The sequence below is a fragment of the Ricinus communis genome, chromosome 3 (assembly GCF_019578655.1).
Source record: "Ricinus communis isolate WT05 ecotype wild-type chromosome 3, ASM1957865v1, whole genome shotgun sequence".
Lineage (NCBI taxonomy): Eukaryota > Viridiplantae > Streptophyta > Magnoliopsida > Malpighiales > Euphorbiaceae > Ricinus > Ricinus communis.
The window spans coordinates 1115722-1187810 of NC_063258.1; the positions used below are offsets into that span (position 1 = coordinate 1115722).

The 72089-nt window shown below is 31.0% G+C and overlaps 3 protein-coding genes across 5 annotated transcripts; 1 reads left to right on the plus strand and 2 right to left on the minus strand.

Annotated features, from left to right (window-relative positions):
- Window positions 1-15566: 15566 nt before the first annotated feature.
- Window positions 15567-19812, minus strand: LOC8289730 ((DL)-glycerol-3-phosphatase 2). Its single transcript, XM_002532191.4, has 6 exons — window positions 19526-19812; window positions 19038-19262; window positions 17856-17916; window positions 17581-17728; window positions 17339-17418; window positions 15567-16068 (listed from the first exon to the last, which is right to left on the minus strand). The coding sequence occupies exons 1-6, from the start codon at window positions 19716-19718 to the stop codon at window positions 15936-15938; spliced, it is 840 nt and encodes a 279-aa protein (XP_002532237.2). The 5' UTR covers window positions 19719-19812; the 3' UTR covers window positions 15567-15935.
- A 501-nt stretch (window positions 19813-20313) lies between these two features.
- Window positions 20314-21117, plus strand: LOC107262292. The gene has a single exon (XM_015727255.2). The coding sequence runs from the start codon at window positions 20314-20316 to the stop codon at window positions 21115-21117; it is 804 nt and encodes a 267-aa protein (XP_015582741.2).
- Window positions 21118-36513: 15396 nt separating this feature from the next.
- On the minus strand, window positions 36514-48304 carry LOC8289731 (putative inactive cadmium/zinc-transporting ATPase HMA3). Of its 3 annotated transcripts, none has more exons than XM_048371748.1 (10): window positions 48142-48304; window positions 44811-45056; window positions 43262-43519; window positions 39976-40073; window positions 39497-39752; window positions 39267-39404; window positions 38852-39179; window positions 38558-38760; window positions 38217-38419; window positions 36514-37913 (listed from the first exon to the last, which is right to left on the minus strand). In XM_048371748.1, the coding sequence occupies exons 2-10, from the start codon at window positions 45013-45015 to the stop codon at window positions 36741-36743; spliced, it is 2862 nt and encodes a 953-aa protein (XP_048227705.1). In that variant the 5' UTR covers window positions 45016-45056; window positions 48142-48304; the 3' UTR covers window positions 36514-36740. The 3 variants fall into 3 exon arrangements, with proteins under 3 accessions (XP_048227705.1, XP_048227704.1, XP_048227706.1); XM_048371747.1 differs by having other exon boundaries at window positions 38552-38760; XM_048371749.1 differs by lacking the exon at window positions 44811-45056 and having other exon boundaries at window positions 38552-38760; window positions 48142-48294.
- Window positions 48305-72089: the final 23785 nt, after the last annotated feature.

The following is a 72089-nucleotide window of genomic DNA, read 5'->3' on the forward strand; positions in this document are numbered from 1 at the left end:
ATTTATAAAAGTGTTGCTGTTCATTAATTTTTATCTATCATTTAAACAAATTATTTTTTGTAGTGTTCTAGAAGTGACACAGTTCATAAACTTTTGTTTCATAATTGCATGATTGATATAAAGGAGTTGCACCACTTAATGATTTATTAGGTTGTGATGATCGTAGAGTTGACCCCTCCCTCAGAAAACATGACCAGTGGGTCACTATAGCCTATTGAATAATGGTATGTTTGGCACAATGTTGTTTAGTTGAAAGCAACAAAGGCAACAAAGCAACTACTACTCTATATGAGAGACTTCAAATTCCTCGTATATTTGTAAGAGAAAATATCAAACTTTTTTTTTTTAAACTAAATGAACCTTTGTCGCATGCTTAGATGATGTGGCATTAAAATAAATACTCTAAATTTTTTTATCTCTTTAACTCTATATTGACACATATAAAAAATAGCTTATATATTAAATTTATTCAATAGTCGAATACATAAATATTATTATAAATCCTAAATAATTTATTCTCTTCTTTTTATAGTTATTTTATTGTATTGTGTTTGTATAAAAAAATTATGTTTTTGCCTAATAACAAGAGTAGAAGAAGGTAAGAGAGTAAATTAGTTTTAAACTTTACAATGACGCTTATTTATCTAGCGAGAATAATCTATTAGCGGTATTAAAATTAGAATTAAAATTATATTTAGTTATGATGAAAAGTTGCTATCTTTTTATTACAATGTGCATAATTTAGTTAATTAGTGTAATTCACCCAATAGCTCACTCGTTCCCGAAAGAACTAAATACATTGAGCTGGATTATCAATTTATTAAGGAAAAAATTCAAAGTGGGATCATTTGAGTCTATGTATGTGAAGACTCATGAACAGCTAGTAGATTTATACACTAAGGCTATATTTGGTAGAGCGTAATGGAACGTAATATAATTAACTAAGTAATAGAATCAAAGAAGTAACAGAATACAATGTATTCGTCGTTCCATTATCATGTTTGGTTATAGTATATATATATATATATATATATATATATATATAATATTGTAGTTATAATTTTTATTTTAATACTTAATTCATTTATAATAGTTAGTATAAAAATAAAATATTAATTAAATTATTTAAAAATAATATTAAAATTATTATTTTTAAATTATATCACTAGTTCCCAGAATTTGGTCACTGGAATCCGATCATCACCGTCGGAATATAGTCACCGGTCGTTAGTCTCCGGAATCTGGTTACTAGATGGTGGCGGTAGATGGTAGTTAGAGGTGTTTAAAATATATTGATCAAAAAATAAAATAAATATATATATATTATAAGTAATTATTATTACATAGATTTTGTGTCTGTTAAGCATTACATAAATTAAAGATGATTGATTACATAATTTATTTGTCATTACATTATATCAAAAAAATTTACATTCTTCATTACATCATACCAAACATAGCCTAAAGTCTTAAATTCAAGATAATTCAACTTTTCTTTGAGCAAGATGAGCTTTGTGAATATATATCTTCATCTTAAGGTGAAGTTTTAAAGTTATGTTTGGTTCACAGAATGGAATAGACTAGGAATATAATAGTTATTTCTAAGGAATAGAATAAGTTAGGAATAGAATAACTATTTCTATTCTACAATTTTGTTCATAGCACAAAATAATTATTTTATTGCTATTCCATTATTTGGTTCATTAACATAATATGTGGAATAGGCAAATTTAAATGTCAATAACTTTAATACCTTTGTAAATAAATTTTATGATTATTATTAAAGATTAAGTTATCATTTGATTATAAAATTAACTTAAATATAAACATATAACATTATTAGAAGATATTTAAAATATTGAATACATAAATTATCCGTTTATTAACTATACTTTTTAAATATAATAATAAAGTAACAATTTTAGCATTACCAACACCTAACATTTAATATGGTATATAATTAATCTACTTCCATTAGAATGTCTAATGTTATAAAATTAAACAAAGATACTTCAAAATTCATATATAATTCATTACATTTATCTAAGGACTCAAAACAGTAATATACCATATTCAAATTAATATCTCAAAACTAAAGGTAAAACAACCATCACAAACTAAAATATAACTATTAGTAGTCAATTCAACCATCTCTAGTATTTTATAAAGGATAGTCACCTAGGAAGAATGATCTCAACTATCCATGAGAAGTTCTATCACCCACAAAAATATACTCAACTAGAAGACTGAAAAACACCAACATTTGAGTAGATCTTTTGAGATTTTTCTAATGGTAAGGAATTTTTCACTCATTGCCAATTCTTCAATCTCACTCAATACTCTAAATAATACTTCAACATTCTATTGGATTGTCAACTAAGCTCCTATACTTTTGCTTATCCCTTTGCCAATTTATTTTATATCTCTACCTAATATTATAGCTGCATTCATAATTGACATAGCATTGGATGAATTCTTTGAGCTACTCTTAAGTTTCTTTTTCTTGAATGAAGCATCATCTGTCCTAAGTTCTTGTCATAGATGTATTACTATATGCTTCATTAGTTTCACGTGTGCTTCAATTTCATTCTCTCTTTTATCAGTGTCTCCCATAACTTGAATCTCTTCTACTATGCCTTCAACTTCTTATGCATCTTTTGATGTTGCATGGTCCTTTCCATAACTCATAGTAAACTCTTCAAAATACTACATCCTTGACATAAAAGGTGTAAATTTTTTATGACTAACAATAAGAAATTCAATTTAATATGATAATATAATTCAAAAATTAAAAAAGATTAGAAAAGTAAACATGTCACAAATCTTACCTCAAAGTAAGCTGCCCATACTTTTGGCTCAACTGTCACAACCTTTTGCTCTGACTTTCATTCAAAGCCCCTAGTATTTTAACCATAAATTATGTTATAGATGATCATCCAATCATTTTTCAATGTTTTGATCCTAGACTCAATATGTGGTTTGACTTTCAAGCTTACATTTTGTATTGTTTTATGTTCCTCTATGATATAGTTCAACCATAAATTTCACTAATGGTCGATCTTCTATTATATTTCACTTTTTGTTCTTTGTTCCTTTTGTGGGTATTAAAGTAGCTTGAGAGGATCTAATTCCTTCCATGTTATGTGTAATTTAACATGTGTTACTAATAGCTTCAAACAATCACAATAAAAAAAATCATGGTAGTAGCAAAATCACATAATAGAAACAATTAAAGTGGCAAAAATTAAACTTGGAATAAAAATAATCACAATGGCAGCAATATAAAATCTAAAAAGAAATTGATCCATACGAGAACTAGTCTAAGAGTATATATGGGATACTTGAATTCAAACAATATGATATACTTGCTATATAATTAAGTAAATAATTCACCCTAATAAATCTCAAAAACCATCCCTAATGATCCATATAAATATTAAAAGTATAATAACAACATTCAAATGAAAAGAAATTATTTCTTATTATAAGCATTCATAGACAAATGACAAGTGCTAATTTAAAATATCAAAAAAAGGTACAAAGTCTAATGATTAATAAGTAGTAGTTCTACTTTTGTTTCCATGACAACAAATAAAGAAAATACAAAAAATTTGTATCTCAATAGTAGTAGGTCAACTATCTCTAATCAAACTAGCATTAGTCTTTGGAAGCCTTCCACGTATTGAACATTTTATTGGCCATATTCATCTGCATTATTGTCCAAGCCTCTGATAGTTCAATTGTAGTAATTATATGATTCTCTATATTATCATTATTATTGCTTTCACTTAACCAGGCCTCAAAAAGATCATATTCATGCTCCATTCTAAGAAAAATGTGAAGCAAGCAATAAGCAATGATAATTTGATTGTGAGTTCTAACTAGATAATGAGATGCTCATATAAGAATTTCCCATTGCAATTTAAGTACTTCAAAACAACTCTTAATAACATTATAAGTAGCTGCATGTTTCATATTAAAAAAATCTTGATTGGTTCTTGGCTAACAACCTTCACACCACTCACTTAAGTGATATCTTTGTCCCCTAAATGGTGTAGAAATCCCTCACTGTTGCATATCCAGCATCAACTGGATAGTAACAACCTATATCCAATCCAAATATTCTAAGTTAATTATATGATTCTTATAAACTATAATAATATATTTAATTACTATTTCTAATTTTGTATATTACCATGTAGTGTTTTAAGCCTATGTGTCCTACTAATTACATCTTGAAATACTCTTTCATAAGCGGTTGTCCTTCCTAACTAGGGAGAATATAAATTAATTGCATATCTGGTGTACATACACCTACCACATTTGTAGCAATATTTTCTTTATGAGTCTTATATCTATTTTTATTAACTACCGATACTATAATTTTTATATATGTTTCATCCAAAGCTTTAAGAAAATTCTAAAAAGGAAGAGAAAATGTAGCATAAAATCCTCATTTGTCTTCAAACCTAAAAGAAAGAATATTAAATGTATAAATTACCTACCTTGAACTACTTCAAATGCTCATTTGTGCAATTTACAGGGATAGGCTTAGGTTTCTTAAACAAATAACTTTGCAAATGCATAGTCATATTTAACAATTTATAGAGGTATCGATTTACAGTCTCCTCTAACCTTTGAAAGTTTATGAGAATAGTTTTGTTCTGATGATGAGAAAAAATGCAAAAATAATCCTACTTGCCCATCCACAAGCATATTTCTTGTTGGTTTTAAACCCCTAATATTTTCTAGCATCTCACATAACTTATAAAATGCTCGTCCATCCATTATTAATTCACTAGTATAAGTGGTGTTCTTACTATGAATAAGCCTCCTAATATATTCTCTTTTTATATAAGAATTTAATTCATAAGTAATTTGAGGTCTATTTTAGGAATAGACGAAATTACACTAGCTATAGTTAAAAAACAATTCACAACGGCATACATTTGCAACCAAACTGTCAAAACAATTGCTATTTTCTTTCTCTTTTCCTTAGTTCGAAGTAAACTTGATTGAGAGATTATGCAAAGAAAACTTAATTTAGCTGGTTTTTAATAGGCACAAAAGACTATAAAATATCTACAAACTTGCACATTACAAATACTATAGAACATATAAAGAAGCATATTATATAAATTTAATAAACTACAACTTTAATTCTGTAATTTATATATAATGGGATTAAAGGTGGCTCATGCCTTCATTAATTCTATAATTTAATAAACTATTTCATAGAAAAAATAGAATTTCTTCCCTTTGTGCTACTCTTCACATCTGATTTCTAAGGAAATTCATTGCCATATCCAACTTTTATTAATATGAACTTTATCATTCCTTAGATACTCGAAATACAAAATGATAAAACAAGAGAAATGAGGGGTAGAAGGGTTGCATATAGTAAACTTCAGTTGTTGACTACACATAGAATTGACAAATAATATAACCATATAGTATTATCTTAATAGCTTAATAGAAACCAAGTGGTAAGGATTTCTTATTCTTGAATATCTCCTATAGTGCACATTAATAAATTATAATATTTTCTCCTACTCTAGAATTAAAATATATATAAATACTTAATTGAAAGAAAGCTTAGCAAAAAATAAACTCAAATCAACAAAAATATTCATTGTCCAAGGTAGAGAAGACCCTAATTAGAATACTGGAATTTATATCCTGAACAGTAAAGTTACTATTGTTACTGATTTAATACCAATTAAGAAATCATTCAAGACATATCTCGGCAGACCATGGAAAAAATATTCTAGATGTTGTATTCTCTGATAGTGTTTTTAGTGTACTACTAGATGTCTCTTCAATATATGCTTAGAACTAGGATTGAGCAAATATAAAAGAAAATCACAACTTCAACTTTCTTGTTCAATTTTGTTAATTTTTTAAAATTTGATCTTGAAATAGACTATATTTTTAAAGCACATGAAACTCTTTTAAGATCTTAGGCATGTAAAAAAAAAAAAAAATAGTTAACCATCAAACTTAAATGAGAGGTCTGATCCACAATAGATAATAATAATTGAAAATCAACTATCATAATTCACACTTTGGATCAAATATACCTATTAAATGATAATTTAGAGTTACGAATCCACCCACTTGAGTGGTCTTAAATGCAATTTATATCGAGATCATCTTTAAGCTAGCAGCAATTGGCAATGCTGAAAAATTTAATGAATACACTGACAAGTCATTGAGAGAGTGTGAGAGGTTTTGTATTTGAAAATGTATCAATAAATTTCGCAATTATAATTTGAAGAATAACAATACAACCAAATACCACAACGAATAGTAACAAAAACACCATATTTATCAAATGATCAGAAAGCATATTCAGATTTTATTGGGTTTGATTAGGTTCAATTACCCTAGATCCTAAAATAAAGTTGAATAAATCAAAATCAAATATCAACATTATAAAATGATAAACATTCAACTAAGAAATCTAAAACATCAACCTATCAAAAAAATCAAATAATTCAATTACCTAATACCTATTATGTTAGTCATAATAAATCATCACTGTTGAGCCCACAAAGTAGATAATCAACAGGCAATTAAGAGGAATGGGAAGATTAAAAGTTGATAATCAAAAGTGGTCGTCAACTGTGGAGAGGAGTTAACAATCAACAACAACCATTGATAGTTAAGAGGAGTGAGGAGCAATTTTTCACTTTTTAAGGAAGGAGGAGCTTTTTATTTTTTGAATGAGAGAACCCCAATAATTTTGATGAGAGCAAAAGTGGAAACGTTTAATTTTGCATTAAAATACATATTCTTTAATTTTTGGTGGAATAGGTATTTCATAAGAATAATAGAGTTACTATTTTGTAAAATAACTATTTTGTCCTAAAAATATGAATCAAATCAAGAAGTAACTTTTTCTATGGAATAGCTATTATATTCCTTATCTATTCCTGAACTAAACATAGCCTAAGAGTATAAGAGGCAAATAAATAGCTCAATTAAGTTAGTTTTTCATTTATTATTATGTTAGTATATTAACTTTAGTTGACTTAACATAATAGTAGCTCAATTGTATATATATTTTTTATTTTCTATATTTTACAAGATTGGATCAATAATAATATTTCATTCTCGTTCACTTTTATTAACCTAACGATGAATACAAGCGGGAGGTGAGGAAAGGGCAGTGTTACATTGGGGACACTTCCTCCCATTGCCCGACAACTTCTAATTCTTTTTTAACAATTGATATAATTAGCATGTTATTATGTTGAAGAAAAAAGAAGAATTTTTTATATATATAAAATGAAAAATAAACTACTATATCTAATGAAAGAAGGTCTTAAACTCGAGCAATCTCCAACATTAAGTACCTAATCATTAGACCAAAGCTTGGTACCTTTCTTAATGAAAATTATTTATTGTCATGTTAAGGATAGGAGACCTAAAAAATTAAGATGTAGGCACATCTTAACATAGTTGTGTAGTGTACATGAAGTGAGTTTGTTAAGACATGGAGATACTTTAATAGATTTTAGATATTTTTCATATTATTATTATATTTAACTTCTATAATTGTATTTTACTTATAATTATCTATTTGTATACTATTAGGTCTATCTATGTATACTTCTTAATGGTTTGTACAATCCTTTTATTGTATTATAAATAGTCTTATATTATATGTACAATTCTATACATGGTATCAAAGTCTTGCATGAAAATTCAATTATTTTCAATGGCTTTCAATTCATTATTGCTAATACTTATAGTGCTCTACTATAGGCTCTATTCTATCTACATTACATAACTCTATTCAGGTGTATCCACGCCTTAATTGGCTTAATACATAATTTCACCCTAAAACTTTATCAACTTAACCAATCCTTTAAACCACCGGTTAATATCTAGAAGACCATCGGTTAGAGTATAGAATAGGATATTTTCTAGTGTATTATAATCCTATTAGGACTTTAATTTCTTAGTTATTATTTATAAGAGTGTCATTAGGATGTAGGCACTATAAATACTCTTATTATTTATTTTGCCAATAAATTTTCATTATTTTTTTATCAAATCAATTCTTTTGATGATCCTCTCAAATTATTCTTGAGTTTTTTAGATTTAGAAGCTTGTTTTCTTTATGTTTACAATCTAGTGTTGAGCGCACATTAAATCTATGCTACACATTACATAAGGAGGTATCAGAGCGAGAATTTGTCTAATCCAAGATGTTCAATACTTGTAGTAACAATAGTAACCAAACCTGTGATAAAGATCAAGGCTTGCCTGTCATTTGGAGAGCAATAAAAGAACAAAGAAAAATAACTCATAATTTGCAACAAAAATTGACAAAACTTGTCAATCAATTCACTTTGTTGCAAATTGACATTAAGATAAACTTGAATGGAGGCAATAATCAAACCAGTAGAGTTAATCCCGAAAGAGAAGTGGATGTTCGAGTTCCTATTAATCCTAAAAGACCCATACAAGATGATGAGAGTAATGATGAAACATGCTTGGGTCTTGTAGTAGGCGAGCAAGAGAACAATGATCCTAGGAGAAATTTTTAAAATTACCAACAAGATGATGAGTTTCAACTAAAGTTAGATATTCCTACTTTTAGTGGTGATTTAAACATTGAAGATTTCCTAGTTTTGATGACGGATGTGGATAGATTTTTTGAATATATGAAAATTCCTGAGAGGCAAGTGAAGTTATTAGTGTGGTGGAATAGGTTGAAGGAGATGAGGTGAAAAGAAATGGAGAAATCCTATAAAAGCTATATGCAGACGAATTAAACAATTAGAGTCCTATTAGAAGTGTGCATAAGGTAGTAAGAGTATGACTGAGTACACAATAAAATTCTTGAGGTTGGTGGAGAGGAGTCAACTATCAGAAATTGAAGCTCAACAAGCAGATCAATATTTGGATAGATTGAAATCAATAATCCAAGAAAAGATAGGAGTACACATAGTTTCTTAGTATGCAAGAAGCAAGAAACTTGGCAATGAAGGCTGAGTTAATGTTGCAATAAAGGACGAGAACTAAAAATTATTGTAGATATGGTATAGGCGACAATAGAATAACAACAAGTATTGACAAAAGGAAGGCAGTACAAGGAGCAGATAACAACATCACTAGGTCAAGAGGTAACACTAATGCTAAAAAAAATCAAAAAATTCTTATGTTAAACTTGCTCTATTTAAATGTTTTAAATACTTAGAGCCTGGGCATAGATCAAATTAATGTCCAAAGAGAAAAATAGTGAATGTTGTAGAGGAGGCTGAAAATTACGAGAAATATGTAATTTGTGACCAAGATGATGGGGATGACAAAGAAGAAGATAATGAGTAAAATTATATGTGGGTTATTAAAAGGTTCATATTGATGCCTAAGAGTAATGATGATACTCAAAGGCATAAATTGTTTCGCACTATATATACAGTATTAGAAAAAATATTTGATGTGATTATTGATGATGGGAGTCAAGAGAATATAATAAGTAAGAAAGTTGAAAAGAAATTGTAGTTGTCACTTAAAAAATATCCTAACCCATACAACATTATTGGATCAAGGATGTTGGCGGACTCAAGTTAATGAGCGATGTAAGTTGCCATTTTCAATTGAAAAGTATGTTGATGAGGTGTATTATGAGGTTGTTAATATGAATTCTTGTGATATTTTATTTGGATGACCTTGATAATTTGATGTTGATGTCAAACATTCGACTAGGAAGGATACCCATCAATTAGAGAATGATGGAGCGCATAATACTTTTTTTTTAATATTAGAAAAGAACCAATCCGAAGCTTCTAAAGTGAAGGGAAGGAACTTTTCAATTTATATAAAACACATGATGAGTTTATTGAGGATAGTAAGAAGTCAAAAGAGGTTCACTTATTGATTGTAAAGGGAGAGAGTGTAAATGAGCCGCTAGAAGTGAGAAATTCAATAAAAGTGCAAGAATTGTTGGAATAACTTAGTCATGTGGTGCCTGAAGATTTACTGGATGGGTTACTTCTTATGAGGAATATTCAACATCTTATTGACTTAGTGCTAAGTGCTAATTTATCCAATTTTCCACACTACCATGTAAGTCCCAAGGAGAATGAGATCTTGAGAAAGAAGGTAGAAGAGTAATTAAAGAAGGGGCATACCCAAATTAGCATGAGTCCATGTGTAGTTTTGCCATTGTTGATGACAAAGAAAGATGTTAGTTGGAGGATGTATTTTGATAGTAGAGCAATCAATAATATCAATATTTGACTATAAATTTCAATTTCAAGATTGGATGACATGCTTGATCAGCTCAATGGAGTTGTAGTATTTACAAAGATTGATCTTAGAAGTGGTTACTATCAAATCAGAATTCATCTTGACAATGAGTAGAAAAAACTTTCAAGACAAGAGATGGATTATTTGAATAGGCTGACTAATGCGCAAAGTACTTTCATGAGACTGATAAATTAGGTATTACTTCCTTTTATTGGTAGCTTTATTATGGTGTATTTCGATGATATTCTGATTTACAACGAATCTATTAATGAGCATATTAGCCATATTAGAGAAATGTTGTTTGTGTTGAGGGAGAATAAACTCTATGCTAATTTGAAAAAATATACTTTTATGGGTGAGAGTTTATTATTCTTGGATTTTGGAGTTAGTAAAAATGGGATTAAGGTAGATGAGGAAAAAGTAAGCTATTAGAGAGTGGCCTACTCTTAAAAATGTGGGTGATGTGAAGAGTTTTCATATGTTAGCTACTTTCTAAAGATATTTCATAAAACACTTTAGTAGTATTGTTGCATATATTACTAAGTATTTGAAGAATAGTAAGTTTCATTGGGATGATGATCAAAAGGCAAGTTTTTCTTAACAAAAAAAAGTAATGTACTGCACTTATATTAGCTTTACCTAATTTTGATAAGTTATTTGAGGTAGAGTGTGAAGGGAGTAGTGTGGGTATTGGTGATGTTTTGTCTTAAGAAAAATATCCTATAGCCTTATTTAGTGAGAAATTGTGTGAGGCTAGAAGGAAATGGTCTACTTAGAACAATGAGTTTTATACCGCTGTGCAAGCTTTAAAGATATAGGAACACTATTTGATTGCTAAAGAGTTTGTTTTGTATAGTAATCATCAAATTGTTAAGTTCACAAGTAGTTAAAAGTAGATAAGGAGTGATATGCATGCTAGACAGTATACTTTTAATGATAAATTCCCATATAAGATTATGTATAAAATAGGGCAGCAAAATAAGGTCGTAGACACGTTGAATAAACACATGACATTACTCAAGACTCGTAGTATGTAAATAGTTGGCTTTGAGTGCTTGAAGGATTGGTATACAAGAGATGTGGTTTTTAAGAATATATAGGAGCAATGTAAGTCTAATGTTCCATTAAAAGATTACTATTTGCATTGATGATTTTCTTATACAAGGGAATCAATTGTATGTTCCTCGCACTTCCTTCTGTGAGAAGATTATTTAAGACTTTCATGGTAGAGGATTAGCTGGACACTTGGGTAGAGATAAAACAGTTGCAGTTGTCAAGGGAAGATATCATTAGCCTAAATTGTGGGGTGATGTCAACATCATTGTTTCTAAGTATTCTGTATGCCAATCATCAAAGAGGTAGTCAAACAATGATGGACTTTATATACCATTGCCAATGCAAAGTACTATTTAGGAGAACTTGTCCGTGGAATTTATACTAGGCTTACCTCGAAGCCAACGAGGTATGAATTTTATTTTTATTGTGGTTGACAAGATCTTGAAGATGGCACATTTTCTTCCATGCTATAAGACTACATCTACAACCATATTATTTTTTAAAGACGTTGTCAAGCTATACGGAGTGCTAAAGACCATTATATCTGATCGTGATACTTGATTCTTGATTCCCTTTTGGAGGACATTGTGGGAGTTGTTTGATTCTTCATTGAACTTTAATAGCACAACTCATCCATAAACTAATATTCAAACTGAAGTAATGAATCGGACTTAGGGCAATTTGATTCGCAGCATTTGCAGTACTAAGCCAAAACAGTGGGAGTTTGCTTATAACAATGTCGTTATAGTTCCACGGATGGATCACCATTCTCTATTGTTTATATGAAATCTCCTAATTATGCTTTAGATTTGGTGAAGTATTGAAGATTTATGGAGTTAATGTTGCAGCTGAGCAATTAGTATAGCAGATTTAATCAGTGTAAGAGGGTGTGAAGTGCAAGATTGAGAAAGCTAATGCAAAGTACAAAGCAGCAGCTGCTAAGAATAGGAAGCATAAAGTGTTTGATTTAGGTGATGAAGTTATATGATATTCTTGAGGAAGGAGCACATATCAACAGGCCATTCAAACAAGTAAAAGACAAAGAAGTACAATCCTTTCAAGATTACAAAGAAGATTAATAATAATGCTTATGTGATGGATTTACTAATTTGGTTGAATATCTCCAAGACCTTTAATGTTGCTGACTTATCATTGTTCTTCTCAGATGTCAACCTACCTTATGAAGAACCAAATTTGAGGTTGAATTTTCATCAAGTGGAGGTGATTGATGAGGGACAGTGCCTATCTGGTGCTTCAACTGGTGATTGGCCACCCATGCATAAACCGCCAGTTGAAGAACCAGATAAGAATTATGCAAATGGTTTTGAATATTAACTTAACTGTTCGTTTAATCGGCCCTTTAAACCACTGGTTAGAATCTAAAAGACTACTAGTTAGAACTCGAAATAGAATATTTTATGGTATTTTCTAATTTTATTAGGACTTTAATTCTTTAGTTATTTGGTTTATTATTTACAAGAGTGCCATTAAGGTTTAGACATTATAAATACTCTTGTTATTTATTTTATCAATACCTTTTTATTATTATTTTATCAAACCAATTCTTTTGAGGATTCTCTCAAATTATTCTTGAGTTTCTTAGATTTATAAGCTTATTTTCTTTGTATTTTCAATCTAATGTTGAGCGCACATTAAATTTACACTACACATTGCGTTATAATATCCAAAGCAATCACTAAATTTTGAAAAATTAATAATATTAAAATATAATAAAACCATTCACTAAATTTAACAAACATGTTTCAATATTTTTAGCTTATATTTCTCTCTTGTAGTTTTTCTAAATAAATTGGATTGTTTATTTATATAACTATTTTTCATTTTAATAGAAGAATTTAAATTTACATTTCACATTGTAAAAGCAAAATGTGGTTAAGTATTTTTATGATCATAAAAGTTTGATAAAAGTTTTAGGAATCTTTTAGAAAAGGCAGAAGGCTTATTTGAATTTTTAAATTTTCGCGATTTAGTCACTTTATTCAATTTAACCTAACAAACAACTAAATTGTATCGAGAAATTTCCTTACTTGTCCAATTTCTAATGAATCAAGATAACCATTGTAACTTTTTAAACACTTTTAATTTTAATTTAACCTAATAGGTACTTGAACTTTATTTTTTATAATATTTAAGCACCTCCGTGCAGTACATGTGAAACGTGTTGACATAAAGCAATGTGTCAAAAGTGTTTAAATATAATAAGATACTAAATTAAGGTGTCTATTAAATTATATTAAATGTTTAAATATTAAAATGACTAAATTACCAAAGTTCATAGTAGCAAATATGCATTTGCCCTTTCAAAATGTTGTTAGTTAAGTATGCACTATTTTTGGATGGTGTTGGTTAGGGCATTAACTTATTGTCTCTACAATACAAGGAATTACTTTCTCATACATATGGCTCCTTCTAATTGTTCTCCTTTTGTATACAAGGAATTACTTTCTGATACATGTGGCTCCTTCTATAATGACAAGCAATTTGTAGGCATGAGACTTTTGTATCCGCCGCCGCCCCCCAAACTTTTGCATTATAGCAAACTCTGTGAAAAAGGACACTTGATAGCTACCTAGCTAACCCTAACTTTTCTCATCTTTTATTACCTAGAAAAAGGATCTATGGCAGACATGGAATTAGTTGAATTGGTAAAGCTGTAGCCCTAAAGTTTCATTTCACTTTCAGTGACATTAATTTTTTGGGTTGTTGGGTGCATGGGGTTTAATGCTGAAAATACCCAACCTGAGATGGGACAAATAATTTTGCAGATCAATTTCAGCGCATTTAGATGTATGCTTGCAGTCAGCATTGATTTCCGGTGGGATAAATTTGAATTTAGGTGAGAATCGAATTGGAAATAGATAATAGGGTTGCTTGTGTTTGATTCACTAAATGATAGTCTAGAATCTGAGTGGAGGTCTTTCATCAATGGGAATCATTCATTGTTACTCTTTCTAGAGATTTAACTTATTTGTTTCTATAAAAATTAAGTCAAATTAATTTTATAATCAAATAAATAAATAATAATATATTATTTAAAATTACTAAATATATATATATATATATATATATATATTTATCATAAAAATAGATAATTAAAATTTGAATTATTTAGTTATTTTTAATTATGATTTCAGAGTATGAACCAAATGAAAGTTTTGTTAGATTCCTTGCATGACAATTATCATTATTTTAATTATAAATTAATTTGAAATATATAATTTAATAAAAAATTTAATATTTAATTTTAATCTATAATATTTTAAAAAATAATAACAAATTAATTATTTTTAAATATACTTATTTTTTAAAAAATTTAAAATTTTATTAGTGTAATAATAAAAAAATATTTAAAAAATATTTATTAATTAATTTTAAGATTATATAACTTAATAATATAATTGATATTATTATTTTTAGGATTATTTTATTATTTTCAGTCAAGAATTTGACTTTTTTTTTAATAGTAAATATTATTATTGTGTTCCAGCATCTCCAACAAACTCTTTGAATGATATATATTTTCTATTATAGGTAATATATATAAATATTATATTTTCAAGAGATTCTAATTCATCATTATTTCTTAAAATAATTTAAAAGCTGCATTCTCTGTTTTTAAATATAAAGAGGGATTACTTTTTTTTTTTTAAGAGTTATATTCTTTCCTTACTCTTTTATCTTTCCTTTTACTTTATTAATAAAAGATTAATTAGAGAATAAATAAAAAGTATTGTTGAAAGACACATACAATTTAAGACAAATTAAAATAGAGAATTAATTATTTATAATTTAATAAGGAGTCATATAGAGTATCTTTAGAAATTTTCTTAGCATATTAATGTAAAAATGAGAATATTTTTATAAAATAGAGAATAAAATACCATATTTAGAAATGAAAAATCTGACATTCAAAACATCAATTTCCAGTACTAAATATCTGACACCAGACGAAAGCATGATAGCTCCTTGCAAGAATCTTATCAAGGTCAAATAATGCTTCCAAAAAATATAGGCAAAACGCATTATTGAACCCCCAAATTTTTCAATTTTATTTTATTAAACCCTTGTACTTTTATCTTTGCTTTTATTAAGGATTATTAACTCCATAATAGAAGCAAAAAATTAAAAGTACAAGGTCTTAGTAAAACAAACAAAATTTTCATGAAGTATGTGTAAAAAGTTCTTAATCCAACAAAATAAAAAAAAAATTCAGGGACTTAACAAAATAAAATAAAAATTCAGGGACTTAATAAAATAAAACTGAAAAATTCAGAGGCTTACAATGCATTTTGCCAAACATATAAGGTGACTGGTAAATATATTTCCTGATATATAAGCTTCGACCATTGCAAGATTAGCTATCTGATAAGAAATTGAATACTGCTTCCTAAGATCAGCAATCTAATCAAAGTTGAATCCAACTTCCTAAAAACAGAATGGGGCTAAAGGCCAGCCTGTAGAGACAAGTCCCATGACCAAACCAGCAAGGACATATCCCTGGATCAGATCAATCTCATTTTGTAGCACTAAAAGAATGTTTTGGTTTTCAATCTGTTTGCAATGTGCAAGGCATAACACTAATAAAATTTGCAAGGTTAGCTTTCCGAGTTTTCGAAAGACGGCAGGCCCCAGTAACTCGGGTTGAAATCCAATAGAGAGCACAAAACTTGGTCAGCATTCTTGTGATAAGAGCTATCCAGTCTTGGATCTGGAACCATTACTACATGCCTGCATGAAAAGAGATTCCCTCTGGGGCTCATAAATGCAAAAATAATGACCTGTCTTTCTGTATACTGAACTAATATATGATCCCAGTAGATTCAAAATGACTTCATGAGAAACTGTAATTGAAGGAGCTTAGAATAGTAATATTGACTCACTTTTCTGAAGGAAGTGTTGAAGAGTGTCGAGCATACTATACTACCCTTAAGCAACTTTAGCCTTGTTATAAATTAAAGCAAAATCGACTAGGCGTTCTGTCCTGACTAGTTGTTATAAGTGTGTCATTTACGACTCTAATTTCTTCCCATTCAGTACCTTGAGATTAGGATAGATAAAACTTAATAGCAAATTTTGAGTTTTAAACCTGTCAAGAAATTACTAGGGACAACCATGGACACAAAGTTTAAAAACTCAGAAAATGGGCATTGCTAACTAATATTAGTATTAAAGGACTAAATTGCAATCAGATTTTCAAGTTTTGACACTAATACGTAGTCAAACAATAAATGTCAACAAACTTCTCTAGCTAAGAACACTTAGCATTTTGATCTATTAGGTTCACTATTGCTAGAATTCCAGACATAATAACCATTTAGAAACTACTATAATAAAGTTCTATATAAAACATCCTTATCATTTTAAAGTTTATAAGAAGATCCAGTTAAATATCCATAAGAAAATAGTAGCTTTCATTTTTAAAACAAAAGAGAAACTTGAGTAATTTCACTGATTCAAATGAAAGTTCAACCACCATCAGTCAAACTAACTGAAAGCCATATTTTTTAGTTTGTAATATGAATGAGAGGGAAGATTGAAGAATGACTACCAGAAAGAGAATAGAAATTGTCTTCTGCTTTTTCCTTGACATCGAAGTGTCAATTCCATCCTCATTTAGATAAATGATAGAGAAAAACAAAACAGAAGCAATACTAACCCACCAAGTTCATAAGAGTGAATAAGTTGTTCACATTGCTGCATTAAACAGAACATAAATAGCTGCTCTCATCTGGCTTAGCCCTTTAAGAAAGCAGTTCTAGTCCCAAAGATGTGGAAATCAATTCTCATAGTTCAGTTTCATAGCTGAACATCATATCTATTACATTTACATAGTATAATAAATGTTTTGGTTATTTAACAGTTACTACATACATGTGTATATGCTCTATTACTTTGTGTATACATATTTATGTAAAGTGGCTTTAAACGTTGACAAGACCAAGAACCCATATGTAACAAATCATAAACGCCATACAAGTTGGAAGATAAGTGCACTTACATTCCAGCATTTTTGGCTGCAAGAACACCTGTGGGCGCATCTTCAAAAGCAAGAATCTTCTGTGGATCTACAGTGCCATCCTAACAATAACAGACAATCATAAACTGTAATTACGTATTAAACTTCATGCCAAATAATATGAAGTTAACTTGGGAAAAAAGCAATAAACCGAATCAACCAAATTCAACATCCCAGCTGATTATTCTCGTTATAAATGATAGAGAAACCTCTAGAACCGTTACCTCGAATCTCCTGGCTGCAGCAAGGAATACATCTGGTGATGGTTTTCCTTGTTTAACTTCTGGATCATCTCCAAGGACAAAATGATGCATCAAGGAGAAAAGCTCACCATGTCTCTGTGTTTTCAATTCAAAATGCCTCCTGTGAGAACTGAGAAACATATTCTAATCAGTATCCCTCATTAATTTGGAAGATAAAGAACAAACTACAGATAAATCATATAAACAAAACTCTATTGAATTAACAATTATAAGAAATGAAACAAAATGAAACACACCCAGTTGCTAAGGCAATTGGTATTCCTTTTGAGTGGAGATGCCTGATCAACCGGCTGACTCCTTGATCATACAGAAACAAATATTGGAAAAATAAGTTCAACTGATCATACATTACCAAGAAGTAAAAGAAAAAGAAACGATGTACCAAACTTCTAATATTCTTTGTGCTCCCATCCATGTTCTTATGTCAAATTGAAGGCTTTTGCAAATAGGATTGGATAATAATATAAAAGGTGCAACAGCTTTTTGGGATTTACCTATTTTAGTTCATGAAATTTAATTTTTGGCAATTAACTATATAAACAGAAACTTCTTTTGCAATCAAGTTCACCTTGCATTTTCAAGATATCTGAATGATGACTGATGACTAGACTTTTCAAAAAAATACATATGAAAATAACTTTAAAAGAAACCTGATGAGGTGAGGTTCATTTCTACTATTTGTTTGGATCCAGACAAATGGAAAACAGCAAACACATTTGGCAATTTCACATGTGCACAATTCCAGTAACAAGAAAAAGGTCACTTAGAGTTTCAATAGCATTTCAAGCATCACTCAGAAAACCTAAAATGCATTTCAAACATTAGTAAATAGGTCATTTGTCCTTGTTCATGGCAGATAAAAGTTACTTGGCAAAGAAAATTTTCACCTAGAACAATTGAGGGCAGCATCTGTACCCACAATTTTCCAATGTTGAATTTCATTTCACTCAAAAGTATTGTCCTAGATACTGCTCACCTGTAAGAAATTTTCTACTAGCATGTAAATTGCATGTGGTAGTTGCTTTTTCTCTCTGTATTGCAATTCGTACTTCTCAGAACAAAACCCTTTGGTCATATGATATCTCAATCTGAAACTCTGATTCTCACATTAATGTTTTCCCCAATTCCTCCCCAAAAACTTTGAGACAAGCACTGAGAGAGAGGTCAATTACAAACCACATGAAACTAATTTGGTAGATAAAAAGTGTTTAAAGCTTAACAGACTTCTTTAGCATTTTAAGGCAAGCAAATTCATTTAATTATATACCAACAAAGCTCATTCCGAATATACATAGGCAAAGCAACCTTCAATTAAAATTCCCACTTCGATTTTATATTTTCAACAATAAATATGCTGCTACTGCATTAAAAACTGTAAAACATTAAACAAATAATCACTGGTATAAAATAAAAGATACCTGGCATGAGTTCACTAGTCGGAAACAAGCTTCGTAGCATCTCCTCCCTTTCAATAATAAAGTCCTCAGCTGAAAGGGAATCACTAATCCCGGTCTCCTCAACGAAAACACGAGCTGCTTCAATTGCTTTCTTCCCCATCATTTTAGGCTTTAGAGACCAATCAAAAGTTTTATTGTATCTAGCCAGTATAATTTCCTGGACTTCAGTATAGAATTTCTCTGTGTCTGACATATGTGCCAGTACAATACTCATTAACAGACATATATACATAGAGAGAGACAATGTGATCAAAGAAAGATCCGATAGCCTCACACACAACGTGATAAGCAGCAAACAACAATATTTCTTTCAAGAAATCAATTTACACTAGACAAACATGCCAAACAATCATATTCCAAGAATCTATATATAAAGAAAAATCTAAGTACAAGTATAAGTAAAGAGGAAAGTGTGTAATGAACGGAGAGAAAGTGTTTGATGAAATTACCAAGTAAGAGGCCATCCATGTCGAAAACAACGTGAGTTATTGGTTGTTTTACTGAAAGGTTAGTGGAACAATTAGCCATTGCAAACTGGTGTCTGGATTTATGGAGATTTTGTAGAGATGCAAAGGCTAAATTGTTAAAAGGTCTAAATTGCAGGTTCTGCCAAAATTTGCAGGAGACTTCAATTCCAAACATTCTGCCTTGCTTATATATAGTTAAGGGAATAACCTTGCGAAAGGAAAAGAAACGGAACCATGAGACTAGAAGTAATCGTTATTATTTCCAGAAAAAAAAAAAAAAAATCCTTTGTCTTTTTGAGTAAAAATAGCAAGAATTGTCTTTCTTAGTGAAAAAAGGAGGGTAAATCTGTATCGGAATCAAAAGGGTAAACATGTAATTTTCTTTTATTTTTTTGGATTCCTATGTAGTAGTGCATGTTAGAAGTAATGGACGATGACAATGTTTTTTTCAAGTTATTCCTCTCAAGTTTGTCCTAGAGTGTTATCTGTTTTGTTAATAATTGTCCTATGTTTTAGGATATGCATTGGACCTATTCGTATGCAACTATCTCATGATCTTTAGATCTGTTAGAGACGTGAGGAGTGCTTAGTGTAGTGCTGCTTTGTTGCAGCAGCTTCTGTTTTGCATTTGTAAAGCTATTTAATAGCCAAACTTTATCAATTCAAAGTGTGGTTGTCATCCTATATTTCTTTATTCAACATTTTTGGTATCAGAGCTACATCAGCCTGATATAAGTACAATACAGAAATCTGAGATGAGAGAAGCAAAAATGGCAGAGAGCAGCAACGCAAACACCAAATTTGTGCAACTTGCGATTCCAAAATTCGATGGGTACTATGAGCATTGGGCCAAGCTCATGGAGAACTTCTTGCGAGCCAAGGAGTATTGGAATTTAATCGAGGTGGGTATCGAAGCCGTTCCAGAAGGAACAGAAGGAGATGGCGAGAAGATGAGGGCAATGGAAGAACAGCTCCTAAAGGACAAGAAGATCAAGAACTATCTCTATCAAGCTATCGATAGAGAAATTATGGAAATAATTCTGAATGACGATACGTTAAAACCGATTTGGGATTCCATGAAGCAGAAATTCAAAGGATCAACAAGAGTGAAACGTGCTCAATTGCAAGCCTTGCGCACTGAATATGAGACTATCAAGATGAAAGAAGGCGAATCGATCAATGCTTATTTTGGAAGAATTCTATCCGTTGTAAAACGGATGAAAGCATGTGGAGAGTCCATCCAGAAAAGAGAGATAGCAGGCAAGATAATGAGGTCACTCACCTCAAGGTTCAACTATGTCGTATGCTCAATTGAGGAATCAAACAATATCGACACACTCACAATTGATGAGCTTCAAAGTAGTATGCTCATTCATGAGCAAAGGATGAAAATTTATGTGGAGGAAGAACACGCACTCAAGGTCTCACATGATGAGAGAGAGAAGTGTTTCAAGGAGGAAGGAGTCGAGGACGAGAGAGAGAAGTGTTTCAAGGAGGAAGGAGTCGAGGCAGAGGGAGATTTTCATACGGCTCAAGCAAGGCAATGCTGGAATGCTACAAATGTCATAAATTAGGATATTTTCAGCATGAATGTCCTAGTTGAGAAAAAAGGGTCAACTATGCTAAAATAGAAGAAGAAGATGAGATACTACTCATGGCTCATATTGACTCCATAGAAGCTAGCAAAGAAGGAACTTGGTACCTGGACTCGGGGTGCTCAAACCACATGACTGGAAACAAGGAATGGTTTGACAAGCTTGATGAAAAATTCAAGCATTCTGTGAAGCTTGGCAATGACTACAGAATGGCAATGCTTGGGAAAGGTAACATTAAAATTGAGGTAGAAGGAATGGCTTGCACCATTAAAGATGTATATTATATTCCAGAATTGAAGAACAATCTCTTAAGTATGGGGTAGCTACAGGAAAGGGGAATGGTCATTATCATTAAGCATGGTGTCTGCAAAGTCTATCACCCACACCATGGATGTATCATTGTGAGCAGAATGACTACCAACAAGATGTTTGTGGTGGTAGCCAACATAGTCATCAATACAGCAGCATGTTATAACATTGAAGCTGAAAATCTAGGAGACTTATGGCACAAGAGACTGGGGCATTTGAGTTCTCAGGGTATGAAACAAATGATGCATAAAGATATGGTCAGAGGCATTCCAAAGTTCGTCACATCAAGTGACATATGTGATAGCTGCATGAAGGGAAAACAACACAGAAAGATCATACCAAAAAGGAGCAAATGGAGAGCAAGCAAACCTCTTCAACTCATCCACTATGATATTTGTGGACCAATCTTTCCCAAATCTCACAGCAATAAAAGGTATATCTTGACTTTCATTGATGATTTCATTAGAAAGTTATGGATTTATATGTTGAATGTGAAGAGTGAAGCCTTCACAACATTCAAATGTTTTAAATCACAAGTTGAGAAGGAGAAATGAATGAGCATTGGTGGATTAAGAACAGATAGGGGAGGTGAATTCACTTCAACTGAATTCATAGAGTACTGTAGAACACATGGAATCAAAAGGCAGCTCACCACAGCATACACTCCACATCAAGACGGGGTAGCTGAACGAAAGAATCGTTCAATACTTAATATGGTGAGATGCATGCTAGAGGAGAAAAAGATGCCAAAGGCTTTCTGGCCAGATGCAGCTAAATGGACCTGCCATGTGCTGAATAGATGTCCAACGTCATCACTGAAGAACAAGACACCTGAAGAATGCTGGAGTGGATCAAAGCCAAATGTAGAATACTTTAAAGTATTTGGATGCATAGGGTATGTTCATGTACCAGAAGCTCAGAGACTAAAGCTGGATGCAAGGAGTAGAAAATGTGTGCTCATTGGATATAGTGATGAATCCAAGGGATACAAAATGTATGATCCAGTAGAAAGAAAAGTGCTAGTCAGTAAGGGTATGGTATTTGAGGAGAAGAGCTGTTGGAATTAGGGAGAAAGTGAATCAGACAGTAGAGAGGAGGCACTGGATTAGGGAAAAGCAGAAGATGATACTTATGGTTCGAGTGAAGATGAAGAGGAAATAAAAGTGAACACAAGTTCCAACAGTTCACTATCATCTGAAGAAGAACAAGTTACAGAAGTACCAAAAATGCTTCCACTTGCCACTAGAAGAATCACAAGAGCACCAAGCTATCTACAAGACTATATCAGTGGTGAAGGACTTTAAGAGGAAGAAGAGGTACAAAATTTTATTTTCTTTACAACTCATGATGATCCAATTTATTTTGAAGATGTTGTAAAGAATAAAAATTGGAGAGATGTCATGGATGCAGAAATAGGAGCCATTGTCAAGAACAACACTTGGGAGCTAGTTAAAGCACCAAAAGAAGCTAAAATCATTGGAGTAAAATGGATCTTTCGTACCAAGCTTAATGAAAATGGAAATGTTGATAAGTGCAAAGCAAGACTAGTTGCAAAACGTTATGCACAGGAGAAGGGGATTGACTACAATGAAGTTTTTGCTCCAGTAGTTCGTTAGGATATAATTAGAACAGTAATTGCTCTAGTTGCCAGAAATGGATGGATGTTGTAACAACTGGATGTAAAAAGTGCATTTCTGCATGGAGAACTCACTAAAGATGTCTACATTGCACAACCGCAAGGATATGTTGCTAAAGAAAAAGAAGATAAAGTGTACAAACTGAAAAAGGCATTGTATGGTCTCAAAAAAGCACCAAGGGTATAGTTCAGCAAAATAGAAGGTTACTTCATCAAGCATGGGTTCAATCAAAGCTGTCATGAACATACACTATTTGTGAAGAAAGAAACACCTGACAAAATTCTCATTGTAAGTCTCTATGTTGATGATCTTGTGTTTACTAGCAATGATGATAATATGTTAAGATGTTTTAAAGATTCCATGAAGAAGGAGTTTGAAATGACTGATTTGGGGGAGATGAAATATTTTCTGAGGGTAGAAGTAAATCAAGGTGCAAAAGGAATACATATTTGTCAAAGAAAATATGCTGAAGATATTCTAGCTAGATTTGGTATGGTTGAGTGCAATGGTGTAAAGAATCCTATGGTTCCAGGCAACAAACTGTCAAAATAGGAAGAAAGGAGAGAAGCAGACTCTACTTTGGGCAAGCAAATGGTGGGCAGTCTTATGTACATCACAGCTACAAGGCCTGACTTGATGTATAGTGTGTGTTTGATTAGCAAGTTTATGTCAACCTATAGAGATCCATATGCTTGGTTTAGGGGAGGGATTGTTAGAAGTAATGGATGATGACAATGTCTTTTTTCAAGTTATTCCTCTCAGGTTTATCCTAGGGTATTATCTGTTTCTGTTAATAATTGTCATATGTTTTAGGATATGCATTGGACCTATTCCTATGCAACTACATCATGATCTTTAGATCTGTTAGAGACGTGAGGAGTGCTTAGTGTAGAGCTGTTTTGTTTCAGCAGCTTCTGTTTCGCATTTCTAAAGCTATTTAATAGCCAAACTTTATCAATTCAAAGTGTGGTTGTCATCCTATATTTCTTTATTCAACAGTGCAAATATGCCATGTCTTCACTTCTTTAATGAATTTTGAATTTTGAGTTAGAATTTTATTATAAATTTTAAAATTTAACTCTTAATTAATGCTAGTGTGAAAATCTAAAATTACTTATTTATTTAATGAATTGAATCTCTCTCTTCCTTATCTCTATCTTTATTTTTTTCAATTTTTTCTCTTTCTTGTCGTCTTTTTTTTTTCTCTTTTCTTTCTTTATTTCTCTCTTTCTTTCTATTTTTAATTTTATTTTAGAAACAATGACATCAAACTCAACAAAAAAAAGTAAATCAAAGAAATTTTATGTTATTTTAAGAAATGCAGTAAATCATTAACTATATTAACATCTTCATGGTTCATAGAGTCATTTGAATCTTCAGTAAAATCATTTTCTATTTCATCTTCTTTAAAATCGAGAACATGTGCATCTTTCCCTGCATCAACATTACTTTAATTTTCCCCTCCTTCATTATTTATCGTGTCTGGATTACCATGGCTTCCATCACCACTTTTCATCAAACTGTCGTCTTCACTAAATTCAAATATCTCCTCAATAAATTGATTTTTGTGTTAGTGATTACACAAATCATCCATTGAATAAGCAAGTGCAAGAGAGGAAGATACTGGAAGAGAAACTCAAATTCTTTTACAGATTTTGATCTTGTTTGACATACTTAAAAATATCTCACCTTATACTAGTTTTATAGAGACTCATAAATTAAATTGGCTTAATTATCTAGCTGTTGAAATTAAATTATTTTAGTTTTCAATGATCTTTTTATTAATTAAACCTAGATTAATATGAAAGAAAAAAAAGAAATAGAGAAATCTTGGTGCTGGTGGTTGGATATTAGAGTGAAAAAAAAAAAAAAAGAGAAAGATTTTGACAAGATTTTTAGCGGCAATTTGTACATCTTCCGTGGCGATAATTGATTCTTATACAATTACCCAAAAATGCAAGAAATATCGTTTTCAGTTCAAAAATCTCTACTGCAAAATATTTCTTTTCTAAGTATATTTTTCTGTTTTACAAAATAGAATACGTTATTAGAAATTTGATTTATATTTTCATAATTTTATAGCATTGAGTTATTTGGTATATATTTAGTATTATGTTTGTAATATCTTTGGTGTCCCTTAAATAATATTTGATATACATAATTAATAATTTTTTATATTTGTTTTGTATATATTTGTTATATCTTTAATATCTGAAATTAATTTTTGATATTTATTACATAATTTTGATATTTGTTTCACATATCTTAGTATCTAGTCAGTATATATTTAGTAGATATCTAATATATAACTAGAATTTGAAATATATAATATATTTTGGTATCTGGTTAGTAGATATGTAGTTTACAACTAGTATAATATATATAACTAGTTTCTAAAACTACCTTTTAGTATTTGTTTCGTATATATTTAGTATATATTTAATATTTAAAATTATCTTTTGATATTTATTTTATTTTTTAATATCTATTTCATATATTTTAGTGTCTAATTAATATGATATTTAATATATTTTTAATATACATTGAATATATTTAGCACCCACTAAAGCAACAGTCACTCACTCACTCCTATTTTATTATAGCATCTAATCAACCATTTGGAGTTCTCTATATATGTGTCCTAGTACCACTAAGACTAGGGATTTTTCTTAATTTAATGTGATTGAGAAAAAAATATTCTCATTTTAGGGTGAGAATCTATGAAATTATTATTTTATGGTAGTTTGAAAACAAATTCTAGTTTAGATAATGGTTAAATTGGTTATGGGTCCACATTTTTTAACAAGATTGGTGTAACATGGTCTAATATGTTGGTGAAAGGAGTGTGTTGTTATTTCTTGGTAAAAGAAGAGTAATGTTCCAACTAGCGTGTGCATGCAACACTACCTGGTCACTCTATCCAACTCTAATATAACTTATTTCTTCTTCCACTCGTATCACTCACTTTTCGCATCTTTTTTTTCTTTCTTTCATTTCCTTCTTTCCTTTCATCCTCCTGCGTGATTTTCTTTCTTTGGTTGGTGAATAACAAATTTTTTTTCATCTTTGAAAGCTTTCGGTGGTGAATTATCTTTTTTTCTTTATTTCTTTCTTTTAGTCGAGTTGAAGAATTTTTGTATAATTTATACTAGTTGTAAGTACAATATTTTTATTAATATTTTATATTTCTTTTGCTTTAGAATTTCTAATATATTATTGTATAATAATATTTATAATTTTATAGGTATTTTTGAAGTTATACAAGAAATTGTCATATAAGATAAGAAGTTGTATTTATATTTTTTTTTAGATTAAATTTATTGTTGTTATTTATTATTATATTATATAATTCATCATTTATAAATTCTTACATTCTTATTGTAATTTTATATTTTTTTGTAGTAGTAATAACTATAAATTTTTTTATATTATTATATATTATGTTATATAATTTTTTTTTTACGTTTTATCATAATTTTATAATATATGTATTATTGTTTATTTTTTTGAAGTGGTAATATTATTTATTATATTATTGTATAAGAATTTTAAATTTTATCAGTTTGAACCACATTCAAGGTCTAATTAATCAAAATAAACAAAGAAAAAATTAAATTATTACACAAATATATTAGAATATAAAAAATCTCATTGGTATTTGTCCGCCACTTGAAGTGGTGGATAAGATTTTTTTTCTAAATATTTCAAACCTGTTCGCCATTTGAATTGGTAAACAGGTTGTTGACCTACAATTTCATATGCGATTTTGACGATGCAAAATATTATTACTACTAACAATCTTGTTTAGTACTATTGTTCTTAATAGGTAGTCTTTAATTATCATTGACATATATAAATGAAGATGAAGGCATAAGTATTAAGATGGATTCAAGAGTCAAGGACTTGAATACTTGAGTCAATATGAAGATCATGATAAAATCATGAAGTAATAAATATGAAAAGAGTGATAGAGCATATAAGGATAAGGCGAAGAGCATGTGGAGTTAAGAAACTCATGTGGACATGGATGATCTCCACGAAATAAAATTAGTTGTTAAAGTTTAAAGAATAAATTGTACTACTTGGAAGAGTTTATGAGGACAGGCCATACATGGATGGATAGCTATATCAGTCTAGTTTAAGGAACAAAAATTAGAATAATTTTTGGAGCTAGAAAAATAGAGTTTCAGATTTTTTTAGTGAATTATGCTCAAGCTGTCAGATTGGATTGCAGCAGATAAGGTTAATTAGAATTAGTGGCATTATTTCTAGGAGAGAAATTTTAAAATTCCTTTCTCCAGACTTATAGCCTAGGAGTCTAGTTTTATATGAAAAATGTCTTACATCAATCCGAGGTGTATGAAAAGCGCAATGGCCGAAATACTGAAGTATGTCCAAACTGTCAAGACTAGATGAGCAATAAAATATTTCAATTTTTGGAGTATAAAAATTGTTAATTTTAGAGTTTTTCAAAACTATAATGTTGTAATAGATTAACTAAAGTTTCTAACAAAAAATAGTTTACCATTTGGAGTTGTATAGCTCAAGATTTTGAATTTTTAAATTGTCACGCCCCTGATTGAAAACCAAGAATTCCATAGAAGCATTCAGGGCCAACATTCCCAACCGTGAAAGTAGCCTTTCACGGCCATGAAGAAATCTTCATAGTCATGAAAGAAAGCTTTTCAACCGTGAACAAAGATTCACGCTCATAAAGAACTTTTTATTCACAAGTCCAATAACCTGCAGGGCCAAAGTTCCTAGCCATGAATAAAAGTTTTCAACCTTGAAAGCAGACCTTTCTAGCCGTGAAGAATTGTACATGGCCATGATGGTTCCAGTTTTTCAAATTTATTTTTTGCGCTGAGGCTTTATGGACATGAATGATTTTTTTTCACCCGGGAACCTATATTTATGAAGGTTGTTCAAACAACTATATTTTTATTTAATAAAGGTATAACGTCTCAATTTCACCTAGGACTATTTAAACTTCATTTCTAATTGTCCTAGGTTAAGTAAGAGCATTTACTTAAGCCTTCTATTTATTATATCTCTCAACAACCTATATTTCTTCATGAAATTCATGTTGTATTGAACATTCAAGAAAAGGGCTTGAATCTTCGGGTAGTTAAGTGATTGATTTCTATATTCAAAGCTCAAAAGGATTAGATTAGGCACTTGTGTGAAGGATTAATTACTTTTGTAACTAAGATTGAGAATCTTAGATTGGGTTAGAGTGTGAGCCTTTAGAATACACTTAGGTTAAAGTGCTAGCTATAGAAAACACTCAAGTTTGAGTGTTAGCCATTAAAACACTTCTAAGAAGTTTGAGTGTGAGCTTTGAAATACTTGGATTTGATCTTGCACCCATAAAAGGATCATTTATAGTGAAAATCTCAAGTCAAGCTTGAGGAGCGGATGTAGGCAAAAAGTTGGCGGAACCACTATAAATCTTGTGTTTGAATATCTTTTTCCTACACTCTTATATTTGTTATATTTATACTTACTATATATTGTGATTTGTTCTTGCATTTATATTGAGAATTGTTCAATTGCTTTGATTAACTAATTTCGCCATTATTGGTTTTAATACTCAAGTCTTTCAAAGCAAAGGTCTTTAATTAGAATTGATTTTTAGTTTCAACCAATTCACCCCCTCTCTTGGTTGCCATAAGGTATTTCACGAGTCTTGTCATTTTTAGCTATCCATTTCTTCACCAATTGGAGTGGAGGACTATCCCTGTCCACTAGTTGGACTAGGGGACAGCCTTGTCGGCCAATCCATCTAGTAGACAGTGTCACGTATTCAAAATCCACCCCAAATTGAGAATTACTTTTCAAACTATTCTAAAAATATAATTTTCTTAAATTTTACCCTAAATTGAGAATTTTTGTCTTAATACCCTAAATAAAGAAAAAGACGGTGTCCCTATATACAAGTTGTTCTCAAGACAAACATTTCTCATTTACAACAGTAAATGTATTATTTGGAAAGGATTTGCATTTAATGCATTGGGATATTCCATGTAGCATAAGAACTTTTAAGTATGATTATCGAATGAACCATAAAGTATTTTGATGTGCATTATGTAATTTTTACCAATAATATCCTCACTACAAAGAAATGCATCTAAACACAATAGATGAGAAGAAACTAATATTTTTTTCACTATGTTAAAACATGTATTAAGTATACAAATTACAACGTTAGGCAAAGTGGATGAACATGAGTACAATGATGAGCATGTAGATTACATATATGATTTAAGACTTTTGTCTCTAAAAGCACGAGAAAAGCAATTCTAAGTATGTTAACCAAATTGCTAATCACCACATATCTCTACCATCTCACATTGCAATTCATCACTATATATATACCAATGGAAAAACAACATATAAATAACAAGTTTCTGATGTGCAGAATCCTCAGATGAGGCAAGCACAGAGCATATACTTGTTATCTAATAATAGAAAATAATATATAAATAATAAGTTTCTGATGTGCAGGATCCTCAGATGAGGTAAGCATAGAGCATACGCTTGTTATCTAACAATAGAAAAGAATAGATAAATAACTAAGTTTCTGATGTACAGGATCCTCAGATAAGGCAAGCACAGAGCATACACTTGTTATTTATTTATGCACAAAGAGTAAAGAAAAAAAAAGCGAGTGTTTATTTATTAAACAAATATACAATCTTTAAAATAAAAGCGTTGGAAAGAAATACAACTTACAAGAGTAGAATTGTAGAATTCAAGAGGAAAGTTTTCTCTCTCAACACTCTTATCTCACAGTATTTCTACTGATTATAGAGAACTTGAAGAATACAAGATTTACTTGTAGTTTTTTCCGTCCTCCTTCTTTGAAATCCCCTCTATTTATAGAGGTCTTGAGCCTTCAGCTTCAATAATTCATTTTTTAGATGCTTTTGATAATAGAACAAGATGCTTCTTTCTTTTCGTGAGATGGAGCAGGAGTTGTCTGCTATGCTTTGAAATAATGGTACAGGATAAAAGAATCTTTTGTCTTCTTTTTCCTTTGAAAGACTTTTTTCATTCGGGCTTTGGCCCATTATAGAATGTTATCATGGGCCACCATTTTTGGTTTTTAATATTTTATTTTATGGGCTTGAATATCCAAAAATAATCATTTTCATTGGAGTCACCATCTAAGTGAATGGCTGCAGAGCTGATGCTTGAAGAAGATGATGAGGCTTTAGACTTACTTTAGAGGAGGCGGTTTCTAATAATTGTCTGATTAGTCATCTTCCGTTTGGGCTGCCACCAATTTTGGAAGTATAAAAGACTTCTATGCTAGGAAGGTAGTTTGCTCTTTAGGTGCTGGCAAGAAGCTGTTCTTTGTAAGGAAATTTTGAACTATCTTTGTAGATAACTTTTCTTTGTGGTTGAATTTTTCCCACCATATTACGTTAAATCTACGGGTAAGAATGACTTCTCCATCTACTACTTGATTAAAATAGTAATACCACACATATACCCAAGGGAGGAAAAAGTTTGAACAAAGTAAAAGCAAAGGTGGAAATTATCTTTCTATTTTCTTTGGTTTATAATGAGCTTTGAAGAGGTTAAAAATAGAGAGTAATTCGGGTATTATGGTTTCTAGAACATTACTATAATAGTTCCACCATTGTTTAAACTAGTAAGGGATCTTTAAGGGTTGGGTAGTGCTTGTAAGAGAAAGGCATTGAACCAGGCTTGTTGGTAATCCTAGTAATTGAAAGTGGTACTGAGACTTGAGGGATAGGTGTTCTGAAGGGTCGTTGGGAAAGATCTTGAAGAATGCAACACCACTCCCTAATATAAAGGGTGAAGGATTCTTTGAATAGTACAAATAGAATAGGCTGGGTCTTTGTGGTCTTTATATTTTTTGTAATATTTGAACTTTGCAGAAGCAGTCACCTCTAAGATATATTGGTAATAAGACTAAGGTTTAGCCTTATTCTAAGGTTTAAAATATAATCCTGGAGGAAAAACTTTTGAAATTAACTTTGAGGGGTTTTTTATACATAATCCTTCATCGACAGTTAAAATTCTTTGGAAATTTTATTTTTCTACATATTCATTTGCTCTAAAATGTTTTGTTTGGGACAAAACTATTTCTTGAAAATTTGGTTTTAAAATGCTTTGAGAATCGTGAGATAGTTTTTGTGGGAAGACTACTATCTCAAGATTTGAAAAAGGGATAGGTAGTACACATTTACCTTTAGTTGAAGAAGATGATGACTTTGGAGAGATTTCTAGCTGAAGGTCAGCCACAGCTTTATCTTTGAATATTTCTAGACTAGTTTCAAAAATTCAGCAGGTTGTTGTGCAAGCCATTCCTGTATTTAAAATTGTTTGTGAATAGGATCTTCTTTGTCAGAAATTATTTCTTTCTAGATGATTTCTGTCCAGGTTCTGATTGGCTTTGAAGAGGAGGGAATTATCTCTTTCTTTAAGCTTTGTACTGATTTTGAACTTCCTTTGGGCTTTTCTTCTTTATTCTTTGCTTTTATTTTTCGGAGCATTGTCACTCTTGTTTTTTAAGGAACTCTCTGGTTAGAAAGTCTGGTATTGAATTTGAATCTCCTCGTATGTATTCAATTTCAAAATAAAAAATAGAAAGAATAGCTTGCCATCTAGCAAAAATTTACTTTAAAGCTATGTTTTGAATATTTTTTTTGTAATACTTTTTTTTGTAGATTTACAATCAATCCTTAAATAAAATAATTTTTGATTTAAAAGATCACCTTAAAACTTTGACATGCATAGGACTATTGAAAGAATTTATTTTTTTCATGGTTGAATAGTTTTTTTGTGTGTCATTCCATTATGCAGAAGTAAACTGGACAATACATTCTTTATTGCTTTGAGCTTGTTTTAAAATTCCACCACAACCTAAATTTGATGCATTAGTTTCAATTATTTTGAATGCTGATGATGCAAACATGAATTTTATAAACTTGCTTTGAAAGAAATTTTAAAAACTGAAATCCTTATCCCTTCATATAGTAGGAACACCTACGATCTTACTACGATTTTGGAAAAAGAAAAAAACACAAAAGTATCATCTTCCTACTGTCCAAGAACTCCAAAAAGAAATTAAAGCTATTAAGACAGAACTCAAAGAATTAAAAGAAAAGCAACAACATGATTCTATTCTCTGTTCTACTCCAAAGCCTGATTTTAAAGCAAAACAGTGAATCAAATTCTGATGAAGAAAATAATTTTCAAAATCTTGAGGTTTCTAAGAGTGTTCCAGAAAATTTCATAAATGTTCTAAAAGAAATAACCTCAAGAAAATATCTAATTTAAATAAAATTTATTTTTCCTGATGATTTTCAAATAGAAATTATATTCTTGTTTGACACCGGAGCATATACCATAATTGTATAAATTATGAGTTAGTTCCTAGAAGGTATCATCTAGAGACAAATGAAAAACTCACTTCTGCCAATAATTTAAAGATTAAAATTGTAAAAAAAACTGAAGTTGCAATTTTAAGTAAAGACATTACTTTAGAAAATATTTTCATTCTTACAAAGGATTTACATCAAACGGTTATTTTGGGAACTCCTTTCATTAATTTGATTACTTCCTTCAAAGTAACTATGGATGGTATCATTTTGAAAGCTAAGAATTCAAAAGTTGTTTTTCTTTTTTAGAAAAACCTAAAAAAAGAAATCTCAATCTTATAAAGGCTCACTCGATTTATAATTTTGAGATAAATAATTTAATTAAATGAAAGCAAACTTAGCTACTCCATTTGAAGCAAAATATGGGTTTACAAAGAATTCAAAGCCAATTACAAAGTGATTTTATTCAGAAAAGGATTTCTGATTTTCAAAAAAAAAATTGAAAGAGAAATTTGTTTAGATCTTCCAAATACTTTCTGGAAAAGAAAACAACATATGGTAGATTTACAATATGAAAAAGATTTTAGTGAAAGATAAATCCCTATCAAAGCCAGACCCATTCAAATGAACGGGGCCTTAGAAAACCATTGTAGGATAGAAATCCAAGACTTGGAGAAAAAATGTTTAATTACCAAATCACTATCCTCCTGGTCTTATGCAGCTTTTTATGTCAATAAAAATAGTGAAATAGAAAGAGGTACTCTTAGGTTAGTATTAGCTATAAATCTTTAAACAAAGCTCTTAAGTGGATTAGATGTCCTATTCCAAATAATAAATATCTCCTTCAAAAGCTTCATTCTGCTTTTATTTTTTCAAAGTTTGATATAAAGTGAGGATTTTGGCAAATCTAGATTCATCCAGAGATCATTACAAAACTACATTTACAGTTTCATTTGGCCAGTATGAATGGAATGTAATGCCATTTGGTTTAAAAAATACCCCTTCTGAATTTTAAAAAATTATGAAATCTCTAATCATTTCTCTAAGATATTTATTTTATTCCTTATAAGAAAACTATAGATGTTGTTAATGTAACATAATTATTCTACTATGAGGTGCACTCTTTCTAAAAGAGACATCAGATTTCTTAGACACTTTTGGTGCAACTTATGGAAGAGGGTCAATAGATAGTTAAATTTTATTAGTGCATATCATCTTCAAACATATGACAAACTAAAGTTATTAACATGTCTTTTAGCAATCTACTGTTTTTTAGGTTAGGGAACATGTCAAGAGTTGGGATCATGAATTTTGCCAGGCATAATTTTTATAATCATGCTATTAACCGCGGTATAGGTTTCAGTCATTTTTAGGTAGTTTTTTTAATGCATCCTAGAGGACCACTGGATTTGATAACTTTTCTAAGCAAGACAAAGATTCATGGAAAAGCAGTAAATTTTGTGGATGGTTTGCAGGGTATTCGCAAGGTAGTGCATAAAGTCTTTAGCCAATACCTAGCATAAGCACGCAGATTCAGGACAGAGATATGTGGAGTTTAAGATGGGCTTTGTGTGGGCACTTCTGTCAAAAGATCGTTTTTCATCTAGAAATTAATTATAACAAGCTATCAGCAAAAAGAATTGACTCCATGGAGATTATTGAAAGATATTAACCCCAATGCTCATCGCCTTAAGCTACGTAGCCACATTTTTACTTTTGATGTATTCATCATCAAACATTTGTTTCCTCGCCATGGTGACTCTTCGTATGATTATATTGTCAATTCGAAGGTGAATGTTGTCAATTCCAAGGGCACTACTGTCGAGCACTAAGACTTAGAATTCTTAAAATAATAGAATAAAAGACATTAATAACAAAAGTTACATTCTAATGGTGATTAACGATAGAGGTTGTTAAACTTATAAAGAGATTTGTAAAACATTTTAAATTTTATATTTGTCATTGTTATTACTTATTTTACAAGTTCCATTTTTATTTATTAAGTTTAAAACTACTTTATAAATCCTATAAATACACATATAAACAAAGCTAATTATATCAATTCATTATTAAGAGTTAACAAAGCTCCTCGAAAGACAAAATTCTCTTTATTCTCTAATTTTTGCTATTCTTTTAAATTAACAAATTTTAATGTATATTTATTAAAAATTCATGTGTGAATGAATAAACTAATAGAAAATTGAATTTTAATTCTATGGTAATCTTTTCATTAAAGCTTTTGCTACATCAATATGTTAACTAATAAATGACTATACTAATCAAATAATAATTTCTCAAAAGATAGATTATTAGTTTCATTTTTTATATTAATTTATACAATTTTAATTAATATACTAATTAGTAAATTAATTGAAATAAGATGTTCACAGTTACATGTTATTTTATGCAGTAGGTCAATAGCATAGATATAATAATTTATATAATATTCTTAATATATAAATATAATAATATTATTTTATATTATGATAACTATAAAAATAATGTTTAATTTGTTAAGATTTGACAATTAAGTGTTTAAATTTTTAAAAGTTACAATTTAGTGTGTGAACCTAGTAAAAATTTAGGATTGAATATATACAGCAAGCTAATAACAAGTTATATATTACCATATTATCTTACTACAAAATGGTGTGTCAACTTGTTAAAATTTGATAATTTAAGTATTTAAACTTTTAAAAGTTACAATTTAGTATGTAAAATTAAAAATTATTGATATTTGAGTGCGAAAGCATTCATTATATATATATATATTAAAAAATTAATATAAACAAATAAAAATCTATTATATTTTTATAGTAAAAAATAATATTTACATAAAAGAAGATAAACTTTTCATATAGACAATTAAAATTACAAAAATAAAAAAAAATATAAATAAATACTATACATGTCACAAAGAGATATATTATATAGTTAAGATTATCATCTTAAGAAAATAATTGATTTCGTTTTAAGTGTTTATAGTGATTGATTAAGAAGATGAAACGTCGCCTAAAGTTGGATAGATATTTATTTAAATGAATTGATAAAAATATAGTGAGAACAGTGTTATGAAGGTGGTAGTGCGAACAAAGTAATGATGGTGGTAGTGAGAATAATGTAATAACGGTGATAATAAAAATAGTGTATTAATCTATTAAAAGTAGATATTTTTTAAAGACTTTTGTGATATTTTATTCTTTTTAATATATTAAATTGATATAATATATGTTTTAAAATTATAAATCTGTAATTGCTATTGACCTACTGTATCACTAAATTAAAGTTTTACTGAACTCACACACTGAATTATAAATTTTATGTATTTAAATATTTAATTATCAAATTTTAATAAGATCACATTCCATTTTTGTAATTATTCAAACTCATATAAATTATGGGTTCCATAAACTTAAATATTAATAACCTCTGGTTTCACACACTGAATTATAATTTTAAAATTTAAGCAATTAATTATTAAATTTTAATAAATTTACATAATATTTTTATAATTATTATTTTATAATTATTAATAACAGATTATATAATACCGTTAAAAGATTGTTGTTTAAGTAAACAATAACTTTAATTCTAAAACTTTGATTTTGTTTATATTTTATTATTAATTTATAGCTGTAATTATCGTATAAATTAACAATATCATAAAGAATAATAATTACTAGAAAACACTAAAATATTAATATGTGTTGTCACGTATACCAATTATTAATTAAAATAAATTTATATAAATAAACATGTAAAGAAGGGCAAAAGAATCTAAAACATACCTCAAGAGTAATGAGCACAATAGAAACAAACTAAAGGGTATTATTATAGAAACGTTATAAGAGATGGACGAGAACTTAAGCTAATTATATAAATCACTATTATTAATATCTACATTTCAAGATAACTTAAACTAATTACATAAATCACTATATTAACATCTAAATTTCCAGATAAAAGATATTATTATAGAAATTGTGAATGTTCTTGATCCTAACTAAATGATGAACCATACAGTGGAAGAGGGGAGAAAGAGAGAGAGGAAACAACCCATGGACATGTCCACCTTCCAATGACTGGGATATGTTGTTTCATGATATTAACATAAAAATATATACATACATACACTTATTTGCTACTATTACAATACGGATCTTCATTTTATTCATAGTGATTTATATATTGTCGGCCAATCCCATTTTGCATGCCACCAAAATTTTCTAAACTTCTTAATAGCTAAAAATAACAATCTATGGATCTTGATCTTTCTTTGAAAATTAGCTATCTTCTTCCCCTATTCAGTGATGATTTCTGGCAACCCTCCACCAAAACCACCAGTTCCAAACTGTCCGTGCTTGCCACAGCATTCCTTCATATAGCTCTTGCAGCAGCCCCCAGTTTCTCTCTTCTCCAGGCTCATGCAATGCATTATTGTTGCTCCAGTGTTGCTCAAATCCTGATGGATATCATTGACAGACGAGCAACCTGGGTTGCTTTTATGGCCACCACAGCACTTCTTGATACCATGGTGTAGCTCTTGATGGTGAGGCCTATGATTGACACCTGATTCAACAATGTCTTCTGAAGAATCATCCTCAATGTGGATGTTAACATGGTTCTTTTCACAGTGATTAGAGTGGCAATGATCGTCGGCTTTGGTCATCTTTTGCGTTGCTTCCTCGGTATGAATAGAATGGTCTGAATGGTTAGAGATACAATTAGTAGAAACTTTATCACAAGAATGTTTGTGCGGATTGTTCGCCTCTAAGTCGACAACGTGGGAACTAGTATCATGCTGACAATGCTTCCTTCCGTCATGACTATCGGCTGAGTGTGCGCACTTGTGAACTTCCCCGCATGATGGTTTCACACTTGAATCACTTGCCTGACATCTTGAAGCACAGCTTCGAGATTCATGAGAATTGCACGAAGTTTCAACTTTTCTGTCAGAGCAACAATGATGGTGATGTTCAGAAGAATTATTATCGCGTTTGCTGGTATTTGCTGTAGCTGATGATGACTTGCAGCATTTCCCTCCATGTTTATGTGTTCCTCGCAGAAGCAGCATGCTGTTAAATATCACGAGCAAGCATGTGCCGACATCGGCAAGAACAGCTGCCCAAACAAGCGGGTGACCAGCGAATGCCAAGGCAAGGATAGCAGACTTGGTGGACATTGACAAAATGACATTCTCAATTACTTTCCTATGAGCTTTTCTCGCAAGACTGATGACGTCGGGTATTTTCCTAATGTCATTTGACATAAGAATTACATCCCCCGTCTCTGTTGCTAGTGCTGAACCTGAAATTCCCATCGAGATACCAATGTCAGCTGTAGCCAATGCAGGTGCATCATTCACGCCGTCTCCAATCATTGCTGTTGTCCCTTCCTTCTTAAATTCTTCGATAATTCTCGCCTTGTCCTCCGGTAGGAGTTCTGCTTTGACTACCTCAAGAGCATGTCCTAGCTGCAAATAGCATCATTATATCTTTTTATTGTTAATCCTTCTTTATTAAGTTACATTCAAGTAGAATGAATAAACAAATGGCACATTCTCAGGTGCACGTGAATCAAAGTGGCATTGTATCTCAGACTCTACCAGGTGATAAGTAGAATTAGTAATTACTATTCAGGATATTCAGATGACAAGCTACAACTGGCAGCGACAGCTCTTCTGATTTTGGTGTTATTCTGCATTAGGCCTATTTTCCAGTGCTCAAGTAAAGAAAATTGGTAATAGCAAGCAAGATTATAAGAGAATTATGCCAACCTGTTCCTGGGCATGCATTGCTGCTGCTTGGCTATCTCCTGTTAGCATAGCAGTTTTAACGCCCATTGACTTCAGCTTTGTGACTGCCTCTGCAACACCAGTCCTGCAGGCATCAGAGAGGCTGAAAATCCCAATAGGTGTGCCCCCCGAGTACACATATCCAACTGTTTTTCCTCCCTTCATTTCTGTTTCAAGCGTCGGAACTATAAATTCAAAATAGCACACAATCAGAGCACATACTCTTATATAACATTTATAGTTCTAAACTACATCATATAACATTTATAGTTCTAAACTACATTATATAACATTCATAATTAGGATAACAACGATACTTTTACCGGTTCCATATCCAGCTCTGAGGCCAATCTTTTTGTTTCCGATGTATATTTCTTTCCCATCAATTTTTCCATGAATTCCTTCTCCAGGAAAATTCTGAAATTCCACCACATTCTCAGGATTTGGCTCTATTGAAAGACTCTTCGCATAGTCAACAAGTGCAGCTGCCATTGGATGACTTGACTTGCTCTCAATGCTCGATACCCTACAATACATATTCGAACATTTGCATTAACTACCTCAAAGTTTTGAAGAAATTGAATAAACAATAAACAAGATCAGTTCTTAGTCCTTACCAGTAAACCAATGTATCTAAGCTAATATCTTCACAAAGAGAGCCGAAATCTACCACGACAAATTCACCTTTTGTTATAGTACCAGTCTTGTCAAAAGCCATTACCTTAATCTTGGCAAGTGTTTCAAGAGAATCGCCTCCTTTGATTAAAACACCAGATGTTGCAGCCTTAGTAAGGGCGCAGAAAGTTGCAACAGGCGTGGAGAGAATAAGAGCACATGGGCATGCACTTACTAAAACCACCAATGCCAAGCGAAACCAGCGATTGCGATTGTGAACTCTCAGTGCCAGAGGAACAACTACTAAGCTAACCGATATAATTATAACCGCTGCGAAATCCAACCATGAACAACAATGTTATAACTCTGATCCGTCAGGGAAACATAAATCCGTTAAAAAAGTAGTATATGAATAACCTGGAGTATAATACTGAGCACATTTGTCTATGAATCGTTGAGCACTAGACTTGCTGTTCTGAGCTTCTTCCACTAGCTTTGCCATTTTAGCCACTACACAATCTTCAGCTAGAGCTGTAGTTTGGACATTAATATAACCTGAAAAATTACAAATACCCATCAGCCAAAATACCTCACAACATTTGAGAAAAGACAGTTTGAGAAGATGTGACGAAAGAGCCTGGCATTACCATTAAGGTTGATGGTACCAGCCCATACAGTTGAGTCCTTTTGTTTAGGAACTGGAAATGACTCCCCAGTTAAGGTTTTCTCATCCACTTCACAGTTGCCATCTACAACAATTCCATCAATTGGTATAACTTCACCAGCCTTGACTGCAAGAACTGTGTTTAACTTGACTTCATCAGCATCCACTTCTTCCCCAGTCGCAGCTATGATCGCTTTCTGAGGAGTTATGCTCATCAATGATGACATTACAGCATTGGCCTGGTATCAAACATTTATATTTCAGAATTAAATATCCAATTCTGAAAATGCAAATGCACCTCACTAGTACTTATTATAGCTAGCTGCCATATGTAGTTTTCTGATTATACATTTCCGGCCTGTTTGAAATTGCTGTTCGACGTTCTAAAAGAAAATAGTAAATTATTTTATTCTTTTTATTAAAAGCAGTGCCAAACGGACTCATTAGAGGTCGCTAAAGTACCTTGTGGCCCGCCCTAGACTCGAGCCATTCTGCAATTGTGAACAGAAAAACAATGAATCCTGCTTCAACATATTCTTTCAGAACAATTGTTCCCACGACTGCCAAAAGCATACATGATTGTGTTAGACAACTTAACATTACAAGAATATATAATAATATTACAAGAATATAGAATATCTAGTTTTCAACTGATCATTAACAAAATTCACTTAATTTTAAGAAACTATTAATAATAACATAACAACTTCCAATCTCCTAATATACTATTTTAATATTCTTTCATACAAAAAAAAAAAACGTAATTTAAAAGAAACCCATTAAAAGAAAGAACTTTCTTTGACAAAAAAGATCTTTTATTTATAAGTAATTATCATGCAATCAAATACTTAAAATGGAACATTAGAAAGTTTAATTCATTATACTCCCATTAAATACATTTTTATCCTAAAATTTAATGGACCTAATCTATTATTAATTATGGGCTTAGTAGGAGATGCAACCTCAAGATATGCTTTGACATGAAACAAGTTGATGTTCTTTAAGTGTCAAAATGTGAAATCACAATGTACTTATATCACAAGGTACCGTGCTTATATGAACTTTTCTTAAAAAAGAAATACACAAGGCCACATATTCCATTTTTAGAAATATTAATTATAGACATTTCAATCATAATTCAAAATGTGTATAAGTTTGAACTTATATCTTTGAACTTTGAACTTATCCCCAATATCTTTTTCTTCTATATTATTTTATTTTATTTTATTTTAATCATAATTCAAAATATCAATGTTATCAATAATAGTATGGATGAGTTTGGACATTATTCTTTTAAGGGGAAGTCTGATAATATTGTTACCATTTTATATTAAGTTTATTTCCAATTTCGTTGTAACTTTTTGAATAGACTAAGCCACGGGTCAGTTTGAGCCGGGAATTGGGGGCCAGTCCCCCTCAAGGAACCGACAATTCTGATTCCAACCAAATTTTTTTTTAATTTATCTCAATTAAATCTTTTAATTTTATTTAAGTTAATTAAAACTAGCCGAAACTAACCAGTTTCAAGAGCCACCAAAATCATGAACAGGTAGTTTTGAAACCTACTTCTAACAATCACTTTAATTACCTATGCACTAATCGATACTCAATTATTGAACAAATAGTTGAATGATCAAATAATTAACATCATAGTGAAGCTAAATTATGCCTCAAGGAATAAAATAATTAATTAAGCTAAATAATGATCTTTCATAAAGATTTGGCACACATTTTCCAAATCAGCTCATAATTTTTTTTATTCTCTTTTAATTTTTTAAAAGAATTGTTCACAATAATCCTTTTCAAAACCAACTTTTGAAGATAGCTGCAAAATCCAGCTTTCATTTTTCGAAAAAAAAAATAAAACAAGAAATATAAGATAAATCATGATCTCTACTCTGAAAATGTGCTAAACGGGAATGGTTTTGTCTAGATTCATATAACATGGTGACAACAAGCAAGTCGCAAAGAATTGCTGCTCTCTGACATGTAAAGGCTAATGACTATGCATTAAGTAACTTTAGGACATACAAAATTCATAGTGAAGAACTTTATATGAATTTAGAGGTTAAACAAAGCAAGAGAAAAAGAAGATAGAAAAAAAATAAAATAAAAAGGGAAGTTTGACATGGAAGACAAAGAAATCTTTAAAAAAGAAAATAGTCTCTATCTAATTAAATGAAAGTGATGCGTGTAAACTACAACTACAACTGATTTGCATGGCAGAGTAATTGTTGATAATGACTAATTAAGAAGGAACTCAGCATTAATATTTCAATAATGACCAAGTGATGATATAGTGGCCAATCCAGATAAGTACAGAATTAATAGGAACATAGGATAAACATAAAAAGAAGAAATAATAATAGGTTTTATGAAAATAGAAGCAAACAAGAAATAATTAATGCAGAATAGGGGGCAAGCATAAAAAGAATTAAAAAAATATATATGAATCGGGGCAAATTTTTTAAAATTTGATAATTTTTAAAGGATAATTTGAATGCCGGTGAGGAGAAAAATAAAACAATAATAAGAATATGGACTACGGAGGGTAATTTAGAGCTCAATTGACTCCTAAATAATGTTCACCACCGACGATACAAATTTATTAGGATCGATTGAATAAATAGCAAGGAAAGAAACTATAAATGCCGAAAATTCATAATATTTGGGGATACATACTTCTTAGTTTTCCTACTGGTCATTTATGTCTAATTTATGATTACTTCTTAATATATTGTATAATTTGCAAGCTGAATTTTACTTTAACAAAAATATATACCCCTTTTTTCATATGGGAGAACTTTTTTATCACTAAATTTAAAGCCTGGGGACTGAAAGGTTGTGTTAGTGATGAAAGTAGTGGCCATCAAATTATTTTATTTAGAAGATGGAGGACTTGATGTCTAGGAGAAAAAGATAAGGTACCTATCACTTAATTCAAGGGATTTAATTGTACCTACCCTTGTTTGATAAAAGTAAATCAAATTCATCAAAAAGTAGTCCAAAAACATAAATAATTAATGTAATTGTGATATATGCAGAGGTATAGCCAACTAGCAGAAATCTTTGGGTTAATCACAAACCCACCCTAGATTAATCAATTCTAGTGCTCAAGCTTTGTAAGTTCTCTAAACAAGTCCTTAATCATAGATAAATAATCTTTACAAATATTAGTTTTTAAAATTTTTAATCAAACTATGCTCAAGTCCCTATAATTCCCAAACTCAGCTGTCATTTTAGTCTATTAAGTTTCCATATTCTAAAGTATTCACATACTTTTGATTAATAATAGTGGAGGGACTAGATGTACTAATTTCCTATATGTTGGAAATCAAATGTTTCTAAGGCCATACCTCAAAATATTTTTTATAATAACCTCTTTTTTTAAGTTTGGATTATGCACTCAGCATGACAACATTGTTCTCTTGTCCTTTCCAAAACAGAAAAGGAAAAGAGAAAAAGAGAGAAAGAGGAGGGTTCCACATAACTTAATATTAACTTGTAAAAGCAAGGTGGAGATGATATAATGGAAAACCCCACATTCCAACATGGAAACTGATAATGAAATGTATGGTGTATGGACCCATCAAAAAAGTTGCTTTCCAACCATAAATAATGTATTCCCATTATATACATAATATATATACACACACATATACATATGTATGTATGTGTGTGTGTGTATATATATAGAATATTATATAGAAATATGTTGAAAGAAGTGAGGGATTAGATAAATAAGTACCTGCAATAAGAACAAGAATGTTGGTATCAAGCCTAAAGTTTCTCAAGGATGCAACAGCTTTCATCAAGATGGGAAAGATGCCAATGGCCACCGCTCCTAAGGCCAGCCAATGTAAAGGATGATAGACAAACTTCAACAGTGACAGGAGAAGTAATACTCCACTGGCTACAGCAAATGGGCTTGGCCATTTCTTCTGGTGACTTGTATCCCCTTTAACTCTAACATTTGCTTCTAGTCTTGCTTGATTTAGGGCCTTAACTGCCATAAATTAATAAAAATTCCCAATATAAGTAAAAATTTTATTGAACCCCTCTAGAAATCTTATATATATATATATATATATATATATATATATATATAAAGTGCCTTTCCAAGTTAAAGAGTAATATCATTGTCATCACATGGTAGTCTAGGCTCACAACACTTCATATACAATTATTGGGAAACTCTTGAAATAGAAGGCAAGTAACACCAGAAATTTCTGCTCCTCACTGGGAAGAAGAAAAGGAAAAAGAAAAAAAAAAAGAATAATATAGTGACATATGTAATATTGTGATCTTTCTATAATTACCCTCCTTGCATTAAAGGAAAAAAAAGTACTTATATGAATTAAAAATTAATATCAATTATCGGAAAATGAAAAGGAATGTCATATAAGATTTTGGCCATTTCATTCCAAGAAATGTTAGACCAGATTTGAAGTGTCATCTTGATCCATTTTGTGACCTAAATTATTGTCTTTTATCATCCTCCGATAATATTTTAAATGATAAAGAATTGTTTTTCTAATAGAGGGTTAAAGTTTGATTATAATATAAACAATCAAACCTAAGACAAGTTTAGAAACCGGCATGGAAAAGACCTCACATGTTTTTTGATGGGCCGTTTTATATTCAACCTCTATAGTAAAAACATTATTCCACGTCATCATATCACAATATAATAATGAGCCAACACATAATCTGTATAAACTGTCATGGACAGTTCTTTTATTTGTACATGGCAGATCAAAATATTATAACAGTTTCAAGGTAACTCCCAAGAGTTTCAGTAATAAACATTTAACGGATAATAATATAAGTAATTATTGAATTTTACATTTAATTTAGTTATAAAAATTAATTTTTTAATTATAATTAAATCAGCTTGCCAAAAAGAAATTCATATCATTTTTTTTCTCTTAATTACTATTTCTTTTGTTAATTATTTTTACCACGTGTCAATTTTTTATTTAAAATGAAACTAGGTAAAAACGAAACTTAAGTAAAATATTTATTTGCATTATTATCTGGTCATTTAAAATGAGCTTACAAGGAGAGAAAAAGTATGCTATAAATTGGCATCATAAATTTATAATTATAAGAGTGGGTGAAGAAGTACAAGGAAAGATTGTGAAAGGGTAAAAAGCGTAAATATCAAAAGAATAATTAATCTTTTGGCAAAACACCAATCAAATCTTTAAAAAAAATAAAAAAATAAAACAAAAGAATGATTCTTGGTAAAAATTAAAGAAAATAGATTAAAAGGGGTAAGTGGAGAAATGAGTTACCAATTTGAAGCTGGGAAATGAGGAGATTATCATGGACAACAATGACTGTTCTTGTTGGGACAATTACTGAATACTCTTTAACACCATCAAGAGACTTGAGGATATTCTCAATTAAAGGAACTTCAGAAGAGCAGCACAGTCCCAACACATCAAAGTAGCTTTTCTGATGCTTTTTAGCTGCCTTGTTTTTATCCTGAGCAGCCATTTCCTTTTCTGTTCTTTTTATTTTTTATTTTTTCTCAATATCTGCCAAAACACAAAGCAATGAACTTGTGAAAACCAACTGCATATGTGAGGACCAACTGCTATCTCAAATTCTTTCATGTGAGAGAGACAGGCAGAGATATTCATGAAAAACATGCCAAGGAGAAAAGGAAAGAAATTAAGGAAGTGAAAATTTTAAAAACAAAAACAAGAATAAAAGTGAAAAAAGAACCAAGAATTTGAGCACTAGAAAGGGGAGAACTGTAGGGCACATGCATATATTAAGGACATACAAATGTAATGAGACAGAGAGAGAGAGAGAGAAGCTATTGAATCTAACCAATACCAAACACTTATTCTGTAATATTGATTGCAGAGAGACGAGAAAGAATGGGGAGGAGAGGAAGGTATATATAAGCAGAGAATGAATCAAGAATTGAAGTAGCAGAGAAGAATCATAATGATAAATGCATATGCATATTATTGTGGGCTGGAATGGAATGACATGTACCAAAAAGGAATATAGGATATCAATAGAAAGAATTTTTTAGTCTAAAGTTGTTGATTTTCTTTTGTGGGATAATGGGTTCATCTTTCTAATGTGCTGTGGATGAGACACCAAGATAGTGGAGAATCACACCCAAGAGTAGAATTTGGAATCCACATGTGAATCCATATACATGATTTTCCTTTTCATATATTTATTTATAGATATATGTGCTCAAACTGACAGATTCAATTTATTTGCATTTAGGATTTTTATAATTCTTGTTGTTTTTCCGTCCCCGTTTGTAATTACCACCACCTTTTCTAACTTTGTCTTCATCTTCCCCAAATACTGTTTCTTTTTTCAGCAAAAGCCCCTTTTCCCTCCTTCATTAAGGTGAAATGGGTCATGAGTTTATATTTATATATATATATACACACGAACACGGTACACGCGTAAGCTTATCTTAGGCTATTAATAAAATAAGATCGCTTTAGATTATGTTAGTTTTCAAACTCGACCAATCTAAAATAACTCAAAAAAAATTAATTCTTCAAAATATAAAATGAGATTGCATTTATAATAAATACGGTAATTGATTCAGCATCCCATAATACCGATATCATAAGTATTTTAAACTGTTAGATTTATTAAATTTAATGACAACCGTTGAATAATAATTTACTCATATAATAATAGATTTTTTTTAACAATTAAAGAACATATAAATAAAAAAAAGAACTCAGTAATAGTTATATTTTATTCTATCGAATATATAAATTTTTAAGGAAAAAATCAATTTTACTTTTTACTAAAAATAAAATTTGATGATATCAAAATCACGTAACACCAAATAATGACTTAATAAATTCGGAAATTCATATTTCACCGATCCCAAAAAAATCCTTATAGAACTTTTCAAAGTCTCTAATTCGTGTGATTATTGGTAGAAGAAGAGATGTTTGTTATTTCAATACCTTTTTCTACTATTTACACCTTCAAATGAGAAACTATTTAAATCAAGTTTGATTGATATTATATTACATAAATAAGTTCAGACCATAAGTATGAAATGAACATATTTCATCTTCAATAATTTTGCATAATTATTCAACATTCTCCTGAATAATTAACAGTTAGCATCCAGTTCAATTAAATTATCATCTTCATTTAATTTTACTATCTTAAACAAAACTTTAACATATATCAGGACACGATTTATTAAAATGACCGGTGACCGACGCTAGGATTTGAATAAATTTAATAATAAACCTAATTTAAATTTCACTTAAATTTTCAATAATTCATAATAACTATATGATATAAATAGGCCGCTCTCCCAGAAAGAAGATGCTTTAACGGACATTCTGAAAAATAACTATTTGTAGTTAAAAAGTAACTGAAATTCTACGAGATTCTCAAGTAATATAAATACAGCCTAAATTCTTTGAACTGTACAGTCTTTATTTCTAAGCTACAATTCTGAAATATGAAGCTATGAATATGTTACCCAGTGTGAGAATAACTAATTAATAAAAGGAAACATACAAAAATACCATATGCTCATATTCATTTTATCAATTAAATAGCTGGATAAACATTAATCTTACTATAAAATTTAAATTTTTTATTAATTATATAATATGGCTTAATACATAATTTTACACCCCTCAAATATTTTTTTAACCTATGATACCCCTCTAGTTCAAGTTACTGACATTTTTCACACTCTTAACGCATTTTTATGTTTTTATTCACTTCCAAATTATCAAAAAACATAAGAACTAAAAAATTGTCAAAACCAGTTGAAAAGTATTATAGACTTAAATAATAATTGAAAGGTGTAAAAAGTTAAATTAGTAAAAATTAAAGGTGAAACTATGCATTCTGCCATTAAACTATGACAATTAGAATATGTCACAACCATACATTATTAGTTAATTAAGTGCAATCTCGTCCAATATGATTGTCCCCTAAGTGCTCACATTAATTGCAACCAATGGCATAGCCACTTGGGCCTTAATGGAGTCAATTGTCCCATTCAACCTCCAAAAAAATGGTAAGTACCTCTATTTCCTACTTCTGAACCTGGATCCTTCCCTATGAATAACCACAGGAATCTAAACATCAAAATATAATTTATCAAATGTAAGTGCTATTTTAAAAATTTCATGAACAAGAAGAATGAAATTAATATTATCTTCACACTACCACTATATAGAAAGGCTAAATAAAGTAATAATGAAAAAACAATGGAAGTCTTTTTCTAAGAAACCCATTTTCGCATTCAACCTAAAATGATCCACCAATTTTCAAAACTACTCAAAGTTTTACTCTCAACTTTTTTCCCCCGTCTATCAAAATCCATGAACCTATTTGGTGCATTAAAATAGAACATAGGTCTTGGAATTAACTTAAAATAGCAAATACCCAATAATTCATTTGAGCATAATTTTATTTAGTAACACTTAGATCAAGCACTATAAATACATATATATACCTATTAGACTTCAAAAATTCCTGGAAATTCATGTCCAAAACTTTAGGATAGGTCTAAGAATTAATCACATTCAAAAAAGAATATAGCTCAAAATTAAACAAGCCCAAATAAAATCTGAATAAAAATAGAACAAAACTTACCTTATCAGAATCTACACAAGATCTTGAGAGCAAACCAAAAAAAATTAAGACCAATAGCTCTAAAACCTTCACCAGATTTTTCATAAGCCCTTCTCTTCTTCTTCCTGCCTCTCTTTACCTTCTTCCCGCTTCTTCCCGTTTCTTCTTGTAATTTCTTTCTTCACGTCAAATATATCTGCACTATATACGTACAGCTAGAGCTTAAGTTGGCTGTGTGGCAGCATGCATGGCTGCCAATTGTCTACTTCCTGGTAAATTTTACTGGGTGGATCTTTATCTCTGCAAATTTACCATTTCACTTCATAATCTTTCAAAACTTACTTTTAAGTTCTATTAAGTTAATTATTATGTCTTTTTTTATTCTTCAGAATTATTACAAAGGCTACCTTTCAATGCCTGAACTGGGGAAGGTCACTGTAGTGCTATGGTGTGAACAGACAACCCAAGCAGCTTTATTTGTATTCAGAATCACTCTTATGTGTTCTTATATGAGATCTGTTATAAAGCATTTATTCTTTTGCAGGTAAAATCAAATTTTAAAAGCATACAAATGGGATTCTGATAAAGATACGACTTATGAGATTAAAATATTATAGGAAGGGTTTGTATTTAATAACTAAAGATAAGATTGAAGTTTTGATTAAATGTGACTCGTATGATTTCTTTTCTATATTTTTATTTTCAGTTTGTTTTTATGACCACATCATCATATTGCACTTCATTGCTATAGATAAATACATATTCAATTCAAAAATATATTAGAAATATGACATACAAGTTAACATATTAAAATTAAGATTTGACAATCAGAGTTAATAATTTATGTTTAAATATAAAAAAATTTAGAAGAAATTAAATGGCATTGTCTATTTTTTGAAATATTATTAAAATTAAGATTTGACGATCTTTATTTTTCTTATTTTTTATCTGAATTTTTATTATTATTTTACTTTCATGCTTTTGTATTTTCATATTGTTATATTTTCTTAAATAATTATTATTTTACGTTTTTTAACATAAAATAAACCCAACACAAACTGGATATAAATTTAACTCAAACCATTCATAAATTTAGTAGAATCCATTTTAATATTCGATACTAATTAAAAATCAATTTATCATTGTAAGGGTCTCTTTTACTTTAACTATGATTTAAGTTTGAAGTTAGAGTATGCATTTACTAATTATAAAAATCCTATTCAATACGCTCTAGGTTAGCTTTAGATATACGTACATAAAAAAAAAAAATCGATCTATTATTATATAATATTCTAATAAATTTGAAGTTGATTGTAAAATAATGAAAAGAATGAAGTATTATATTATTTTGTTCTTGATTTAAAGAAAAGTTATTCCATCGTTCTTTTAGTAGATTTCTGCATTTCAATATTTTGTCTCTCATCCTGTTTTGATTCTTCTTTTTCTTCTTTGTTATCTTATAGATTTTATTCTACTTTTATGGTGGCAATACAAAGTAAGTCTTTGACATGAGTTGGGACATTCCATATACTTTGTTATGCAATTAGACACACTGTTACTTCAATCTGGTATTTTGAAAAATATTCATATGGCCGTCGATGTTTTTCCTTAAATCTTGCAAAAGCATGTAAACATGGCAACTAATCCTTTTGAAATCTATTGCATGTCCATATTCTTCTTTTGAAATTAAAGTGTATATGACTTGTCATTTTCCAATACAATTAATAAACTATCATTTGATTGTTTTATCTATAGAAACAAGTTAACTTAATATAAATCAAAGAAATCCGACATATATATACATAAACCGAAAGAAAATGCAACATAAACTAGATAAAAACTCAACAAAATAAAAAATGCAACATAAACTAGTTGGAAACTCAGCATAAATCAAATACAGACTCAATATACACCAAATAGTAACTTAATATAAACCAAATAGAAGCTCAATATAAACCAATCAAAAATAAAGAAATTAGTTATTCGCTCGATCAATAAAAGAACACAAATAACAACAAGAACCGTTTAGTTCAAGAGAAATTAGTTATTCGATCTTCACCAAATTGGGGAGAAAGCTATTACACAATAGAGATTCCAAGTTGCATTGGCTCGAAATAGACTCACCACCATCGAAAACTAGGTTGCTAGAGGAAAATACTCCATAGATGAAGATCGATGAGATTTTGCATCAGCAAAAAAGATTTATCATTTTAATTGAATCTAACATAAATAGATTTGATGGTTGTTGTTTTTTACTTTGAGGATCTTGAAATTCTTTTATGTCATTTTATCACAGCAAAAATGGTGAGGTAGAGTGGAAGTGGTGTGGTAGTAAGATGGCAATGGTGGGTTGTTTGTTTGCTTGGATTTGGAGAATAGAGGTACTGGTTTCATGGGTTTGATTAATTTGAATTTTTAAATAAGAGATTTCATTAAATAACCTTGAGATTGTATGAACAGGTGATAACAATCAAATTTCAGTCTTTAAAGCTCTTAAAGGAAATTGACTTAATGGAATTTGTGAAGTTAGATTAGTCATTTCTGATATTAGATCAAGTTGTCTTTCTTTCTTAATTCTTGTTCGTTTTTATGTATGTTTAGAGAAGTTGATAAGGTTGCCAGACATGCCTTCGTTATATTTGATTTACCAATATTTAAGACATGTGCCTCCTAATTCTTCTTAATATACCTCGTAAGAGTTTGGTATTTTACCATTGTAAGTTTATTTTTTAATTATAGATAATTAATTGATATTATTTTAAATAATTTATTAATTTTATATGTCATCTACTAAATTAGATTGTCCTACTATCACTAAGAAAATAGTCTCACCTTTCACTATTCTTTTAAATATATTTTTATTTTTTAAAATATATCAATTTTCAATACAATGCAAATTATTTAAATTTTATCTGAGTATCAATAGGCCCCTGCTAACGCTGAACACATCAAAAAAGAAAAAGAATGGCTCTTTTAGTACCTCCATATTTTTATTAAATATTTAAGCACAAAATAAAGTTGGTTTACACTTGTTTCAAACTCAATAGAAATTTACATGTGACAGCGTTTGAGATATAGAACTAGTATTGAAAATTCATCTAACAATTTAAAATCTTAAGTAGAGCATTCTTTTATAATTTGCAAATTTTAACATTTTTAACAGTTAATTAATAATCACTTAACTAATAAAAAATTTAATTTTAATTTTATAAATAAAAATTTTATTAATTTTAGTTTAATTAACTGAACCGTATGGATTTTACATTATTATTGATATATATTTATTAATATTTGTATGAGATCAAAACAATAAATTAAATTGATACATTTTAAAAGCTGGTAATATATTTAAAAAGAATGAATGATTAAAGTTGGTGATAATATAGACTATTTTGTGCAATAATGAAATATGCAACAAGAATAATCCTTTTCTGGAAAAGGAAAAAAAGAAAGAGAAATTGACCAATCTTAAATGTAACATAAAAATCTAAATATAAACTTTTCTCTTTGGTAGTGATTTTAAATATAAACTTTCTTTTCGGTAGTAATTAAAATATAAAGCTTTTTCCTTTTTTTAGTATTTTTCTTTTTTATAGTAATTTAATTTAATTTTAAATTTAAACTTTTGGTATCCCCTACAAAGATTGCATGCAAGTACGTAAAAATTGCATTCTTGTTGGCCGGCAACATTGTCTGTCTAAAAGATATCATATGAGTCAATTTCGAAATAATTAATAATATCTCTATTATAAAAACAAACTATATTTTTATTTGTTCCACCGCCTGCTTTTTCTGAAAACGACATTGGGCCAGCAATGTCGCTTTTGTCCACTTCACCTATGGTCAAAGATTCTTCATAATATTTCCTTTTGCTAAGATGATGCAATGCAATATCTTTTTCAACACTTTTATCCTTTCCTACAACAAAACTTGAATCATAAGTAACAAAAAAAATTTGAGATTTTTTTTTTTAAAGTTGTTTCTTAAAAGATCAAATTACAAAACAGTACTTGGATTTATTTATAATTATTAATTTAGACTAATTATATTTTATTGTAATAACACGCCCAGTAATCCGATTGATTATAACAGTCTGTTCATAATATATAATAATTCTAACTTGATTGTTCAAGATGTTTACGATTTTATTGAGAAAATTAGAAATATAAATTTACTATTTTTCATCTAAATATTTTCTATCTCTCAATATTTTTCTTTTTTCAATTATTTTATTTAACAGAATATTAATAGATAATTGATAACATAAAAATATGTGTTTTTTTTAGCTATAACTTAAAAAGTTACAAAATAAAGTAGAACTCGTTATAATTCAAATTGTGAACAATAAGTTGAGAAAATATTTAATGAAAGTTCGAAGATTGATTTTTAATTAGAGATAAAGTGCCAAAGACCAAAATATAATTTATGATTAATGATAAACTAATTCATAAATCAGATTGGGACTTATTTTTGAAATATTATCTACTTTTTAACTTATATTTTAAAAATAAGTGACGATCTAATTTATAAATTGGTCCACCGCGAACGATTGTGCCATAACTTGCTAAAATAAGTAAATGGAAATTATAGTAGATCGCTTATGAGTTGGTTTCACAAAATCGATGTATTTGGTCTACGGATACATGTCATCCTTCGACTGCTAATATATCATATATGGATACATAGTCATAATAAGTGGCGCAAGCCATGGTTTTCTTCCTTAGTATGGTCAAAATTTAAAATAAAAATCAATAACGAAAATATAAAATATAGTGATATAATTAAATGACTATGTCAAATTTTAAAAATTTACTAAATGTTTTCTAGTATTACACAATTAGTTCATTTATCCTTAATTTCTTTAAGTAACAATCCATTTATGAGCTCTTGAAACTGTAAATTATAATGTAACTTTGGTTAGATTTTGCTAAAGGTGTGTTTCTAAAGGTGGAAATAGGATTAGCTTTTAGACAGTATCTGTCATGTTCAAATATTTTATTGTATGTAATAATAAAACTTGAAATGTATTACATAGCTTTTCAAATGACAAATCTATATTTATTATTAAATATCCTAAAACATATCATTTCATCTATAATCTATTAAAAGAAAAAATTTATAAGTTTAATGTTTTTAATTTTTTAATTTTTTTTAATTTTGGTGTTTAATTCTTTTTATTCAATTAAGTGTTTCAATCTGATAAAAATATTAATATAATATCTCTAACTAGTTTAGGATTAAAGTATGTGAATTATTTTAAACAACGAATTGACTTAAATACTCTCTTTTAAAATAATTTTGTATTTTTTTTCCATTTTTAATACAATTTTTATTTTTCTGCTTTTCAAAGTATTAATTCTATTTTTTCATTCATCCAAAAAATATAAAAAATCAAACGTTATATTTTATTTTTTATTTTCTTGTATTTATCTTATAAAAAATAAAAATAAAATATATTATTTATCTTAAAACAACAGGTGAATAGGGAGAGGGAGGTATTAGATTTTCTTTTTAAAAAATGAGTTCTTAGAAATAAAAAAATAATGAGTAAATTTCTAATTTTTAACAAATTTAAAAAAATTAATCAGAAATCTTTACTATTTTAGTGCTTTAAAAAGTTTTGACAAAAATAAAAAGAAGATAAAAAGTAAGATGAAGGGAGAATAAACAATAAAAAAATTATAATTTGATAAGGAGTGAAGATGTTTAAATTATTTCATATATAAAATGAGTTAAATTATTATTTTAATCTGTAAAATCTATAAGAAACATCATAATCATAAATTATAATTTGATAAGGAATAAAAATGTTTAAATCATTTCATGTATAAAATGAGTTAAATTATTATTTTAACCTGTAAAATCTGCAAGAAATATCATAATCTACATAAATTAGTAAGTTCAGACATTTGATCGAACAAACAAACAGTTCAAACACTAAAATAAAAAAAATAAAAAAGCTAAGATATTGAATTTGTAATTATTCATTATTAAAATTTAAAAAATATCTCTTGCGTGACATAAAATCATCTATAAGTGAATCTATATATACTAAAATCTTTAGTAATTTTCTTTTCAAAATGGGATAGTTACATTTTTTTAGTATCTAAACTTGTCAAGAAATAATAATTAAATAATTGAATTTTTAAAACTAATAATTGAGTATGGCAACCTGTAAAAGAATAATAAAATGGTGGATTTAACAAGTGATTTTCAAGTTGCCCTTAAAATTCTTTCATACATGGATGAGAGAGCAAAATTATTGAACACATAAAAAACTAAAGTAAATTTATTATTGACATATGACATTAAGGTAAATTTTATCTCATATATATTTTTGGAACCTCTTTTTCTCAACTTTCTTTTCCTAACCTTTTATTTCCTTCATCTTTCGTTTTGCTTTCTTTATTTCTATTGTAAGGAAAAGGTTACAAGAGTAATGATGATCTTTACTTACGTTAGACGCATTGTGTAGAGATCATGGACTAATAGAAATCTAATAGTCCAAATCTAGGTTTATTTTGGTATCCTTTCTTGTTCTTAAGGATGATAATTTTGATGCTCAATATTGCAAAAAGAATTCAAAATGAATAAGGTTTTAAGATTTCATCAATTAGAAGTGATCATAGAAAAGAATTTGAAAACAAAAGTGTTAAATATTTTTTTGATGTAAGCGCTATCTCTCACAACTTCTCTTTTCCTAGAACTCCTTAACAAAATGAGGTAGTTAAGAGAAAGAGTAAAATGTCGGTTGAGGGGGCAAGAACAATGTTCAATGAGTATAGCTTGCCTAAATACTTTTGAATGGAAGCCATCAATTTCACTTGCTATATTTCAAAAGAAATTTTATAAGATCTATTTTAAACAAATCTCCCTATGAGCTATGAAATAATAAAAAACCTAAGATTTCAAATCTAAGGTTATTTGATTAAAAATGCTTTATATTAAATACTAAAGAAAAACTTAGGAAATTCAATTCTAAAATGGTTAAGGGCATCTTTTGAAGATATGCCAATACTTGCAAATCTAATAGAATCTTTAATAAAACAACTTTAGTAGTTAAAGAATCAATGCATGTTATATTTACTGAGTTTAATCCTCTTGAGCTGAGTAAGGTAGTTGTTAACGTTGTAAATGCTGTAATATTGGAGGAGCTTAATCATCAATAAGCATCCAATAATGAAGTTCAAGTAACTCAACCTATTTTAGAGTATAAAAAATAAGAAGTGGAGGAGCCCTTTCCAACTCAAATGGTATCTACAACACTTGTGGGATTGGACAAGGATTGACAATTTAAGGTGCATCCTAAATAGCTTATTCTAAGAGAGCTATCAAAAGGGGTATCCACTAGATCTTCTTTTAGACATCTTAATTATTTAGTTTTTCTTTCTCAAATCATGCCTAAAATTTTTTTAGATGCTTTAAATGATGAATATTAGGTCCTTCCTATGTAAGATGAATTCAATTAATTTTAAAGGAATAAGGTGCGACATTTAGTCCCGTGACCTAAGAACATCATATTATTTGCACTAAGTGGGCTTTTGGAAACAGACTTGATAAATTAGGTGCTATAACAAGGAAAAGACTAGGTAGTGACTAAAGGTCACAACCAGGAGAAAAGCATAGATTATGATGAAAAACCGTTGTCCTGGTTACAAGTTTTTGAAGCCATTAGATGTCACTTGCATTTGCATCACATATAAATTTCAAACTATTTCAACTAGAAGTAAATATTGCCTTTTAAAATGGTTATATTTATGAGAAAATTTAAGTTGATCCCCTTCCTAATTTTGAACATCTCAAATTTTCTTATAATCTTTTCAATCCTAGAGCTTAGTTTGAAAGATTGAGCTCTTCTCTTTTAGAAAAATAGTTTTTCAAATGAAAAGGTTGACACAACATGTTATCCTCATTGTATGATACTATGTTGATGACATTATATTTGGTACTATTAATGAATATATCTGTGATGAGTGTTCTAAGTGCATGTAAAGTGAGTTAGAGATGAGTATGACACGGGAGCTTAATTTTTTTGGACTCCAAATCAAGCAATGGCTGAAGAAATCTTTATTAATCGAGCCAAATACAATAAATATTTACTCAAAAGATTTAGGATAGATGCAGCAAAGTCTGGCAAGACTTCTACAAGCACTACCATCAAACTAGATAAGGATGAAAACATTAAGGCAGTTGATAAAAAGAGATATCGAGGTATTGATCGATAATCTTTTTTATCTTATCACAACTAGACTTGTTATTTTGTCTGACATATGTTTGTGCCCACATTTTTTATCTTATCCTGAAGAGCCTCACTTGCATTTGATCAAAAAGAATTTGAAATATCTCATTGACACTTAATACTTAGGACTTTAGTATCCTAAGAATATTTTCTTTGACTTACTTGCTTATTGGGATGAGGATTATGTTGGCAGGATGAATTTCTTTACTCAAATAGTAATATCCCATATATTGTCATCTAAGCTCAAACTTGTTTAAAAAATCTTTGAAATGAAGTTATTTTTTCTCTATATTTCCTCTGCTTCATGGCTGGAAATTTCTTTACCCACTTGTGAATCCCTAAAACATTTTGATAGTAAGGTTCACAATTGTGACTCCAACCTTTGAAAATTAAACTTCACAGCTATGGACATTCTTTCATAGGTGTGAAGCTACGTGTTCTACAAATTAATTTTCTAACGGCTCCTTTTGAAAAATTCATTCATTCCTCTTAGTTCTCCCAAAAAGAGACTGTTACAACCCCAAAACCCTAGAATTTCTAGCTTGTCTTGCTCTTAAGGCAAATAAGGATATGACTTTCCAGTTGAATAGGGAAGAGAAAACCCTAACTACATCTCAATTTGTTGTTATCTTTGAATTATCTTTTGAATATGCTCTTTTATGGCATGAGATTATAGAATTTTCTCTGGGTAGTACTTGGCATAAATTGGCTCAAGAAGACTTTTGGAATGTGAGGACTACAAAGGCATCTTGTATAGTTAAGCCTGCCTTCAAATATATCCATAGGTTTATGTCTTACTCCATCTATGGTAGGGGAGATAGTAATGGAGCAGTTAGGAAAATCAAGTTCTTCTTCTTATGGTGTATGCATCACAATGTAAAAGTAGCTTATAGCCATTGGTCGACAAAGTACTTGTTTTTAATTCCTTAAAAGAAAGCTGGTGACATTGTAATTGATGGTTTGATCACTAAAATAACATAGTTTCTTGAGTGCTTTAATCCTAAAGGCTATTGCTTCCCACCACTCAAGAGAAGTAAAAGTGCTCATATTAACTTCTCAAGCTTGGTCAAAATGGAGATGATTAAAGAAGTAGATCCCAATGTGTATTTTTTCTTGAATGCCCACAGGGAACTAATTTGGAAAGAAGGTGACTCCAAGAAGATGAGGCAAGGTGGTGGTGAGCCCTTTAGGAAGTGCTCACAGAATTATGGAGTTGGGGATTCGTCATATTCCTCCATTGATTTTGTGTGCAATAAATTATTATCCACTTTGATGCAAAGCTAGATGCTAAGTTTGGTGAATTGAGCTCACTTTGATTGTTTGGAAGGTTACTATGATAATCTAAGAGCCAATGTTGACTACATCAAACGTCATTTTCCCTTCTCCTCTTCGTAATTAAAATTTTTTATAAATTTTTTATTTCTATATTTTGTAGCTTTTGATATTTGTCGGACACATTTTCTTTCATTTTGCTTTGTGCTTTTCTTTTTCTTTTTCTCTGGCCGATGTTTCTTTTTGTTAGTGATAGATAGGGAGAAAATCTAGGTTGTTATTCATGTTCTTGTATTGATGTTTGTCAATGTAATTATTATTTTGTATCTTGTACATAAGTAAGAGGGAGTTTTCCAATATTTACTTTGTTTCTTTATTAATTATTTGTCACCATTAAAAAAAGAGATTGTGGAACTTTAAGGGTTTTAAACCTATTCTGATGGCCGTAAATAATTAAATTAAACTATTAATATTTTTCTTTAAGGATATATGTGCAAAGTTAATAGGAAAATTTCTTCAAATCTAAAGAAATTAAAAAATTAGGAAAATTCACGCACCTGATGGCCTTGATTTGATGCTCGTGAAGTTCATTTCCACCCCTCGACTTTCATTAAGCTAAAAGCCACTCTCGGATAGAAGACTTCATGGCTTATTTCACATCCGTGAAGGCCATCATTCAAACCCACAAAGAATTCTTCATACCCGTTAATGACTTAGGACCTAAAAGCATAGAAGACTTCATGACTTAAGTTTACTTTATGAAGCAAGTGCACTCATGCTTGTGATAAGTATTTCATAGCCGTGAATGGCTATCTTCCACTAAGAATGAAGAAAATAACAAAAGGCCTCACAACATGTTGTCCCACCTATAAATCAAAGGCTCTATGCTCGTGAAGTAGGATTTACACCCGTGGCAAAATCCAAGCCTTTCGAATATGATTCCACGCTAAAGTTTTACACTCGTGAAACTGCATTTATATTGGTGGTTGAGTGGCTAATTTTCAATTAATGAAGCTCCACCGACTCTTTTTCTCTTAAGGCTATATAAAGTTCATTTTAGACAATTATAGGTTAATTAAGAACATTTATTTGGAGCTTCATATTGTAATTACTCTCAACAATTAATAAACCTTCATTATTTCTTTTTGTAATCAAGTCTCAAGATAGAGCTTGGTTCTTGGATATTTGAGTGAATAATTCTTGTATTCAAAGTTTAAATTGTAAACTTGAGTGAGTGGATAAAGAATTTATTGCTCTTGTATCTAAGTTTGAATATCTTAGATTGTAGGTTCAAGTATGAGCCAAATAGGAAAGAAACACTTGGGTATAAGTTTTATATGAGCTGGTAAAGACTTAAAAAATTTATCTGCACCTAAAGTATATAGTTAGTGGATTCAGACTCTCAATTGCAATTGAGGAGATGAAGTAGGTTAGAAGAGTCAAACCTCTACAAAATTAACTCTTCATTTCTCTAAAAGAAAATCTTTCTTTCACTACATCTTCTTCACCTGTTAGATAATTTTTTTTAATTGCCTATTTCATTCCTTAAAGCACTAATTCATTCCTCCCTTCTTGTGTGCTTGTGGTCTTTCATTGAGCATTAAAATTATTATTAGTATTTTGATACTTAATTTCTTACCTTTTTATTTTATTAGTCTTAACTTAAAACTATTTTGATTTTGTAGCTTAGTAATGACTAAATAAGGACTTGAACATATAATAGATTTGTTTAGGTTTCTGTTTGGATTGAGGAGGCAAAGAATGAAATTTAGCAACATGTAAAGATGGCTTATACTAGGCAGGCACAATATGTAGATTGACACACCATGGGTAGGTGGGCTCACTAGGGTGTGTCAACCAACATAAATGGGTCTACATACTCCCAAACTTGATTCAAATGCATTTAGTCTATCTTAAAATTCATGGTGTCCAACCATTTTGAAGAATCTATATTTCTCATAGCTTGCTCATAGGTATTATGGTCATTTGAATGATAATTTTCTTAATGAATAATTCTTGCATATTATCATATAGAAGATCTAATCTCTATGGTCCTCAAGATGTTTTATTAGATTTACGTGGTGCTTACGTGATGAAAGGATCAATAGATAATGGATCATCATTAGGCAAGTGTGTCTCAATTTGTTGTTTGCTCAATATTTTATCAAGTTTTACTTTATTACTCATACTTTTATCTTGAATAAACTCTTTTTCAAGAAAAATAGTATCTCTATTGATAACAACTCTTTATTCATCAAGTAGATAGAAGTAGTATCCAAGAGTTTTCTTTGGATATCCAACACACCTTCCATTAACAGATTTTTCTTCTTATTTATTTGCTTTAAGTTTCATGATGCAAGCCTACACTCCTAATTCTTAATGTGCTTAAGACTTGGAGTGCTACCAATCCATATATCACATGGAGTAGTAAAGAGAACCTTAGAAAGAACTCTATTAACAAGTTGTTTTTAAAGTATAGCCTCAAAATGAAATAGGAAGGTTAATGTATCTCATTATGGACCGTACTAATATATATCATTATAGACCATACCATAAATAATGTAATGTGAGCCCTAAACACTAAGTTTGGAGTGAGCTTGGATAAAACTCCATTGTGATTGTGTTAGAGTATAGTAGAATATCCAATTAGAGATTGGAGAGTGGATATAGGGTTGGTTAATACCCGAATCACTATAAATTATGTGCTCTTTATTCTTCTCTATTCTTCTACTCATTCCTATCAAAACTTTAATTGGTAACCGTTCTCACATTCACTAATTCAATCCTCCTTCTTGGTTTATAAGGGCAAACCAATAGTATCAGATTAAGGACTCTTCATTAAGCTTAAGTAAGAAGAGTTAAAGATTAAGATGGTCAACAAAGGGATACATCATCAAAGATCATACTTCGATGGGTCCAATTATGTCCATTGGAAGTACAATATAGATATCTACTTGGATAATGATACTATAGATGTTTGGGATTGTATCAGAAAAGAATGGAAGACATTAAAGAAAAATAAAGATAGCATAGATATTTTTCCAGATAGAGATGATTGGGTGGATGCTTAAAAAAAAAAAGCAAATGGCAAAAACAAGAGAGCGATGATCATTCTTCTTAGTTTCTTGTCTAGAGAGGAATTTGAGAGAGTTTCACATTTTTCCACTGTATATAAGATTTTGAAGATCTTGGAGAACTACCATGAAGGTACTAATTAAGTCAAGTCTAAGAAAATCAAAACTCTTTGTGATAGAATATGAGCTATTCAAGATGAAGTTTAATGAGAGCATCACCAACATGCCAACCAGCTTATCATCATCATTAACAATTTGAGAAAGTTGGATAAGCACTATGAACTTATTGACATCAACAACAAGATCATTAAAGGACTATGGTTTAAGAGTGTCAAGTATTAAAAAAGATAATGAGGACTTAGGGAATGTGTCAATGGATGAGCTTATTGGCAAGCCATTTACCTATGAGATGGCTCTTAAGAAAGAAGAAGAGCAAGAAAAGGAAAGACAAGTATAAAGGAAGCCTTTGACTCTTAAAAGCTCCATAAGGCAACGACAAGAGAGTAATAGTTCTAGTGCATTCGAATCTAGTAAAGATGAGGATGAAGATTTAGCTATGCACTCAAGGAGATACAGAGAGATGATGGAAAATATGAAAAGGAAAAAGAGGCCCTTCTAGAAGTCATCCTCCAATCCAACTCAAGCTTTAAAGATAATAAAGAGAAGAAGACTTATCTCACTTGCCATGGTTGTGAGAAGCAAGAGTACATCAAAGTTGTTTACTACAAGAGCAAAAACAAGAAAAAGTTTGAAAAGGAGAAGGAAAAGAAAAAAGCCTTCAAAGCAACATGGGATGACTCTTCATCAAGTGAAGATGAAGAAGAAGAAGTGACCAACCTATGTTTCATGGCACTTGAAGATGACTCCAATGAGGTATTTTCCATATCCCACTCTTCTAATGATTTAGATTGTGAAATTAATATGCATTGTGTGGATGATAATGAGCTTATTCAAGTCATGAACTTAAAGTGCAAAAAATATCGTTTGAAAATAATGATTTGCAAAGATAAACGCTCAAAGTTTGAGCTTTAAAATATCTTCAAAAATAATTTTTTTTGCTTACATCTTCAAATGATAACTCAAAGAAGTCTTTAAGTGACCTCTCATCTCAAACCTCATATTTAAAATCTCTTTTAAAAAAATGACACTTTAGAATTGGAGGTTAAGAGTTGAGAGGTTCAATTTCTAAATTTTATAAAGGAAAGAAAGCTTTAGATACATTATTTGTGTCTCAAATACCTCCTTTAATCAAATATTGTTTAGGGTTTAATGGTGCATCATCATCTACCTCATCCCTTCTTATATCCAAATTTGTGAAGGACTCAACAATATAAACCTCTTCAATTAAGGGTGTTGATAAAAAGGTCAAAGCACACATTACAGCTCCTAATCCTAAGAAAAGGGAAAGAGCTACATAAGTTCTAAAGGCTAAACTTGAAGGAAAAATCATGCATTAATATATAAGAAACATACATCTAATCACACACCTAAAATATATTCTTAAGTGCATAATAAAATAAAGGGTGTGTTGAGAACCAACTCTCAAACATAGAGGCATGTGAACAAAAGAAAGTTCAAGCCCACTGTTCAGTGTCGCTATTGCATGAAATTTGGTTATATATTGTGTTTTGCTATGTTAAGAAGACTCATCTCCAACTAGGAGAGACTTTCATGACTAACCCCTAAGGACCCGAAATGGTTTGGGTACTGTGACGGTGGTTTCGGGCGTGCACCCAAGTGTCTTTAGCGACAACGACACTGTAAGGTTTTTCAACCTAATCGAGAACACGCTAATTAGTCACTGAGATTAATGCAAAGATGAGAGTCGCCACCCGGGTAATCACCGGGACACTCTTACTAATGAGTGGTGTTTCTCAAATTCCATAAGGAAGCTTATGCTACAGGGTCTAGAAATGGATCCGGAAGCTAACTTCCTTATTTGTATATATTAGTCTTTAATTTTATTATTTAACAAATTATTCCCTATGAATGCAAGCAGTTTTTACTCAGACATACCAAAAAACACATATAATACACCTAAGTCTAGCTCATTTTATTCAAGCCCAGATCATATTCAAGTTTGTTGGCCTAGTTTACTAATTAATTATGTATATAACCCATCTAGTCTAGGTCAATTACATGTTATGCTTTGAATTTCTAGCCTTTAGACCTAATTGACTACTTATTATGATTAGGCCCGTTCATTGTGATCTTAATTCTAATTAAGCTCAAGACCTAACTAAACATGCTATAGCGCTCTAAATCTTATCACATAACACATATTTAATTAACTATGCAATAAATAAAATAAAGGCAGAAAGTAAAATATAATTATTATAATCCGACCTACAACTACGATTGCAAAAAAAAGACCTAAAAACTATACAAAAGCTAAAATAGATCTAAAATTATCCAAGAAATTAAAAGAATTATTGGGCTTGAACAACCGCTTGTTCTAGAATTTCAAGTTGGCTTTCGTCAATTCATCAGTACATTTTTCCATCTTCACAGCCGAATTTCACAATCACAAATAGTAAAATCAATTAGAATAAGAGAAAATAGAATAAAAACATAAAAATAAAAGTAACATAAGTCAATTAAACGATCAAAGTCCTAAATTGATAAAAATTCTAAATACAATAAACTAACATATGACAATCATTAATATAATCATATTTAACATTGTTTAATTACCTAATCATAATGGAATTTAAATCTTAATATTAGTCCTATACCATGTTTTTAATTAGATCCAAAATCCTAATTAGCAAAATATTAGATTTCAAAACCTTAGAGTATTTATTATCAGATTCAAAATCCAATAATCATGCATATTCACAAAAATTCTAATCTAATCATACTGATCAAAAATTAAAATTCTAATCATGTTTCTAAAAGCAAATAATCAAAAGAAAATAAAAAAAAAATAAAAGAACCGATTTTATGATGATAGTGAATGTATGAATGGAGGAATCCTCAGGTTGTCACCATAGTTGGTAGATCTACAAGTCTCAAGCGATGAGGATGCAATTGAATCGAAGACCGAAAATGAATTCAATGTTAAATCTGATGTAGAGAAATCTTATGTCGATTGAGAAATAGGTTTTCAAAATGATTCTTTCTTTAGTGGCTTGTTTCCTAAAACCATTCTTTCTTAGTGGCTTGAATCGTTTCTTGTCAACTAAGAATGACGGACTTTTTCTTTCTTCTCTCTGGTTTTTCTCTGTATATTTTTTTTTCAGTGTCTCTCAAGTATCAATCTCACTTACTGCCAAATTTTAGCTCTTGACTGTTAGCCTTTAACTCTAATCATCTCTTTCTATTTATAGAGGTAGAGCTTCAAGGGAAACCCTAAAGGAAGCGATAGATTTTAGGAATATATCAATAAATATCAAATTTTATTTTTAAAATTTAGATAATTATCAATGAAAATGATGATTATCATCAAGGAAACCTTCTAGAATCTGTACCTGGACGTGAAATTATTGCAAAAATGATGTTGGAGTGCAAAAAACCCAATCAGCTTTGTGTAGAGCCGATGGCTCATACAGAGCTAATTGGCTCTCTGTAGAGGAGTTAAAAAAGTTCAATTAGGTCCCTGAATTTGTGAAAACTGTCATTTTGACCCTCAAAAATTGATTTTTCTTGACAACTAGGTCCAAATTGATTTTAAAAAGATAATTCCAGCTGGATTAATCTCGAATCTAGCCTCGGATTTGTCTATCCTTCATCTCCCATGACTTGAAAAGATAGTAACTCTCATCAAAGGGTTTTTCATTTTTCCCTCGATACTAGATCCGAAAAAGGGGTCTTGACAGTTGCCCCCGATTTGTCAAAATTTATGAGCATGCAAATGCTTTAAATAAATTAAGAAAAATTATAAATATCAAGGATATGACAAAAGGATATGTGAGCTCTGGAAGCAACGCTTCGTAAACTTAAAATTTGAATCAGTAATTCAATATGGGGGCCATGCCGCTTGAGTTGAGGACTTAGCCTGCTTAGGTTGAGGACTTCGCCTTCTTAGATTGAGGACTTCGCCTGCTTGAGTTGAGGACTTTGCCTACTTGGATCGAGGACTTCGCCTGCTTGAGTTGAGGACTTCGCCTGCTTCGATTGAGGACTTCGCTTGTTTGGATTAAGGATTTCATATGCTTTTCAGAAAATTATGCTTGTTGAATTGGGACTACGCTCATCGAATTGGGACTCACACTGATTAAATTATGATTGCAAAGACTTTCCTTTAGCTATTTTCTATTATAGGAAATAATTTACCATGTCGAGTCAATTTGGTAAATTTTCACTTTCAGGTATTTAAAGTTTCTTACCTCGAGGTACAATCTGATTTGTTTTAATACTTTCCGGAAGCTATACTGGCATTAGGCCCATCCAGGGACTAAACTGTAATTTTGTTGGATCAAGGACCAAACTTGTAATTCTCCTAGAAATCTCCGCCTTAAGGTGTCAATCGGGCTTCTATGTGTCTTCTGAGAACTTGTACTAACTATTTGGACTAAAACTTGGTTTTGACAAGTCGAGAACCTAAATGACATTTTTGCCTTCCTTAAGACATATAAGTAGCTTTATCCACATTCTTCTTTCACTTTACCCATTTCCCTCACTATTCTCTCTAAAGCACTCTTTGCTCTTTCTTTGATTTCTCACTCAAATCTTAATAGTTTTCTGCAAAATCAGTCCCAAAATGGCAAGTTCATCTTCTAAATTCACCGGACACACCTCAGTTGCACCAAATTGGAAGTTTTTTATCCTGATATTTCGTCAAAGTTGACCTTGGACTTGGGAAAGGAGAGGAGATTCCTCTTCTAGAAAAATTAAGCATCCATCGCCCTTTTCTAGCCACCAGAGAGGTAATTTCCTAGCTTAAAGTTCATTTTTGGTGATTTAGAAACTTAATATGCGTGTTATTTGCTTATAATACATGAAATATGTGAAAAATCAAGAAACATTTTGAAACCCTAGCCTGTAAAGCTGATCAACTATACGTAGCACCAATTGGCTCTATATAGAGCCGATTAGGCTCTATGCAGTGTAGATTAGCTGTGCACATGCTAAATGAAGGTTTTTCGGGGTTTTTTTTGCAAGAAATAACATTAGATAAACATATACTTACCTCCTCAAAGTCTTTTTGTATGCATGTGTTGTTTAAATAAATGTTTTTACCTTTTAGGTTTATTTAGTGTCGATCTGGTTCGCCATAAATTTCTACAGCGTGCGTGAATGGTTTGATGAGCTTTCTAGCTCTGTTCAGGCCAGAATTGGAGACAATGGATTTCTTCAGTTTGTGGCCATACTTCCCTCAGTTACTAGGATAGTCAATCATACTTCAATCTATGCTCTGCTTGAGAGGTGGATCCGGTTGGTGAGCTGACTCTCTCTCCTCTTTCCTTTTCTACTATTACTAGTATTGACTTCTCCAACACGCCTGTGCCCTTCGATGATGTGATCCACCATCAACATTCTGATGCCCGGAAGCGCTTCATCATCAACTTACTATAGTTCTTACATATGTTCAAGAACTCGAGATGCATAACCTACTAGTGCATCCCTCTCCACTACTAGGGCTTTGTTCCTCGAAATGCTCGATAAGTTGGCCCGAACTTTTTTGGTGTACCTCTTTGGTATGACCTTGTTCAACGACTTAGGGAACTCATTAAACTTTCATTATCTATCTCCTCTGTGGGACTTGGACCAGGTCTCCTCTTATGACTAGGGGTTTGCGGCTCTAGCATATCAATACCATCAGATGGACATCACTATACGAGGTAGCAAGAGGATCTATGACTTTTGGCATGCAATCCATGTAAGTTACGCTCTAACTTATTCTCCTCAATTCCTTTTTATATAGATATCGTGTATGCTAACTCTTTATTCTGCAGGTTTGGGCCTTGGAGATCAGCCTTTTGGTGGGCTTACAACTCATATGCACTTCACGGGCCTTTCCTTGCCTGAGTCACTAGAGCTCGAGTAGGACCTCACACTAGAGTGGTCATAAGTTCATGTACACCGCATATGGATCAACAGCCTGACCTAGAACATGGTAAATAAAATTCATTAATCATATTTATGTTTTATTTATATTGTTACTTACCTTTTCTGATTTGTAGATTCAAAATTATTGGCTGGGACAACGCAGCCAATAGGAGCCTTATATGTTGTCCGCGGCTGACCTCGAGCAGAGGAGGATCCTTCTAGCCGGACTTGCTTGTCGGGCGTCGTATATAGGTAAGAGGATTTATGGTTGGGAGAAAGGTCCCACCAAGCGCCGAGTTCCATTACCCCCTTCTCTTTCTATGTTCTGGATATTGGACCTTGTTGGGGAGGAGCTAGTGGAGTGTTTGGCTGGGTATGATGAGCTCGAAGACTTTACCATCCAGTGCCACTTGATGCCATTGCTCGAGTATTTTCTCAGATTCACTTAGAGTTCTCTTTTTTTCGTGTATTGCTTTTTTATTCATTTATTTACAACTTGTCCGCTAGCCTCCTACTGCTCGTGAGTCGACCGAGAGACGGTGCTCTCGACGCTCAAGGCCTTCTCATATTACAAGCTCATATGCTAGTGTGACTTTTGAGGCTCCTCCTACGATCGTGTTTGATGTGGTTCTGGGGAGTGTTTCATTCCCCCTTGATTCGATGGTTTCATATTGGAGCCCACTCGGTGCTATAGAGCACTAGCTCACCATGGACCAATATTTTTTGCCGGAGTTCATTCTGAGCACTTGCACCCATATAAGCTTATTCTTTTCTCTTGCATTTTCACCTCTTGGTTTTCTTGAAAGGGTAGTGACATATATAAAAATATAGGTTCAACTTTATCAGTTCAAGTACGTACATTGATTGGTTGAGTCTGCAAGAAGATAGTTCTTCGTCCTCGATGAGGACTGGTTGGTAAGAATCAAAATAGATTAGAAATTATGAGCTGCAAAATTTATGCATGTATACATGAAATGTGCTTACTAGGTCTCCTTTTGGGTTTTCAACAGAGGGACCATGAGGGACTATAAGGGCAAGCAGACGACCGGCAGCGTCAGCTTGATGCTCAGCAACACTGGATCGATATACTGACCCTTCAACTATCGGTCTTGAAAATCCTTGGGATGGATGCTAAATTGGATGATGAGATGAGTAGTTCGAGAGGGAACTCCGGCTTTTGACTTTTCTTTGTATTTTATTCTTAATGTTTACTTATAAAACTTGAGACCTTTTGTGGATTTTAACTCTTGATGATATAAAATGTGGCTTTCGAATTGCCCCCATTTTACTAATTTTTTTTTATTTCTATATTTTTATGAGATTGCATGTACTGAAAATCAAGCACCCAAAAAACTGCCAAAATAAGTTAGAAATTGCATCAGAAGGCCATACAACCGAATCTCTTTTCTTTTTATATTCTGCCTTAAATTTTGCCTAAGCCACCTTTCCGGGTTTTCAACTTAGCTATTTTCTTTTCTTTTTCTTCTTTTTGTTTCTTTTTCTTTTTGCAAATTTGGCTATAGATTCAAGTATTAACTTCCCCTGACTTTGCCCGATTTAAGAGGACTTAAGAACTAGTTGCTCTATCTAAGGATGCAGATGTAGCTGTTAGCACCCCTTCTTTTCAAATCTCATTTATTTTGCTTAGAAATTTTTAGCTTTATTTTCTTTCAGTTAGTTAGTAAAATGGTAAACATGCATACATATATTTGATAACAATTTTAAACAATTTAGTAAAAGCCCAGATGGGCACATTTTGATTTCTCACGATATAACTCCTGTCATCAGCCAGTCCTTTCAGATTTGCTAGCTGATTATTTTCTCTCTTTTGTCATAACTTTTGCATGCCCAGTCTTTTCAGGTTTTCCGATCAACATACCATTTTTTAAATTATTCATTTTATATATATTTTTATACATGGTATTTCTTGAGACAATCTATGTTGATTAGCTCGATGAACTCATTCTCTTCCAGGTTTGAGATCTTAGCAGCACCTCTGGGCAAAATCTTCTTTACCAAATATGGGCCTTCCCAGTTTAGCCTGAACTTTCCTCTTGGATCGACCGCAGTAGTTCTTGTGTGCTTTAATACTAGATCACCAGCTTTGATCTTTCCTAGCTTTACTTTCTTATTGAATGCCCTGGCTATCCTTCTCTGATACAACTGCATGTGGTATAGGGCTTTCATCATTTTCTTATTGACTAGAGCCAATTATTGGTATCTTTGCTCAACCCATTAGTACTTCGATATTTCAGCCTCCAATACAACTCTTAAAGACTTTAATTCTAACTCAGCTAGTAAAACCGCCTCAGTCCTATAAACCATGAAGTATGGCATTTGCCCAGTCAAAGTTCGCTCGATTGTCCGATATTCCCAAAGTGCAAAGGGTAATTGAAACAACCAATCTTTATGATTCCATACCGTCCTCGAAAGTATTTTTTTTTCATATTCTTATTGGCTACTTCTACCACTCCATTCGCTTGAGGTCTGTATGGAGAAGACTTGTTATGATGCTCGATCTTGTATTTTGCTAGTAGGTCCATTATCTTACCTATGAATTATTCCTCGTTATCTGTTACGACGTGGTGCAAGAATTCCTATTTGCATATATGTTTCCTCTCTATGAATCGGGCCATCTGCGTTACCCCCACAGTGGTGAACGACTTGGCTTCGACCCACTTAGTCAATTGCTAAAACTATGGACCCGTAACCATCCGAAGGAGGCTTTATTTCTCTAATGATGTCGATCCCCCAAGCTACAAAAGGCCAGGAGATGTCAAGTTGTGCAGCTCAGTTGGAGGCATGTGACTCAAGTCACTACACAGTTGGCATTCTCGATATTTCCTCACTAGGGCTATACAATCCTTCTCCATTGTTAACCAGTAATAACCTTGCCGCATGATTTTCCTGGTTAACACTGTGCCGCTAATATGAGGTCTGCATACTCTTTTATGTCTTTCCTCTATTACTACTTGAGTTTCTACTTTAGTCACACATCGGAGTTGTACACCTGACGCCATTCATCTATATAGGACTCTCTCGTGGCTGATGTAGTTCCTAGCTTGAATCCAGAGCGCGTATCTTTCTTTGGGAGTCACTTCTTCTAGATACTCCTTGCTTTCTATGAACTTCTTCAGATTTTAGAACTATGGGTTCTTTTCTGGTCCCATCTAAACTTCCATTATCGGATCCCATTGATAACAAGGCACACATAATTTCATGATTAATAAAGGCTTATTAAAAGTTGTGAAGGATTAACCCAGATTGATGACAGGGTAGCTAAGGTATCCGCCATCTGATTCTTGTTTGAGGCAAGTGTACAAAAGAACACTTGGAGAAGTTCCACAATAAATCCTGAGATAATTGACGTACGACTTTTACCTCTCTTCTTTTACTTCCCGTTCCTTGAAGACTTATTGGATTACTAGCATAGATTTCCCATAGACCACCAAATGCTTAGCTTTTGCTACCACAACTGCTTCTAATCCAAATAAATACGTTTCATACTCTGCCATGTTATTGGTCACTTTAAAGTCCAATCTTTTGGCCATCGGCAGCATCTCCCCTTTTGGCATGACCAGAACTACTCGTAAGCCTGCACCTCTTCCGTTCACAGCTCCATCGAAGTACATCTTCCACTCCTAAATCTCGACTGTCCCTAGATTCTCATCAGGAAATTTGAGATCCTAAGGGTCGTCTCCTTCGATCGTGTTCTAGGCTACAAACTCAGCTACAGCCCTACTCTTAACTACCTTCTTAGTGATGTACTCAATGTCGAATTCTGTTAGGAGCACCAACCATCTAGCCAACTTTTCTGTACGAGATGGAGTTTTAAATAGATATTTAAGGAGGTTTATTTTTGAAATTGCTTACACCTTATAAGATCGAAAGTAGTACCTCAACTTTCTTGTAGCCCATATCATGGCTAAGCATGTCATTTCCATGAGATTATACTTCAACTCGTAAGTCAACAACTTCTTACTAAGGTAATAAACCACATGCTCCACATCGTTAGGCCCACACTACACTACCATGGCTTGCCATCCTTCAATGGCTTGAGTACCGGTGGCTTCATCAAATATTTCTTGATTTTGTCGAAGGCCTTCTAACAATGTTCATCCCATATAATGGACTGATGTTTTCTTAAAAGCTTAAAGATAAGATCACAAACCATTGTGAGCTTCAAAATGAACCTGATGATGTACTGCAGATGCCCTAGGAAACCTCTAACCTCTTCTTTATCTTCAGCGCTAGCATCTCTTGAATAGCTTTGACCTTGTCTGGATCGATATCTATACCCGGTTGACTTACTATGTGCCCTAACAGCTTCCTTGATGTAACTCCGAACAACTCTTCTTCGAGTTGAGTCTCAAGTTATACCTTTCCACCCGTTCTAAAAACTTATCAAGAGCCTAAAATTGCCCTTCCCTTGTTTTAGGCTTTACCATCATTTCATCAACATACATCTCCACCTCCTTATCCATTATGTCATGGAACAAGGTAGTGGCCGCTCTTTGATAAGTTACCTCCATGTTCTTTAGTCCAAAAGGCATAAACTTGTAGCAGTATGTCCCTCACTCGATGATAAATGACGTCTTTAACTTGTCTACTACTGCCATCATAATCTAATTGTACACAGAGAATCCATCTATAAAGGAATACATCACATTTGAAGCAGCATTGTATTACATCTATTTGGGGAAGAGGAAATTTGTTCTTTGGGCATGCTTTGTTTAAGTCCCAGTAATCCACATACATTCATACTTTACCATCCTTCTTTGGGACTGGAACTATGTTAGCCAACCATTTGAGGTAGTCAACCACGTCGAGGAAATTTGCCTTAACCTGTTTAGCTACCTCTTCTTGTATCTTCTCCACCCATTCCAGCCTCAGTCTTCTCATCTTCTGTTTGACTGGCTTGATGTGCGGATGAATTGGGATATGGTGCTTTGCTATTTTCTGTCTAGACCTGGCAATGTCATCAAAGGACCAAGCAAATACCGCTTTTTTTTCTATTATTTTTTCAAATTCTCTCCTCTACTCAGGAGTTATATTGTGAGCTATCAAAATGTTCCGTGGATTTTCATATGTGCCTAAATTTAATGAATCAACTTGTATGGAATTGATATTAAACCTACATATATCATGATTATCAAAATGCACCCTACATACCATTAGGAAAAATATCACACAAGTAAGCAAAATCATTCATATCATTGATTTTAAAAAGAAAAGAAACATCGTCTTTATAAATTTCGGATGTTATTACATCATCGTAAAAATACATTAATGATATTATTCTCAATAAGAACGGCTAGTTCCTCTTGACTTATCTCCTCCGACTAAGTGGTAGGCTCTTCTAGCTTCAACTCTTCTATCTTGGTGGCGACCTT

Bases quoted from the DNA above. Each gene is read 5' to 3' on its own strand.
- LOC8289730 (XM_002532191.4), bottom strand. From the start codon at position 19,718: ATGTTTGGAATTGAAGTCTCCTGCAAATTTTGGCAGAACCTGCAATTT. The intron at 17,917-19,037 runs GTATCTTTTATT...TGTATGATCAAG, and splicing joins GACTAGTGAACTCATGCCAG to GAGTCAGCCGGTTGATCAGG. The intron at 17,419-17,580 runs GTAACGGTTCTA...TGTTATTGTTAG, and splicing joins CTGCAGCCAGGAGATTCGAG to GATGGCACTGTAGATCCACA.
- LOC107262292 (XM_015727255.2), top strand. From the start codon at position 20,314: ATGGCAGAGAGCAGCAACGCAAACACCAAATTTGTGCAACTTGCGATT.
- LOC8289731 (XM_048371747.1), bottom strand. From the start codon at position 45,015: ATGGCTGCTCAGGATAAAAACAAGGCAGCTAAAAAGCATCAGAAAAGC. The intron at 40,074-43,261 runs GTACTTATTTAT...TGCTTTTGGCAG, and splicing joins CATTCTTGTTCTTATTGCAG to TCGTGGGAACAATTGTTCTG. The intron at 39,405-39,496 runs GTAATGCCAGGC...GTAATTTTTCAG, and splicing joins TGGTACCATCAACCTTAATG to GTTATATTAATGTCCAAACT.